The sequence below is a fragment of the Petromyzon marinus genome, chromosome 17, assembly GCF_048934315.1.
Source record: "Petromyzon marinus isolate PM22_M1 ecotype Great Lakes invasive population chromosome 17, UKy_Petmar_22M1.pri1.0, whole genome shotgun sequence".
In the NCBI taxonomy this organism is placed as follows: domain Eukaryota; kingdom Metazoa; phylum Chordata; class Hyperoartia; order Petromyzontiformes; family Petromyzontidae; genus Petromyzon; species Petromyzon marinus.
Genome location: NC_133683.1, coordinates 17,656,937 through 17,711,577, shown reverse-complemented (window position 1 = coordinate 17,711,577; position 54,641 = coordinate 17,656,937). Strand labels below are relative to the sequence as shown.

The following is a 54,641-nucleotide window of genomic DNA, read 5'->3' as shown; positions in this document are numbered from 1 at the left end:
ACCCCCATATAGCCTGAACAGACTGTAGGGGCAAGTGCTGTTAGCGAGCACCTATGAAGGCCGTAACGGTACACGAGGGGGTGGGTCACCAGCACCACGTCCGGCCGCCTTTGTCTCCCTAGTAGCAATTATTTACACAACCCACCAGGTACTTATTTGGGGGGGGGGGGACCAGGACCGGTTCAGATAATCGCCACTGGTGTTGGCCGTGAGCGGGACCCGAACTCGTGTCACCGGGTCGGCAGCGCACGCACACACAAAGGTTAGAGACGTCGTATTGACCGGTTAGAAGGCTCGGCGAGGCTTGAGCAGGGGGCGCGTTGCTGGACGAGAGACGAACGACTGCAGTGGCAAACAAAAGGAGGTGACTCTGCCCCAAGAGAACGCCCATCGGCTCGTGTGCAGGGACCGCTTGCGTTGCTGCACTGCGAGAGCGCGCAGGGTGGCAACGACTCGAGAAAGGCTTCTTCCAGCAGTGGGTAAACCATGGCTGACCATGTTAGCAAGAGCATAGCATCGGTTAACAACAAAAAATCGCGGCGTATGGAACGAATTCGTGTGGTTTTTTTTATGCGCTGCGTTCCCTGAAACTGTTGCAAATGCATCTCATCATTTACCATCACCACGGTCTTCAGTCATTAACGTAATCATCACACGTTTCAGCATGCCATTAATTTATCAAATATGACCATTAAATAATTGGCATAACATTAATCACAATTATAATTATCACTTGGATAGTGCTAGGCGTATGAAATATAACCTGGATCATTTGTCAACCTCCCCCCACCCCCCAACAGACTCTTCTGCCCTAACTGCACAATTGAATAAACACATTTTCATTTGTTCCATTGGCGATTGTCTTTTTTACTCTGAGCCCACGTTGCCCTTCGCCCGCACCTCCCGATTTAGTGCGGTTGGCTTCGTACGGTGCGAAAGAAGTTCAACAACCTTAACTAACAAATGCAACTTTTGCCTGGCTCCTCCCTTCGTACGCATTGCTCACGCCACGCACCCCTCCGTCTCCCCGGCACCAGGGACGCTGCGAAGAACACCTGTGCTGGAGGAACATGAAACCATCCTGGAACGGGGTTTGTTGTTTTCGGACAGAGAGGAGAAGCTTGCGCTCACCCCATTTGGCCGACCCGCGACGTGAATTCCGGGACCACCGTGACCCAGTCTTCTCCTTCCGCGCGTGACTGATGTTTCGATTCGTAGCATGAAGAACGGCTGTAATTTTTATTTGCGGTTGTTGAGCCCCAAATAATATGCGTCAGGAGTAGCGGAGTTGAGTTGCGCATCGCCGTGATGCCTCCTTTCGTGTTTGTAAATTGTGCATGGAGTCGTTATTTTCCCATGGCTCCGTCTCGAGTGCCAAATAGACTAAGTGGGTGGAGAGGGCAGTACACGCAAAGGAAGGAGCCAGGCAGTTATGGTCATAACGTGAGTGTAAAGTAAAAGAAAATCCAAAGGAACTAATGAAAAATCTTGTAGTCAATTGCGCAGTTAAGGCGGAATAGTGTGGGGGTTACAAATGACCCGGGCTGTATAAAACTAAAACTAAACTTTGACTTAAAGCTTTCGTGACTGCAGTAATTCATATTCTTTGGGTCTTTCGGTAAAGCCACGTAGATAGAAAAAAAAATAATACAAAATAATAACAATATCACGACGTTTAGATCGCAACATAAGCAATCGTCATCAGGTGAAAAATATAGCGGGAGAGCTGCTGAGAATATATGGTGGGAGGGCTGCTAAGCAGGGAGTTATAAAGGTTTGAGATGGGCGTAGCCTAAGGGTCAGTGGGCGGGGCTAGAGATGCAATTTGCGTGTAAATATAAGATCAGAGAAATCTTGACAAACGAAGCTGTGGGGGTGGCCAGGGTATTGTGAGCTTACATTTACAAGCAAATTTCTTACATTGACATGCTAATCTCGTCGATTAATTTCCACGAAATAACGGGAACGGGCCTCTGCTGTCTCGAGAACAACAGAGTTCCTGACCCAGGAACGGAACCAGGACCTAGGTCCGTGTGTCTCCGCTGCTCCATCAGCCAAGGCTCCAGTGGCCCAGTGGCCCAATGGCCCAGTGGTTCAATGGCCCAGTGGTTCAATGGCCCAGTGGTCCAATGGCCCAGTGGCCCAGTGGCCCAGTGGTCCAATGGCCCAATGGCCCAGTGGCCCAGTGGTTCTGCGTTGTCTCCCTTCTCTGTGTCAGATGTCGGTGTTGGAAATGAATATTTTTTTAAATAAAAAAAGTTTATAGTCGACGGTTTATATCGTATTGTATTACATGAATTATATTATACTCCTGTATCTGACGGCACCTCCGATTAGCACAGTTGGCTTGGTACGGTGCGAAAGAAGTTCTACATTGTATTTTTTGTTATTTAACAGCGTGTATTTCCAACAAAGGTGAGGAACTGATGGCGTAGTAATTTAGCGCAGTGTGCTTTGAAACGGACGACCTAAGTTTGATCCATGGCTTTGGCTAAAACCAGTGGCTTGACAACATGGTTGGACAGTTACACTACTCGCGTCTGCGTTAACAGAGTGATTTCACAACTGGACTCGGGGTCAAACCTGGGTTAATGCGTGCTATAGCTGCATTTGCTTGTCGTGGCCCTGAGCTCGGGTAACGAGACGCCGCAATTTGATGTCGGTTCCGTGTGGGGAGGCCCTGTGGTGGGAACGCATCCCTCACGAAACCGGCCTAGTTCGAGCACCGAGCCAGCACGCTTCCTAATGGCTGTGGAAACACAACGCAGTATTCGTGGGTCATTGGGTTGGGGAGACTAGGGGGCATGGGGGGGGGGCAGCGTTTGTGTGGCAAACAAACTTTATATATTTAAAAAAACCCGGAGAAGCCTGCAGGGCAGAGTGGAAGGTGTCTGATGCTGCTCTGACTACTGCCAGAGAGCTTCATTATTTGGGCCAGATGGGAGAGCCCTTCGAGGTAGTGAACCCGTTGCCTTCCGGCAAAGATGATTAATGGACGGTTTCATGCAACAGAGCAGGGGGAAGGCAATGCTTTGGCAACCCTCACTTTGGCGATACCTGCCCTTCTCAGTTCGGATGCTCGGCCACTCCAATGATGTTTTTGGCAGGCGGAGAAGGCACGGGGCGAGCGGGGGGGGGGGGTCTTACGCCACGAGCGGGACACGCCAGCTGCTGTGGGGATGGCAACGACTGCCGTCTCGGGCCACCACCACCTCGGACGGAGCCACGCGACGCCACCGCCAGAGCCATCGTCGCTTTCGCAGAAAGTGCGCGTGTGTGGGGAGCCGGTAGTGTAGTGGTTATCTCGCTCCGTTATGCAGCCGGCGACCCCGATTCGATTTCGCGCTCACGGCAAACACCAGTGACGACAATTTGAACGGGTCCTGCACCGCCTCGATGTCGACTCGGCCTCAAGTGAGTACCCGGCGCGGTGTGTAAACATCGTCACTGGGGAGACAAATGCGGTCGGGCGTGGTGCTAGGTCACTCGCCCTCCTCTGTGTATCGTTCCTGCCAACAACACTTGCCCCCACAAGTCTGTCAAGGCTATACCGAGGGGCTCTCTGTCTTTGTGTGCGCGCGCACGCGAAAAAAGAAATCTGCTATCGAGTCAAAAAAACCAACCACATCGCGCTTGCGCTTCATCTAGAGAAGTGCTTTTTTTACAGTGGCGATGAAGTTAGCGCGTAAATCACGACGGAGGGAAATCAATCGCGGAGTGAAGGAAGGGAAGGGGTTAAATGAAACGCCCTGCGTCGCGTGGTGAGCTCGACTACCGGCGAGGCGGAACGCCGCCCGGTACGAAGGGGCCGCTTTGAATACCACAAACAGAGCGATTAGAACCCGGCGCGGAGTTGAAGCGATCTTATTGGATCCGTGTGCCAATGTGCCCAGTTCTTTTCCCGCATTGCAGGGAGCAGCACTGCGTAGGAGGAGGAGGAGGAAATGTCGGCGCTCTGCGTTCGTGGCGACGATTCCGTCTTGGTTTTTTTTGCTGACATCGTGGCTCGCTCGAAATCCTGGAAGAGACGGAGACCCCTCGTCGTCAAGTCGTCTCAAGTTGAGTCGGAGCGGTTTCCTGCTCCAAATAAGGAATCGAGGCGGCGGGCGCGTCTACTGTTTAAGAGCCCCTGGGCTACTGGCGGAAATTTCACGTTCCTATGGTGGGAGCGAGTCTCGCCGTTGACTAACCCGCTGACCTCGACACACATTGGGTACTCATTTTATGGTGGGATAAGTCCGGGGGTAGGCAACCTTGCGCCTCTTTAAAGACTGCTTCTTGACGTTAGTTATTAGGGACCCCCGTCTCATCTGGAAATAGAGGGGGGGGGGGGGTGGTTGACCGAATTATGAAATAAAAAGTATCTTGTTATTTTGGTTTTCGACCCTTGGTTAAGTGAACACCATCCAAGATTTGAACCTCGTAATTCGTTGATTTTTCAGCTGGTCGCTCCACCGCTGAGCCACGTGACCGGATTTCGGTACGATAATGGATAACACAATCAAATGTATCCAGCATATTACGAACACACACAATGTTCACATTATTTTGTGTACGTGTGAACATTATCACAAAGGGTCATCATTTAACAGCCACATGCACACATGACTGCCTATAATTTGCCCTTTTCCCCCAAAACTAGAGTGCTTTGTTTTTATTTATTTTCCATAAATCATGAGAGCTTATTCTCTTATCATTGGTGTCCGCACCATGAATCTCCATGCCATATGGCGCTCGGTTTGATTTAAATTGAGTGCCGACCAGTGGTGGTGGTGGTGGGTGGGAGGTGGGGTAGCTGAGACGAGAGGGAAGAAAACAGAGGACCATTCAGGAGGAATCACGTGGGATCTGATGCAGAGAGTCTGTATGTAGACGGCCTGTAAAGCAGAGAGAGAGAGAGAGCCTCATTATTATTGTCCTTGTAGAACATGTCTGCGAAACAAAGACAAAGATGTATTGTGGGGTGGGGGCAGTGAGGGTCTGGTCACAAAGGAGTCGCTTGCAACGACTCTGTGGAACGCTCATCCGGTTACGAAGCTCTCCCCCTGCACGCCCTGGAACGCCGACATGCGATCCCATGACTGCGAATATGAAAATGCGGTGCGTTGCCCTGTGTTGTTGTTGTTGGCGCACGAAGTCTCCACCCGTGTTCCTAATGGTCTCGCTGAATCCGTGTTTTTGTTTGATGCCATCTCTTAAAAAAAGAAACTTAGTTTTGTTTTTGATCGTTTGACCTTCTCGTGCGAGAACGGTGTGGCTACCACATGGTGGCAGGTTTAACGGCACATCCACACGATCTCACCCAAAAACATTTATTGTGAATAATATTGGTCGCGAAAGCCTACGTCTTCAACTGGTGTGGCGTGCGTTCGACCATCAGCGCGTGGAACAGTTCATCGATTCGCTACTCAAAAAATATCAACACCCCCAAAGCCTCCACAGTGCACGCACCGGATCGCACCGGCGATGTAAATCGCGTACAACCCGCACCTCCGATTAGCACGGTTGGCTAGGTACGGTGCGAAAGAAGTTCAAAACATACATACAAATTGGAGTGCTAATGTTTACACTCGGATAATGGAGCTGACGAACGTGTGCAAATGAGAGGGGGGGGGGGACAGAATAATATTTGCACACGATATTTCAGACACAAGTGACAGTGACTCTGAGATGCGGAGCCAACCTCAGTAATGCTCAAAAGCCATGCGAAAGAGGGTGGGCAGGGCCTTTAAAAAAGATGTGGGGCCTTTAATCTAATATGATTTCTATTTATAGAGGGCCTTCAAAACTTGACTTAAAGCTTTCGTGACTGCAGGAATTCATATTCTTGGGTCTTTCGGTAAAGTCACGAAAATAGGTTCAAAGAAAATAACAAAAAATAACAAAAAACTACGACGTTTCGATCTGTCCACGTCACTTTACCGAAAGACCCAAGAATAAGAGGGCCTTCACTTAAGGCGCTCCGACATAGCTTCCACAACGGTGACGGAATGGAATGATGTGCAGTAGATGACATGGGCGTGCTACAACGATTGAGGAATGAGTGACAGCGATAGAGGAGTGCTTGGGGGTCACGGGAGGGGGAGGGGATGACAGGGAAGGATTGGAGGGGCGAGGCGATTGAACAGGAAGAGAACGGACAATGGAGGAGACATGAGGTTGAGGAGGAGGCGGGGGGGGGACTGCTTAAGGGTCTCTCTTCGAAGTCGGTGTGGGTAGAACGTCCCCGCTGCTGCTGTGAACGCGCAGCAGCAGCAGTAGCGGCGGCGTTGTCGACGGCGCTGCTGCGGAAGAATGACGGCCGGCAGCGGCCACGGTCCTGGTCTAGATCGGTTACAAACGAAACTAACAACGATTTTTCATTGAATTCAATCTTGAACCCTGAACGAGGAACAACAAAACACACGTGAAATCGTTGGGATGGCTGGGAGGGGCGATTGTGTGACTAACACAGATTCCCGCCCTCCCCCCGTATAGCTTTAATAGATTGTTGGTGCAAGTTCTGTTAGCAAGCACCTAAGAAGGCCGGCACGGCGCACGAGGGGGTGGGTGGTCGGCACCACGCCCGGCCGCCTTTATCTCACCAGTGGCGGTGTTAACACACCGCACTAGGTACTCATTTGAGGCTGAGCCGACCTAAGGAAGGCCCAGGACTGGTTCAGATAATCGTCACTGTTGGCCGTGAGCGGGAATCGAACTCGGGTCGCCGGGTTCTTTTCCGCACCGTCCTCGCCAGCTATACTATCGCTGTCACATGCCGCATACATACACGCGCATGTGCTCCTCGAACAGAGACAGCCCTCTGCTGATGGTTCACTCGTAATCTCGCACCCGTGGTTGCGTGCGTGGGGAGGGGGGATATTTGGACACGCGGCTTCACCTTGAAGCGCTAAGCTCGGCACAATTTGGCGAGGTGCACCGATGATGCCCTCGTGTGGAATTCACTCGTCGGCTACAGCCGCTCGACCGTTGCTCGACAACCACCGCGCATGTGCAGGGCGATAACGTTCATAGATAACCCCGCTGAAATAATTTGCAAAAAAATATCATCTAGTTTCACGTGTTTTTATCTCCGTTGTGAGAGATCGGTGCCAGAGAGATGTGGCGCACGACTTGAGCACGTTGGCACGAGACGGGGAAGGGTGGACAAATGGCGACATGTGCAGTGGACACTTACGAGCTGTCTGCCCATGGATCGTGCTGATGATGCATGTATGCTGAACTTCTTTCGCACCGTACGTAGCCAATTATGCTAATCGGAGAGCCTTATCTCAAGGCGTTTTACATGGTTTGTAAGCGGTAACAAAAAGAGTGATTTTTAGATGGCAAGAGCCGATTAATTAGTGATCATAACAGGGGGCACATGGGGGGGGGGGGGTCATGGAAAAGCTACAGGGGAGGGATGGGACGGAGTGGAGGGGCGATGGGAGGGAACAGGAATTGCATGGGCAATTGAGGTGAGGCTTTAAGCGAGTAAACAATCATTTTAAGCGAGTAAGCTTTTTTTAATATATATAATTGGAACTTTTATTTCTTAAGTAAAGCCCATTGAGCGAATGAGCATTTTTTTTCAAGGATCACTCGGCCAGCGGACGACACCAAAGCCTCGCCCGCATTTCCCACCAATCTCAATACACTTTAACACTTTCCTCTGTGAGATACGGAGACACATCGCGCTTACGATATTCGTTAGACATCGGTGGGGTATCTATCTATTGGATCAATCTATGACGTCAAGGCCGTCGAGGCGCCTTCAGTGGAAGTAGATTTTGGTGGCATGAAAGCCCTTATCCATCATCAGCCATGGCTAATCCACTGCTGGATGAAGGCCTCCCCAAGCCGTGGCAATCTCCCGCGATGTAGAAATCCATCTCGCACCTGCACAGAGCAGTAACAGTTAATCGATCCATCCCCTTGGCGCGTGTCATGTTGAACACGTTCCATTCCATTGAATATAACAGTAACCAAAAATACATTTCGAACCAATGTAACTGCCACCACCACCACCAACGACGCAAACAAAACACAGCACGGCACACAAGGGACTGGGTGGCCACCGGGCGTGGCATTGGCCCACTGCTGCCGGGCACAAAGTGGTGAAACCTCTGTGCCACCAACCTCTCTTAACCTAAGACGGGGGCACGGCAACGTGCCGCTGTTGAGGCGCATGCGGCTCTGCGTAAGAGACTGCCTCGTGATGCTATTTATTAAGGACCCCCCCCACCGTTTCGCATTCACGCGCATTGCGGCTCTCCGAATATTTGAGTTGCCGACCCAAGTAATGAGATTCCAATTGTGACTTTCTGACGCAGCTTGCCACTGGAGTCGGCTTTTAGATGGCTGGGAATCGGGGACTCGGGTCGCCAATGTGGGCATAGGATGTCACCCTGTGGCAAATTAGGAGCACTGCAGCCTCGCATTCACCACTATGGACTGGAGGAATCCGATGCGCTTTGGAATCTCTTTTTTACAGATGTCCAGGAGGGGCTGGTTGGAAAGACCAGGTGTGGTGAGTCCCCACACTTTACCCCCACCACACGCGAACTCCCGATGGACTAACTGTGGTGGGCCCATTTATACTGTAGGATGGACAGATAAGAACCACTGTTTTAACTATCGCTCCGGGAGATGGAATCGAACCGGCGACTTTTGGATTGCAAGGTCCGGTGCGAGATCTTTTATCACCAGGCTGTGCAGGAGAGGCATACACATCGCTCCCACTGGGTGGGTGGGTGGGGGGCTTGTGGTCGATATCACACGTCTCACTGCAGTGTCCTCTGCTGCTGTAGCAGCGGTAGTGAATCCAACAAACGCTGATTAACAGTCAGTCAGTGGCGTGGTAACGATATTATCGGCTCAGGTGGTGCGGCAATCAGTTAGGTGGGGCCCCTCCCAATTTTTTATTTGCGCAATTTGCGGAAGCAAAACGTTACGGCTATACGTTAAACTTAAACGTGGCACGTAAATGAAATCATTTTAGTATAAAAAAATATTCAAGCCGCATTTTAAATAACACTGAAAACCTCTGACGGTTGGTTGTTAAGGGGGGCCCAACTCGTAGCTTTGACCACCGTGGGGGGCAAGGCATCCCCTGTCCCCCACGCTAGATATGCGACTGGGTCAAGGCAGCGTTTCTCAAACGCCAGTCCTGGCGACCCACCAACACGCCACCCTATTTCGTTTTTCCCTGTCTACCGATTTACTCCATTCATGTAAAAATTAAGTCGCTGCACGCGCCCGATGATTGTTTAAACACGTCCCACGTGACGCGCTAAACAATGAACGCTGTGCGCGTCACGTGGACCACGTGCGCCCGCACACACAGACGCGGATCACGTGGACACGCACAAGTGTGACTACGTGCATTGCCCGCGCGCGTGCGCGCACTGAGATCTCAGTCCTAATTGGATATGTTCGCTCTCTACAGAGCATGAATGAAGGGGCTGCATCGGCGGTGATTCAGCAGGGTAACTCGAACGATGACTCTCCTCGTCCGTCACTCACGCTGTCTTCTAACGCGATGTGTGTGCTGTATTCGGTTGATCGCGGTTAGCTGCGCACGGTGCGAAAGGAGTTCAGCGTACGTACGATTCGTGACGGCTGATTTCGCTGGGGCATTGTGACGGAACCACGCCAAAAAAAACACACACACATTCTTGATTTTTTTTAGCTTATTAATCAACTATTCCAAACTAAATTTTGATTTAAAGCTTTCGTGACTGCAGTAATTCATATTCTTAGTTTTTTCGGTAAAGTCACGTTGAAGAGAAACAACAAAATAACAAAATATATATAAAACAATAAAAAATTCTCACGACGTTTCGACCATAACTCAAACGGTCATCATCAGGTGATGACCGTTTGAGTGATGACCGTTTGAGTTATGGTCGAAACGTCGTGAGAATTTTTTATTGTTTTATATATATTTTGTTATTTTGTTGTTTCTCTTCAACGTGACTTTACCGAAAAAACTAAGAATATTCCAAACTAGTTTAACACGTAGGCTTTCGCGACCAATAGTATTCATAATAAAGGTTCTTGGGTTAAATCGCGTAAGTAGAATTGTGTCGAAACCCTCCACCACCCGACAGCCAATTAGTAAGGGATTTAATTCTAGATTTGAAGTTTTCGTGACTGCAGGGATCCATACTCTTTGTTTTTTTTCGGTAAAATCACGTAGTAGGTATAAAATAAAATAAATTAAATCACGACGTTTCGGGCGCAACACAAACGTCCGTCATCAGGTGGAACAACCACAGCAAGAAACAATCGTGCCCACTTCAGCAGTTGCTTCTTGCCGTGGTTGTTCCACCTGATGATCGACGCTTGTGTTGCGCCCGAAACGTCGTGATTTAATTTATTTTATTTTATACCTACGTGACTTTACCGAAAGAACCAAAGGGATTTGTCACGGTGTGTTGGAGAGAACGATGCCTTGTTGATAGGTGTCTATTCCGTGTTTGAACATCTTTGACCATTTTCCCGCACCAATGTATAGGCGGGAGTTGTCGAGCCTCTTTTATTATTTGTATTCTTTTGTTTTCATCACCTTCTCCAAGTTACCTCGCCCGCACAGGAGAGGGCAGCGTTCCCCCAACCCACTCCTCGCCGCGGAGCCCCACGTGTTCCCATGCGTGACGTTCTAACTGTGGGCGCGTTTCGTCTCTCCAACGGCTGAAATTTTATTCGAATGAAATGAACGCCCCCACATAGAGCACGATAGTTTTGTTGTTTCGGCTTTTTTTTTTTAGTTAATAACGGAGCAATTGAACCCGGTTCAATCGCAGGTAAGACGGCGGCCTTGAGTCGAACCCAGGGAATCGGCGGTGCCAGCCTCGGTACCCTGTTCTCAACCACACGGGCCACGTCGCATCCCCAATTCTAACGAAAACAACTCGACGCACTCGTCAACAACCTTCAAATAAACATTAAGGGGCCGTCCATAAATGACGTCACGCACCTGGGGGGGGGGGGGGGAGTTCAGACATTTGTGACGATGTGTGACGAGGGGGGAGGGGGGTGAGAAATGTGACGTCACATCAAAATGTGCAACTTTAAATAAATATAGACAACACGTTCTGCTTAATTAAAGAGACGTTTTAATAAATGTTTTCTCCTACAACATCAGAGTGCAGCGCCACATTAAATACGCACTACAATGACAATAGTTTAAAGCGATTTGAACCATGTTTTATTTTCAAAATGGAAATATTTTTTTGGGGGAGGGGGCAGAGCTTTGTGACGTCATATTTGAGGGGGGTCTGACTTTTTGTGACGCCGTGTGACGAAGGGGGGGGGGGGGCGGTCAAAAATCGTCCTAAATGGCGTAACGTCATTTATGGACGGCCCCTAAAATTAAAAAGGCGGCGTTTCGGGCAACACCCCTTTCACATCACACAGGCCAGAGAGGGTGGGGGGCAAGTGATGTTTGAGAACACCTACTAAATCTGGCCTGGCGCGGGAGGAGTTGGCGTGGAAATCATCATGTCGGGCTGTCTTTGTCTCCCCCAGTGCTGGCATCATCATCATCGCCAAAAATATCTCACGCACAGATGGCTTTCATGTGTTATTTAATTGTATATCTTAAGTTACTGTCCACCGTGACCATGAAATTTGATTACATTTAAAATATAGATATATTCGTTTCATATAATTTCTAATTAAATGTAGAATTAATTAATTAAATGAATATGATTTTTTAAAATACAATTATTATTTTAATATTTCTGGCCCTTTGATAATCCACTGCTTGCTACACCGTATCAGTCCACGGGGGTTACTTGTCCATACTTCACCATGCTGGTCAATGAGCGTTAGAGCAAAGCCAGTGCCAGTTCGAACACCCCGCCCCCCCCCCCCCCCCCGATATATCATGCGCCTTCAAACAAATTGTACAGTTTATGCAAAAGTGAACACAGTCTAACCTGACCTCATACGTAACTGAGTAATGCTCGGTGGGCACACGGCAAAGCGCAAAAGGCTGGGACTGCGGTTATGGAAATGGAATTGGAATGACATGTGAAGCAAAAAAAAAATCCATATATATAGCTAATTGGAGAGCGGAGGGTGTCAGCTGCCTGCGGTGATTTAAACAAGGTACGTCAGGGAGCAAGTGTCACGCAGTTGGCAATCGTCTCGGTGGAGTGAGTATTTACTTATTCTGCAGTGCTTGCGAATGTGTCCAGAATGTATGTGTGCAGGCTGCCTTGGCGTGACGGCGGCTATCGCTCTGATCTTGCGATCTAAAGGGCGCGACGGTTAAATCAAATGGGCAGGGTTAGTAAATCGCCCAACCACCACCACCACCACCAAACCTCCGTCCACGCAGCAGGAGAGCCGCAACACTGCGGTTAGTCGAATGGCAGGTCACATGCGGTGGGATAAAGTGTGGGTACTTCCACCACTCGCGATATGCACGCATGCTGAACTTCTTTCGCACCGTACGTAGCCAACCGTGCTCATCGGTGGTGCTGAGGAAGGACAACAAACTAAACACAAAAAGCAGTTCTAAAGAAATGGGTTTTCAAGTCTGGACGTAAAAGTGCACAGCTCCAGTGGCTTCCGAATACGTCTGGTCAAACGTGAAAGTAGACCAAGTACCCTTTTATATAGAGAGAGGGGCTCTCTTGGCCTCTTTATAGTGAGAAGCCTTCCACCGGCAGTGGCGTGAGATAGTAATTTCAGGGCCGCCCCTTTACCTTAGCTGAAACGCTGCCTTGGCCACAAGAATGAACGCGCACAGAATCACTCATTCATGCAGGCCACTCCGTTGCTGGCAGTCAATGAATAAAATAAATTGTGTCCACAGAGTAATGGCTCCTAACAAACAAAAAAAACCACTTATTAATTAATGACTAGGATCACTAATCCTGAATTTCAGAAATGTTTTACCGATTTCACGTCCGTTTAATTTACCAATGCGGTCTCGCACATTCTGCTGCTACAACCCGATGTTCCCACCACGACGAAGGGCTTTGCCACGAATGCGTTCTGCTTGCTTTGATGTCGTTCTTCCCAGTGCCACTGTACAGTGCTGAACAATCCACCCACTCTCGCTACAACATCGGGGCATGCTGCCCAATAGCAGTAATTGAAAAGCGTACGTAATGTCACACCAGTTTCATACAAATTCTGCACCTTGGTTTAGACATTCAGTGGTCTCATCAGCAGTGTCAGGCTTGCTTAAACCAATACCGGTGTTTTTTGGGGGTTTTGTTTTCGCCAACGACCCTTTCCGTAAGAAATTGGCTCCATAGTTCCAGTTTTATGTTAAATTTGCCAGCTCCGATTTCTAGTTGCGCCTGAAAGCTGGGTGTGCTGCTGTCATCCGTATTATGCCTGCCCTTAATGTGAATGGTAATCCCCAATACATTTCGATAAAGGCTTCCTACAGAATCAATCACGCACATTGCTGAAGCATGAAATTGATTGGTGCTGCCTGGGAGGGGAGAGAGTGCGGAGTCTGGAATCTGTGTGGCTGCGTGGTGCATACAGATGTTTTTTTTTTCACGAGCCAAAGTGTACAGTACCTGCATGGTTACTGCCCTTACATAGCCACGTTCTGTGCGTCTCTCTCTCTCTCTCGGGAGCATGCCTGATCCCCTCCCCGATGATAATTGATAGGCTAGGGATCGCCCCCCCCCCCCGCCGTCATTGGAACCAATTGCATATTGACAAGGATGGGAGAGAGGCGATTAAATCAAATGCCTTGCCCTGAGAACACGAGACAAAATCCTTAAATCATAAATACACACACACACACAAACGCGTATTAACATAATGGATAATTTAGCATAATCGTGCAGCCACGTTCACCAGCGTGGTGACACCGCACCGGGGTGTGAGGACGTCATCCTGCATGAGACTGACGAAGTAGCTCAATCGACGAATGTTCCACGGTGCAATGCGTCCACCCTTGTCTCTTGCACAGCGCTTTTAAGTCTTTCCACGAAAGGCGTCGTGTTAAAAATAAATTATTATGATCACCACCCTTAAATTATTGTTCTACATTTTATTAGCGTATATGTAGAGCTATGCACCCAATGGCTTATTACATTATTCGAATCCAATAAAACACAACATTAATTTTTTGCACTCATTAGATTTTAATGTCCATGCCAGCGTTCAGTAGCTATTTTATTAATCATCCCTTCTTTGGAAGTGCCGCTTCCCCTCGCCCACTCGCACAGCCTTTGCTCAATTTTGTTAATCTTAAAGTGGGGACACCCGAAATGTGTGCCGTCAACAAATAAGTCGAACGCAAGCGCGCGTGTTTGTTACATTTTGATTTGCCAATTACCCGTGTTTTTCGAATCTATACGTCAGAGCAACTATTATATACAGATTAAAATAAAACAGTGTGTGTATTTTTCTTTAGCCACATTTGTACTGCGCGCGTGTGTGTTATTCGGTATTAATAAGCTCGGTTTTGCGAATTATTAGCTGTCATCTGCAAAAGAAAAGGTGGAGTAGTCGCGTGCCTGGAAGTACGACGAGAGGGACTGCGGCCAGAGGAACGCGGTGGCTCAGTGTGCGCTCCTTCAACGGAGGAGGAACGACAGCAAAACAAAAGAACGAGACACGGACCACTCCTCGTGAAGGCCCTCTCGTCCTGGCTATTTCTAGACCTCGACATTGCCATGTTTAGCTTGCGAGCGTGGCGTCATCATACGCAAGACATCGAAGAGAGAGAGAGAGACGGAGCGAACAAGACGCAAGTTAAGCACACGTCGTTACTGACCGTTGAGAAAAGTGGCCTGGAGCCAGGGGCAATATCCGCTGGTGTGTCAAGCCCCGCGGCAGAGTGCGAGAGACGAGTGGCATCCTAAAAGGACGGAGAACAACTCGGAAGAGGAACAATCTCCCAACGCAGGAGGCGTGGAGCGAGATGCCAGATCCTTGATCTCGTGAGAGATGGCGACGGCATCGCAGGGTGGGAGAGCTCTTCATCCAGCAGTGGATGGATCATGGATGATGATTGATAGTTGGTGGTAATGATGGGGAGGTGTTGTAGGATAACGGTAAGCGCGCTGCGCTCCGAAATCCGGCGATCCGAGTTAGATTCCCGCTCACGGCTAACACCTCGTGATGATTCTCTGAACTGGTGCTGAGTCTCTCCGAGGTCGACTCAGCCTAAAATTGAGTACCTCGTGCGGTGTGTAAACATCGCCACTGGGGAGACAAAGGCGGCCGGACGTGATGCTGGCCACCCACCGCCTCGTGTGCTGTTCCGGCCTTCGTAGGTGCTCGCTCACGGCACTTTCCCCAACAGTCTATTAAGGCTATGCGGGGGGATCTTTGTCTTTGGTTATGAAGAAGTGCGCATTTCCATTCCGCAGCTGCTGGACAACTTCTCTGGCGCACCAGAATATGCAGCGATTCACTCGTGCTACTGGGCTCGACGAGGATTTGTGGTAATGGACAGGGCGTGAGTGTGCATGCGCCCTTGGAACTTGTCTGCAAAAAGAGTCGCTTGAACAGGCCAGGCTGCAGATCTGCCTCCTCTGCACACGACCCTGGCCAATTGTTCTAAAAGCTGTCATCGCTGCACGGGAACCATTTTTGAAAGTCAATTGTACAGGCGCACTTGTAACAAAATAAATTAGCGGATAATGTCTCCTCCACGTTGACATAAAAGTATTCATTACACAACCCCCATCAGCCGCACAGCTTTCTGGAAGTGTAATGATTTCAGCAGCATTGTTTCAAGACGAGCAACACTCTGGACAGGTTTCAGCACGCAGTGTCTCATCGGCAGTCGGGCTAGCTTGAATCTGATCTCTGAACCGGTCCTTAACGAACATCCGCAACCCGCACTAACCAGCACGGCGATGTATCGTCAACTCCATTAAAGCATAAAACTGTTTTTTGGGGTTAGATCGCGCAAATATATAAATGTGTCGTTAAACCCGCCACCACCCGACACAGCCAACTAGCAAGGGTTTGTCACTTAAACAGAACGTGGCCAATTCGTCACTAGTACAGCACTAACCGGTGTGTTGGAGGGCCAAGCCACAAAATTTACAATCTGAGTACGACGTTGTCGCCAGTAATTACAACTCGCTTCATCAGGCGACAGCCAGATTTGCGGAGAAGTCCTCCATTAAAGGAGGGGCATATGTCCAGCAATTTATTTACAAGTAAAATATTTGTATGAATTATTCTTATCGTCGTCGTCAGCCATGGTCAATCAATTGCTGGACGATTTGCTTTACAAAACTACCAGCGGCTCTCGCGAGTGCCGCGCTGTGGCGATGCAACCGGGCAGCCTGCGCACGAACTGATCCCCTCGCTCCATCTCCTCGGTCGGCCGCCCCCTCTCTTCGACGCGTTACAACTCCCTTGGCTGTCGGTTGCGACGACGAGATCACGCGTTGGGTTCGGCGCACGCTCCGCCATCGACGTGGAAGCGTCTCGACAACGCGCGCCGCCCAGCGGAGATGGAGCAGTCCTCCTCCCCCCCCCCCCCCCCCCCCATTCTGGTCTCGCGTAGGATGGCAGTCCACGTGGTTCAGCAGCTCAATGTTGGGGGAAGTGTTGCTGCTTGCCACGACCGGAGGGCTCCAGGAGCGAGAGAGACGATTCGTGGCGTCTTGCTGCTGCTCCCTTCTATGATTACTGTTGTTACATTGTTTTTGTGGCTTTATTTTTGTCTGGTTGTGGTGTAATAGTTTTCTGCAATGTAGATTAATATTTTGTTTGTTGCGGTTGCACCCGACTTAAGAGCCGCATGGCTCACAGGGCTATACCTAATAAATTAAACTTGAAACTTCTCGTCCGTGAGCGGAGCACCGACTCGTCATGTACTCGATCAGCGCTTGTAACGTCTCTTCAGAGGGCGGCCACTTTCGCCGATAAGACGGCATCAGTGCGTGAGGGCCGCCACACATTTTAATCTTTTTGGGCTTTGATAGCACGATGATGATGAGGGGCGGGGGGCGGGGGAGGGAGATGTTGTCACGTGTTGTGAATTGTCAGGGGCCACACTAAAAGCCACCAGGGGGCGCTAGTAGGGGGCCGTCCATAAATGACGTCACGCGATTTTGAACGATTTTTGACCCCTCCCCCCCCTCGTCACACGACGTCACAAAAAGTCAGACCCCCGCCTCAAATATGACGTCACAAAGCTCTGCCCCCCCCCCCCCCAAAAAAACACATGCTTCAAACCGCTTTAAACTATTACTGATGTTGTAGGAGAAAACATTTATGAAAAAGTCGATTTACTTAAGTAAAACGTGTTGTCTATATTTATTTATAAAGTTGCGAATTTTGATGTGACGTCACATTTCTCAACCCCCCACCCCCCACCTCGTCACACATCGTCACAAATGTCTGACCCCCCCCCCTCCCTCTTAGGTGCGTGACGTCATTTATGGACGGCCCCTAGCACTGCAGGCCATGCAGAACGAGGCACTACACGTCCCGTAGTTTGGAATGGTCGTCAAATAAGGTGGACCTCGCCGACAGTAGAATACGCGACGACCTGAAATGTAAGCAATTCAGATAATTTACAAACAGCGGGTAAAAAAAAAAAGTAAATAAAGGGCACTCGTGATGACTCCCAGCGACAACAGCAGCAAACAACAGGGTAAAAGTAGATGGCACATCCAGGGAACACGACCGACGCTGCAGACACCACGTCCCTCGCCCTACACCCCCCGCCACGTCTCTGCTGGCATGAGAAGTGTGCGCTGAATGCCCAAATACAACTCGCTGCGTCACCGCCGCCTTACGCCGTCCACGGCTCAATTAGCGGTCGTAAATCGCTGAATATTTGAGCGCGGGGCGCGTGGGGGACCACGTGATCCGCGCGTGGCACCGTGGGAGCGACAGGGCGCCTCGGGTCGATTCATTGCTCGGCATTCCTGGTGAACGCGTTGCGTCCAACCCCGCACTGTGGTATCACCGCCACCACTGCTGTCGACCCCACAGCTGTCCCATGTCCATAGTCGTCTACGGCTCCCGTGCGTCAATTTCACTGCGAGATGATGGCGCGCGGGGCGGTAATGTTGGCGGTAATTCACCGTGCTTGCCCGGTTCCGGTGGCCGAGCTACGTGACGTTGCAGCATAGTGTAGTGCAGTACAACAATGGATTTGGCCTGCGATGCCCTCTGTTGGCAACGTGGTCCGTGTAACAACGTAGTCCGTCCTCGCAGCAGCAGCGTATTTTAGCTGGCCATCGAACATAGACGGGTCACCGCATCATCGCGCGCTGTCGGATTTGCGCTTCTGCGGCCGTCTGGAACGCTCTTCCTTTCGGTATTAGGAATCCACTGGAGCTATACGCACTTTTAAGTCTAAATTGAAAACGAATTTCTTTAGAACTGATTTTTTGCGTCATAGTTTGTTCCTCCACCGCACACTCGATGAGCACGGTTAGCTACGTACGGTGCGAAAGAAGTTCCACATCCATAGCAGTCGATGGCGACCACCCAAGCGCTACCCCGGAATCGACCCAAATGACGAGGAACTCTGCCCGATCTCTTTGAGCACAATTTGCGTCTCCTTTTTTTTCGGGGCGGGTGGGAGCTGGGGGGGGGGGGTGCGCGTGACCATACTTCACCATTCTGGTTCCTGTGGGTTGGCGGAGGTGGTGCGCAACTGCTGCGCCTATTTCATGGCCCAGACACAACGTTTCGTGGCATGCGCCTAATTCATGGCGCAGTCACAACGTTTCGTGGCATGCGCCTCCCAGGCCGAATAATTTAGCAATCCCCGTATTGCAATTTCATAAGTGGTACAGACAAGCAATTTTACCCTCATAGATAACAAAAAAAACACTGATTGACAATAGCTTTTATGCATTCTACTTTTAAATCGTGTTTAATGCGCTGAAGCGAAATTAACAAGACTCGTTTGCAGTTTTATGACAAAGTCCCTAATGTGGATTGGTCGGCTCGCATTGTCACTCGAATGAGAATAAGAAATAAATAAAAAATACATTTTGTCCATCACAACCAAGGACAAGTGATGGTTTGGCAAGGACGTTTATGCTCGCGCTCGAAAAAAAAGTGGCACAGCTCCGTTTTCAGCGTATTCACGAATTGCTGATAAGCCAAATGAAATATTTACAGCGCACCAAGGTGCAATTACGGAACACATTAACATATGGTGCACGATATTAGGCCAATGAACACCTTGCAGTGGGGGAATGTTTGCATGAACCCCCCCCCCCACCCTCTTCCTCTTCATGCCACTTCGCGTCTTTTGGTTTGAATGTACCAACTCTTCTCCCCACAAAATCCACCAGTACGCTCCAAAACCGAAACGACGGTTACGGCATCAAAAGCCTCGAAACAAATTACGTTAGGAGACGTTCTTTTATATATTTAAACAGATTTAACATTATTGAAAGTGACAGCGTTTGCCCTTTGTTAACAAATTCTTGTTTTTTGCTCGTGTGTTATTTTTAAAAACATGCCTGAGAGGGCATTGCCCTTGACACGATCAATCATTCACTTTTTTTGCCGCTCTCTTTTTTTTCTGCCACGGCGATGGGAGCGGTGGCACAGTGGTTAAAGCGCGCCACGTGACCAACCCCTTGCGACCCGCGACACAAGTGACGACCATCTGAACCCTGTGCTGGTGCCCTCCCCTAGGTGTGCTCGGCCTCAAAAGACTACCTAGAGCGGTTTCGGAGAGACAAAGGCAGTCGGGCGTGGTGCTGGCCACCCACCTCCTTGTGTACCGTGCAGCCCTTTATAGGTGTTCGCTAACAGCACTTGTCCCAACAGTCTGTTAAGGGTGTATAGGGGGGATCTTTGTATTTGTCATTGACAGGGATCGCCTAATCACCAATACCAGAAACCTCAACATTCTTCAATAACACTTCCTTAAAAGGTAAAATAAATACAGATATGTAACGGGTGATGTTTCAAGCAATGGGCGTTCTTCATAGCAGAGAGCAAAATAATTCAAAAGCCAAAGGGGTTTTTTTTCTGCTCAAATAAGCGTTAAAAAGCATTGATGCTCATCTCCTGCAAGGGGCATTGGTGCCCTGAGCCAGTGGTGAAAATGGAATACTCCTATGACGGGAGCGAGTCTCCACCATAGGGCAGCCACTGTGGACCTCCCCACAACAAAGTACCGTACTCGTTTTATCGACCCGGATTTTATACTCGCAACATTCCGAATGTGAGCCTACGAGGCCACCTCTTCTTCCTCGCTGATGACAAACATCAGGACATTGCTGATGGCAAACATCAGGACATTGCTGATGGCAAACATCAGGACATTGCTGATGGCAAACATCAGCACGTTGCTGCATTGGCTTCGGGTTGTCGGACGAATGCATTATAAGGTCGCACTCATTACACGCACAAAGTGCTTGCCACAAATTGACCACAATATCTTGCTGATCCTGTCAAGGAGCATACACCGTCGAACTGACGGTCACTGCATCGTGCGCTTTCAGATGCGCTTCCAGGGCCGTCTGGAACGATCTTCCTTCGGATATTTGGAAGCCAATAGAACTATATATTTACAGAGTCTAGATTGAAAACGTATTTCTTAAGGACTGTTTTTTTTTTACGTTGAGTTGTCCTTCCCCCGCACCTCTGATTATCACGGTTCGCGACGTACGGTGCGAAAGAAGTTCAACATACGTACATCACCGCGGCCCTGTCGTGCACAGCTACTGAACGAGTGCTGGCAAATGCATAAACAAACCTCAACGGAGGTGGCCCCCAGACCTTAATTATAAACCGGATAAACGCTGGCTGAGCAAAAAAAAAAATAACAGAAGGACGTTAAACATCAACGCGCTAATAATAAGCAACGTTCGTTCCGCTAGTGTTGTTCTTAATCGCAACGTAGCCAAGGAGCCACAAACGTGTTCGCATTTCATTCGAGGGACGGACGGATGTGTTCCAGATATTTGACGTGAGTAATTCAATGAGGATAATGCACGAAGCGTGCTCGTGAGTAAATGCGTGTGCTTATTTATTTTAAAGCCGTCCGTGATTTATGCGGCGTTCTTTTGGAGATGCATAAGGGGTTGATTTATCGTCATGATTATGGCCGTGATGTTTATTTCTCGGTCTCTCAAGTGTGTACACTTGTGCACTATTCAGTACAGATAATTAATTGAGTGCATTTAAAATGCCCAACCAAATTCATTTGAAACACACACACACACCTAAATATCACGTACGTGTATTTATAGTGTACCTAAGTTAGAAACTGTATTTGCACATCGCATGCTAATGTACCTTTGTTAGGATAATAGCACGGACGACGGCAGAACGGGAGCGAACGGACGAAACGAAAAATAATCGATTCTTAATCCAAATCGTGACTTCATAATCGGCACAATTAATCAGTTTTAATTTCAATCGAATGGCTGCGCGATCGAATTGCTACACGCGTACCAATCGGTAATTATCACTACCCCGCTCCCCCTATAGCCTGGAACTCCCTTCCCCCAGCCACCTGTACTGTCGGCTCCCTGTCCCCTGTTCGAACCCAGGCTCTCAATAGCTTGGCTCTCCTCCTCTGACCTGTGCAATGGACGAGTCTCTCGTTCTCTCTACAACGCGACCATGCCCTCTGCTCTGCCCACCGCTGCTTTACGGAGATGCTGTCGCAGCTTTCCGTGACATTATATTTTTATAATACAGGCGCACAATGATTTACATGTTATATACACCCTGGAATTCCATAGGACTTTGCAGCGTTTCCCTTACCAGCACCGTACACCACCATAGATGATAATATACAAATGTTCATCCTTTGTCAATCCACTGCTCGATGATGCCGTCACCCCCACCCCACCCTCCCCCCTGTGTCAGTCACGGGTGTTGTGTGACCATACTTCACCGTGCTGGTCAACGCGAGTTGGTGACAGGAATGCCCAGGACCGGTTGAGGTATCGCTCGCCACTGAAGCTGCCCATGGATGAGACTTCAATTCGAGGTGGCAGGTTCGTAGCGCTGCGGGCTACCCGTCTGTGCCCCCGTTCAAGCCAGTCGGATTATCCTCGTAGCAAAAGTAGCTACATATGTAGCAGTAGCTACGGGCCCCGCACTTTCAAGGGCCCCGCGCTAAATGCTTTCAAGCTATCAATTCCGGTTCAGTCATTCTGCACGTGCTCTATTACTATAGTATTATATAGCCTTCAACTTTTATGAACGGCTGGATGTTGAAGGTTAGCGATTTGTCGTATTTTCTGGCTGTATAGTAAATGAACAAATACAATTACTTGCCACGCAAGTAAAACATTTGTGTTTTAATATTTACGTGTTTTATTTATTTATTTATGGCCCCTTCATAACATATGCCACACGTCCCGCACGAGTTTAATCCTGCACGGGTTCAAAGCATGAAATATGTAGAAGGGCTCCTAAAAAAAACCACCACCATGTTCTCACTGGCAAAGTAATGAATGAATATTGATGATATTGAGCCAGGCACCGGACGTTTATGGGAGAACGGATTTCGTTGGCCAGCCTTTCGCTTGCAGAGGGGAGTGAAGCGTTTGCAAGAGAATGCTCGGGGAATCAATTTCAGCTTCGGAGACCACAACAAAGCCTCTTTGCGCCCCCTCGTGCCACAAGTTTAATTTAAATAAATGGATACATTGTCATCCTCTCTCGAAAAGTACACGGTTCCCGGGTCATTTGGCAACCGCCCACCCTGGTACCACAAGGGGAGCAAATGTGTCTTGTAGCTAATATGCAAGCGCAGATTAATGTGTAATATACAAAGACGATTATTTTAGCTACGCGATTGAGTGACTGATGTATTATAGTGATGTTCTATAAGGTAAAAAGATGAGTACAATAATAATAATAATAGGGTTTTCCCCTTTTTTCTGGCAACAAAACTGAAACCTTTTTACAAGGATTCATGTCTGCATTAACCACAATACCTGTAGTCAAAATGCAAAAAAAAAACATACTATGATAATATATGCATTGTCCTTGAAACTGATTGGTCCACACCAAGGGACAGCTTTCTTTTGAGCCTCGACCCAATTGGTGCTCGACCAGATGACGCCAAAAGGCGTACAACTCAAAGACAATGCCACTATCAAAGTAATGAGGGCTCGGGGTGAGCATCTACATCATTAGACCTCCTTTGCCAGTACCAAAATATAATAATAGGGTTTTTGCCCTTTTTTCTGGCAACAAAACTGAAACCTTTTTACAAGGATTCAGGTGTTGTGGTTAATGCAGACATGAATCTTCGTAAAAAAATTCAGTTTTGTTGCCAGAAAAAAGGGGAAAACCCCTATTATTATATTTTGGTACTGGCAAAGGAGGTCTAATGATGTAGATGCTCACCCCGAGCCCTCATTACTTTGATAGTGCATTGTCTTTGAGCTGTACGCCTTTTGGCGTCATCTGGCCAATTGGGTCGAGGCTCAAAAGAAAGCCGTCCCTTGGTGTGGACCAATCAGTTTCAAGGACAATGCATATATTATCATAGTGTGTTTTTTGTTTGCATTTTGACTGCATTTATTGTGGTTAATGCAGACATGAATCCTTGTAAAAAGGTTTCAGTTTTGTTGCCAGAAAAAAGGGGAAAACCTCTATTATTATATTTTGGTACTGGCAAAGGTCTAATGATGAAGATAAGTACAGTTTTTTTGTTTACATTTGGGCTCCCACATATTAGGTTGTCTTGGCTCGGTTCGACCGAAGTTCAAGATACATATTCAGAAGTTAATATGTTTCACTTGAGGTTATGGACAACGTAAACCAGGGCTTAACCTTAGTTGTCTGTGCCTAATGTCTGAAAAATATTCCAGGAACAAAGACAAAGATTCCCGTATAGCCTTAACTTACTGTTGGGGTAAGTGCTGTTAGTGAACACCTATGAAGGCCGGCATGGCACACGAGGGGGTGAGTGGTTGGCACCACGCCCGGCTGCCTTTGTCTACCTAGTGGCGATGTTTACACACCACACTAGGTACTTATTTGAGGCTGAGTCGACCTCGAGGCGGCGCAGGACCCGTTCAAATAGTCGTCACTGGTGTTTGCCGTGAGCGGAAATAGAACTCGGGTGGCCGGGTTCGTAGCACAGCGTGCTAACCGTTGCGCTAGCGCTCCTCCTATTAATCTTCCCACTCCACACATACCCACTGACACAAACTCACACGTTGTATTCGCTCGCACATGCAGGACCCACGATTTTGTTTGTTCTAAATTGTTAACTCGTACGAAAATGTGTTTTCTGTAACAATGTGACCTTTCTGAATCTGTAACGATTGAAATAAAGGTCAAGAGGTCATCGTGGCGAACGCCTGTGCTGTTGCCGCATTATTGCATGGCTTCCTCTACAGCGTAGTGACGAATAACATTTGTGACGATTTGTGTTTGATGCAGCGCCCTCCTGTACGGCCGCGGCGTCTCGGAGTGCTTCACATCATCACGTGTGAACTCATTTCAAACGCCACCCGCTCCCAGTGGCAGCTGTCCCTGTGGGCAGGTGACTCGGCACCTGGCCTGCAAATGGACATTGCTCTGCCATCTCACAACTGTCACACACGAAACGCATCTTTCGGGGGACCGCTCTTAGAGTCTCATCACCACCACCGCCACCACCACCACCACCAGGCTTTGAGGTCTTCTCTTCCTTCTTGGTCGCCGAATTTCGGGTTCCACTCCGATGCTCGTCTCGGTAAGCTGTTGCCCTCCACCCTGCACACGTGTACCACCCGTCATCGCAACCTCGTCGTTACAGATTCAATCCAGGCAGAGCTGGGAGGCGTGGGGTGATGGTTGTGGGGCGCCGTGACAACCAAGATTCCTCGAAAAAATATAATCCCCATGTGCCCAACACGTGCGATTGCTCTACAACGCTCATAATCGGTGGCCCAAGCAACGTTCGTCGCTCCTGCAGATCGCGAGGGCAAAGCTGAGAGAGAGCGGCGGGGGCATAGCCCTGCTGCCCCTTACTAGTGTTGTACAATGTTGTTTTTTGGGCACGAATAATTTTGAAAGCCGGGCACCAATGAGATCATTGCTCCGTTAATCCACTCCGACTCGTGTCCAGAATGCACCCTCACCACCCTCCCACACACTCCCTTTATTATGTCCTAAATGACACGCTCCTGTTGTACTAGCAGCATATGCATGTTTCGCTAAGAAACTAAACTGTTTGATTTACCAGGTAGTGCCCACTGGGCTATTAGCTCTGTTTCAGAGGTGACCTAGCCACGCATGATAGCTCATCGCAGTGGCTAATATCATCATCACAGTGGGAATGTATAAGTAATGTAGCAGCTAAATAATCTAAGTGCACGGTTCTAAATGTGGAGGGGAAAACCGGAGGCCCAAGTGAAAAATCTGCGCCACCACCACGAGGAGAGAGAAAACACGCGATCTCCAAACCTACAACAGGCATCGTCAGGGTCCGGGATCGAACCCACCGACTTCTGCATAGCAGGCGAGGGAGATGACATCTCATCGCCACCATAGCGCCCGCGATGGGACAAATCCGACTTGCGGGTTTCTGTTGCAAGGTCGAGCGAGATGGAGGTGTTTTGTGGCGATAGACGCTCGATTAATGAAAAACATCGGTCCCTCTTTCCCCCGCCGACGCCTCGCCTCTCCGGCAGCCCCCACGACCTCTCTCCTGCTTCCAGAGCAGCCTCGTCCGCCGGGGCCCTCGGTTGCATTTGCGTCACGACGTCTGGTGTGATTAATGGTGCGGAGGGGAGCGACGTAATTACAGGCATGCCCCCCCCCCACACACACCCTCCTCTCCTCTCACACGAGGTCATTCTGACACGCGTAGTGGGAGCCGCCTCTCGTCCTCACCCCGAAGCACAGGAAATGAAAGCCGCGTCCTCTGACCGGCGGGGGTTATTTTCTCCGCTTTGCTGCCGTTGACGTACGGCGCAAACGTATTTACTCGGTTGGCAGTGCGCGAGGTTGGTTTGTAGCAGTGGGTTGTGAGCTCGGCGGCCCCAAGGTTTTGACTCTTACAGAATAATCGGGAGCTGGCGTGTGTGCGTGTGTGTGTTTTTTTTTATTGCAATAATACGAAACAAAACCCACTCGGTGTTCAAAAGGGGATGCCGGTCTCCGTGGCGAGTGCGCTGAAAACACGAAGCCGGTCGCGTGAGTTTGATTCCGTGCCGTGGCTCAGGAACAGCGTGCGAGTGATACCAGGACCGATGCTGTCCTTCTCCAGGCCCAATCCGAACCCTTCACCAATCCGCGCTCATCTACCAGCGGGGTGAGGTATGGTCAGAGAACCCCACTGACCGGCGAGGGATGGCCTTCAACCGGCAGTGTTTTTTTTCTAATGAAGGGCTTCAAATTACAAGCATTAGCATCATTATAAATATAACACAATCTGGTTTACAAACGAACTCGCAAAGAAAAAAAAAACATCCATAGCAGGACTATATTGGAATAGGGCCATAAGACTCAGCTAAGCATTACTGGATTCGTGAATGAGGTTTAATGATTTTTTTAAACGTGGTATCATGTTACAAGTGAGCTGACAAACGCTATATATCCTAATTTGACGACTCTTAAACAGTCGAATTTCCTCCCTCCTACCAAAACAATTAATACCCCAGGACTGAGCCAAACGTGACTGCTACCGGCGGCAACAATATGCCCGACATTGGAAAAAAAAAACTGCAAATAAAACCCCAGCATAATACAAGTTTTTTTGGGGTTAGATCCCGTAAATATATAAATGTGTCGTTAAAACCCGCCACCACCCGGCACAGCCAACTAGTAAGGGTTGTCACGTGAACAGAACGTGACCAAATTAGTCACTAGTACAGCACACCGGTGTGTTGGAGAGCCAAGCCACAATAACTCCGCACCACTCCACGGTCTTCACTGGACCCCATCCGGCCCCGGTTGTCTGTGAGGGCAACGGCGCCGTGCTCGGCTTCATCGAAGGCGACTCGCGTACCTCTTGCCCCGGAGTCCGTGACTTCACATCAACTCATAGAGAGCCCCGGGGTCACATTAACCAGAATGGACGCAGGCCTACTGGCACCTGCGCGCGGGGCTGCTGCCAGCCACAATAAATCAGCGCGAATTGGTTGCAGCGATTATACAAACCACCCTCCCCGACCCCCCTCCACCCCCCAAGCCAAAGACCTTTGCTGGCCTGCGGTCAAAGGGTAGGGATATTAATAACGTCAAAATGTGACGCTGGTTTACGTTGCCCACCGTCTCCTCTCACCCCCCTCCCCCGTCTCCCCTTCTTGTGTGTGTAGAATGATATAACGACCGTTGGAGATGATTACAAAAAAAACATCCGCAATGTTAGGGACTCGCGGAGCTTGGGGCAATCGTTGTGGTGGCAACGGACCGGTCTGTCGTTTGACCGTGCCTCGTGAAGCGTCCTCGCTCCTCTCGTGCAGGGAGTTAAAACAAAGACCGCGCCCAGCCGCGACATTCGCGACATTTGTGGATTTATCGCGCAGAGACCTCGTGCAACCTGCGCCGGATTAGCCTCGGAGCAATGTTCGCACATGCTACGGGCCCCGCACTTTCAAGGGCCCTGCGCTAAATGCTATCAAGCTATCAATTCCGGTTCAGTGATTCTGCACTTGCTCTATTACTATAGTGCTATACCGCCTTCAACTTGTATGAACGACTGGGTGTTTAAGGTTAGCGATTTGTCGTATTATCTGGCTATATAGCAAATTAAAAAATACAATTACTTTACTACGCAAGTGAAGAATTCGTGTGTTTTAATATTCATGGGTTTTTTTTATTTTATTTAGGGCCTGTGTCAGTCTGAGTGATAGCTTTGGGGGCAGGGTGTTTCTTTGATTGGGGAGAAGCGAGGGGCTCGCGGGGGTGACTTTGTGTGAAAGTGGTTGCAGGTGTGTGAGATTGGCTCGTGGGCACGGGGGTTTGGACTCGTGGGCACGCCGTGCCCAAGGGTGTGACTCGTCAAAAAGCCCCGCCGCGGGGAACCAAGTAGGAGGGGTGGAAGATTTCATTCCGCTACTGATCCTGCTCAAGGTGACCTGCTGTTCTGACTCGAGGTGGCTGGGACTGATCCGCTGAGGTGGCCTGTTGACCCTGCTCGAGGTGGCTGCTGTACTGGGGACTGATCCGTCTCTGGGTGGCGTTTGGAGCGTTTTGTTTTGGTCTGTTCCAGAGCCGGGCGATGCTTCGTGCGTGCCTTCGGAGTTTTTGCTCAGCAGTTTTCTCCCACCAGCCTTCGTGGTGGAGGAAGTCGGCGAGGCCGTGGTTGTCGGGTTGTTGTGTGACTGTGTTGGTTGTTGTGGTGTTGCGAGGGTCATTTGGGTTGGTATAGTGGCTTGTGATGCGTGCACTCCTCCGGAGAAGTAGGCCTGTTGCCCTATAACAATGTGAGAGGTTAAGTTCTAAGTAGACACTATACATCTGGAATATACCGGCAGTGCTCTCGGTTATATTCCGCACACGGTCATTTGGGGCGTCGCGTGAAATAGCGGCCCCACCATAGTTTAAACAGTGATGCTAGCTAGGGTTTCGGGTACAGACCGAAATCCGCTAAAGCACGTCCCAAAAGGACCAAGCCATTGCAGGCCCCCTTAATGACATATGCCACAGGCCCCGCACTAGCTCAATCCGGCACTGCGTGCAACGGAATTCGTTTGCGCTGCCCAACCGGTTGAAGACGCTGTCGACGCGTCCTGCTGATCCGTGAGAGAAACCAACCCCGCCGGTCGCGTCACACGGCGAGGCAGCCACCACCACCACTCGCTGCCCCACGCCTGCCAGCACGCATCGCCTCCGCGTACGACTCTCGCTGTTCATCCGTTTATTCAACAACATATGAAAGGCAGACAATGTCCCCTTCATATATCCGTCTCTCAACGGAGAACAAAGTACATAATAATTCTCACACAACCGGCCAATCGTGCCGCACAGGCCTCATTTGTGGGTGTGCGTCAGTTCGGCAGCGACGATTCAAGACAACTCTTTGATATCGGTGTCGACGCACACACACACACACGCGGCGCCTCAACAGCGGAGGCCGTGCTTGCCGGTCGAACTGACTACGATCTCGCAGAGGCAAAATGAGTAGGAGCCTATTTCATTATTTAGTCCGAATATTATTTGTCATTGCTGGCAGCGCCCAGACGCACGCACGGTCACTCCTGGGCGATGCATACCCGGCTGCTCCTCCGCATTGCGTTGTAATCGGGAGGCTTCAAACGGCGCTGCCCATATTCTTCACACTGCCCGGCTGCATGCAGAGCGGAGGTGTTACCAGGTACGGCCCCGCTGATCTGTAAAGTTATTTTTCACAAGCGACCTGACCATCACAAATGATAGCTCGGCGAAGTGGCTCAAGCAAGTGGGCATTTGTAAGCGGTCAAATACTCTAACCGCGTGATGTTGATCGTAAATGTGGAGGGGGGCGGGCGGGGGGAGGGGGGAACGGAGGACCAGGAGAAAAATCCACGCGACCACGGAGAGAACGCGCAAACTACAAATATACAGGCGTCAGGATCGAACCTGTAACTTCTTGTATACCAAACGCGGTAGATCACACCACCGTGGCGCTCCTATTCGCGGGTGTGTAGTTGTAATGTTTTATTCATAGGCCGAGCAGTCCTTGCTTGGCTCGATCCAGGTCGCAATAAAAGTGGAAAAAATGGTTGGCCGAACGTGCCAATGCGGGGTCCTCGTGAAAGGAGGAGGGTCTTGAGACGCCGGGGTGAATACTTTACTCGCATTCACATTTTTATTCCTGGATGCAATCTGACCTCCCCCCCCCCCGCTCCGCCTTGCTCCTCCCTGCTACAAAAATAAAATAAAAATCTTGCATAATATTTGTCGCGTGAAGAACGAGTTAAAATAAATTCAAATAAGGTTTGTAGCAATTCACTTGCTAGACCCCGCCCCCACTCCCCCCCCCCCCGGCTGGGACCTTCAAAGATTCCTAACCTTAACCCCCCCCCCCCCCCCCTTCAGCCGTCTGTGCTGCCGATTCCCAGCTGCTGTTCAAAGTCCAATCCTGCAGTCTCTGACTGACTGACGCCCACTGTTCCTGTACGCCAAATACATCTAATGTAAGTTACCCGCCGTATAAAAGCCAAATGGTCACACTACGCACTTAGCAACTTTAATTACGTTCAACTGCAGCATTAATAAGCAATGTAACTGTTTGGAAGAGACACGTGCAGCGTGCTTTAAATACCTCGGGAAGACGACCAAAGACGTGTATGTAATTTAAACATCACATTTGCGCTCTGAATTAACGGAGTCTTTTATGATTAACTACATTCATTACTTTAACATTGCGTTGTTTTATCTTGTTGAGCTTGAAATTCGTATTCATCTCATCTGCGTTATGCACATTCCATCTCCGTTGATAGTTGTGTATTTGCTTTGATTGATTTGTGATTTCTTGCCGTGTCATTTGCTGCTTTTTACGTTTGTGCTTTTCTTCTGTCACTCGTCTCGATTGAAAAAGAGGCCTGCACTCTCAATCGGTTCTCATCTGGTAGAAAACACCTGGGTTCTCATCTGGTAGAAACACCTGGGTACTCACCTGGTAGAAAACACCTGACCTGGGATCTCACCTGGAAGAAAACACCTGGGTACTCACCTGGTAGAAAACACCTGGGTTGTTACCTGGTAGAAAACACCTGGCCTGAGTTCTCGCCTGCTTTAAACACCTGAATCAATAAGTTTTACAATCTCCCATCAGCCCGAAGCTCGGATTCCCACATCTGTTGTGCACAAAATCTCGGGCGTGTGAGAAGGGAAATACAGTATCTCACAACGCCTGAAGAGGGAAAGAATGACAAGTGAATGCATTTCCTCGAGTTCTGTAGTCATTGGGGGTCGTGTCATTACGCAACTCGTATCAACTGGGACTTGTAATACCCTCGGAAGACTTCACAGATTTCCAAGGGCAGCAGCTACCTCTATAAAAGGACAAATCCCTGAGTAAACCAGGACAAGTGACAACCCCCTAGAGAAAGCTTGCAAGAGTACATCTGGCATTAACACTTCAACGTAGCGAGTTGTCTCATTAATTCAGCGAAGCAATTGACGGTTTTTTTTATCTAACAGATTTAAACATTAATAACGAGCTACTTAAAACACGGTTTAACTTGCTTCTTCTACGGCAGTTTTTGTTCGACGCGAAAGCGGGACATTGCAGACACAAGGGGAGAGGCTGGGGACGGAGAGCCTCGGTTTTCAAAATGCCATCACCAATCATCTTTCCCCCGCACGTGTGCGCGAATCGGTACAGTGCACCGTGCGTTTGCACAATGCCAATTGCCCCCCCCCCCCCACCCCCAGCGAAGAGCATGTTCTTTCATGAAGGTTTATTTCAAGACGATTGGCTGAATAAACGGAGTTGTTGATATGTTGAGTAACATGTGGCTTTTTGATTCTGAAGCTAAGCTAGCTTGCCTTCGTCCTCCTCCATCCCTTTAAAAAAAAAATCCATCCCTTTCTTTTTAACAATCCACCTCCACCCTATACAAGAACCACGTCGCGTGTAAATACGTGTGCTGTACTGTAGCGTACAATATATGACTTCTCTACGGTATTTGTAGTGACGTGGGAAAACAAGAAAACTGCTTTTCATTTACGTACTTCCATCGTTGCACCCTTTTTGAGGTACGCATCCCCGACGTTAAACGGGGAATCCCTATTACATTAAATTCGTTCACTTGACCCCCACCAGCGACTAGAGGCCGTTATGTTCGCCGACATGGGAACAAAGAATGCACGTGGTTGTTTCTCGAAAGGAATTGCAACCTCCGAATGGCGATCGCTCAGGTGTGGTGGGAAGGGGGAGATCGCTACGTCGGATCGAATCCGTGGGTGGCTGGCGGAGAAATGTTCGGCACAGCATGGACATGGCCCAAGACGAACAAGATCCATTAAGGGACTTGATAATAAACCACAGGTACTTGGTATGGAGCAACCAATCGATTAGTATCGATCCGCACACTCCGTGATGCAATAAAGCGTCTGAGGATCAATTTTTTTTACGATGAGTGCCAATTACGTGCTGATCACATGGCAATGTTACCTCGAGGGCAATTTGGGATGAACAAAAACAGCACAAACGAGACGGAACAAATGAGAAACGGGACAAAATAATCCAGTAGAACCCCTCTTAACGACGGTGATTGGTTCCACGAAACCGGCCGTTAAGTGATTTGATCGTTAAGCGAGGACAGGACATAAACGTTAAAGGCTTAATACGTTCCGATATAATCTAAAGTTACCCATTTTCACCCAAAAAACTTACTTTATGATATTCAAACTATGGGATATTAATACACAAAGATACTAACAACATTATAAAACATCATATTAAAAGAAACATGGTTAATCAATGCATTCATTTATATTTGCTGTACCGACAACAGCCCGTCAACAGGGGAATGGTCGTAAGCGAACACGCTGGGCTCTATGGAAGCGCATCGTGAAGCGATTGGTCGTTAAGAGGGGTGGTCGTCCATAGGGCGTCTAATTAAATTGATTTATTATAATCATTATAGATTAGAGACCAGCCATGAATTGTGAGAAGTCATCGAATCGAGGATTGTGTGAGTTGCGTGCCTGCTGTATTCTCCAGATCTTCTGTTCTGTCCTCCTCACTGAGACACCGTACGCTCTGTATTAGACATTCCCCCACCTTTATTTCAAGTCAATATTTCAGGATGCGTCTTATAGTAATCGAGTCGGTGTGTGTATGCGTGGGACCAGATTTGCATACCTTTAGCATCGGGCACGAGCTTCGGGTGCGTCTTACTCTTCCAGAGATTCTTATCATCGAGAGAATACGGTGTTCGTTCACAGCAGCACCCACTCTCCGCACCGCACCCCAACTTGGCTATTTCCAACAACCGCCCCACATCCATCTCAACCTCTGGGCGTGTGACACCGAACTCGGCAGGCGGCACTTTCTCAATCAGCTGGCCGAAAGGACTTCATCGCTGATTATCTGTCGGGTGACTTGTGTTCATATATTTAGCAGCGGGGAAATTGGGAACCAGAGCGAAGCTGTTATTAAAATGTTTGGTGCCTGGCTACGGGAGGTTGATGTGGGTGGGTGGATGGGGGGGGATGTCTCGTTGGTGGTAGAGACGTAAGGGCAGGATGGGGAGGGGGGGGGGGGTGGAAGTGGACTAGAGGGAGACCGGTGTGATAATCATCATATAACAACCAAAAATGGAACGCATCATTGTAATAATCAGAAGCAGCGCAGCACGTGCAGCAGCACGTGCAGCAGCACGTGCAGCAGCACGTGCAGCAGCACGTACAGTATGTGACGAAAGGTCGTCGTGGAGAGTGTCGCCTGATGCCGGCACGCCCTGCCATCGCTTCCTTCCCTTCTGCTTCAGTCCCTTTTGTACTTGCCAAAACAGTTGACAAGCCACTCTCACACTAGCCCACCCAGATCCCCCCCCCCCCACCACCATCTGGCTTCGCGTCGTCACCTCGATTGCCAATTTCGAAATGAGAAGTGCTGGCGACAGGAACATTCCTAGCAGGGTTGCCAAGCTGCCAGCGTTCGATTACGCACGCGCGCGGCGGTCGGGGGGGGGGGGGGGGGTGTAGGGGGGGGGGGTGATTGCTGGGCAGCCAACCGCATGGTCCAGCAGTGGAGAGTTTGTGCCGGCGATGAATTTCTCCAATCATTGTCGCCTCTGTCCAAATTGCAGCATAGCGTGCGGTCCTACGCTGCAGGATTGGTCAGTCGGTGGATCACTATCATTCGGGTAAAGTGTGGGAGCAGCAGGACCGGCAGCAGTAGCAACAAGATCAGGAGGAGCAGCAGGAGCAGGAGCAGCAGCAGCAGCAGGAGGAGCAGCAGCAGGAGTTTTCATCAATCCACTCACTGCTGGATGAAGGCATCCATCCCTAAACCGTCACCATCTCTCACAGTGCTGCGATGTAACAATCCCCCCGGCACCCAACACACGACAACGATTTCATCGCTCCGTGGACGTCCCCTCGGACGCGGAATCCCGCCCGCCCCCTCCCCCCTCCCGCGTTGCCTAAAAGTATGGGTACCACCCGACCCAATTCGAGTGGTACATCTGGCCACAGTGGCGAGATGTTAGCTACCTCGCCTAGGTTACAGGAGGTCGTGGGTTCGATCCCGACCGTGATACCTGCCGTATATTTGGAGTTTGCATGTTCTCTCTCTCCCCGTGATGGCATGGATTTTTCTCCCGCGTTTAGAATCACCATCACGCGTTTAGAGTCATTTGCCCGCTATGAATTTCCACACGATAAGCCACTTTTGTTGAGCTATCGTTTGTGGCCAGGTCGCTTGTGAAAACAAAAAAGAGCTACCTAGCTCAGTGGGGCCTTACCTGGTACAATAAGATTTGAGTCGTAATTCGCCTGGCCTGTTTTTGTCGCTGTCCGCGGTGCTGACCGATACAACTCGCCGTTTCAGTGCTGCCCGTTGGTGCAAACACACCGGGCTGCTCCGTTAAGATACGAGCACTGTACACACACTCAACAGCCTTTGGTCTTGACAGTACTCACCCCCCCCTTGTGTAATGCAGTTTTTATTTTTGATAACAAAATGCAATACGCATACACGGATACATACATATACGCACACACAGCCAGTTATATATTTTGTATTTCATATCGTATATGCTTGAATAATTTATATTAAATGACGTATATAAACTCTGACAAACCACGGTTTTTGTCTCTCATTTAAATATCCTTCCTCTAGTTTAGTGCACGCATCGGGTAACGTAGAATATTGCTATAAAATCCCGCAAAATCATCGCTACCATCGTCAACGTTCCGGTTACCCAGAGGCCCCTATGTTGAACAATTCCCCGCAACAGCAACAACAACAACAAAAATGGTTGCTTGCATGGGAGGCAAAACAAATGGTGGTCGGGGTGAGCCACCCTCCCATGGGTTCCGGGGGTTATTGTCATCCGCGGACCTAGCAGCGAGAAACTAAACTCTCTCTCTCTCTCTCTGCTACGTTTGACCTGGCAACTGTAGCCAGGCTCTGATTAGGTAATTTCACAGCACATCAACCACCGTCTTGCCTTTTCCTCGCACCATATTGGGGGACGAGGAAGGGAGGGGGGGGGGGTGCGAGAGAGCGACAAACACGCAAACAAACAAACAAACGAACAATCGAACAAAGAGAGAAACGCCCGCATTGAAAAGCTGCGCTAGTGGTCAGACGGGCGTTAACTTGCATCCCATGCAGAATGTCCTTTGGCATGAATGGGAAGAGGTGGAAGAGAGGGGGGGGTCGTTACCGTCTCGTTGTGTGGTTGTTCTCGGGTTCACGAGGACGGACCCACGCTGGAGAAGATGCCGCGTCTGTAGACGGCGGCGTTGTTATCATTTGTTTTGTAATTATTATTATCATCATCATTATTATTAGATTTTTTTGCGCTTAAAAAAACTCGGTCCGGCTGCACGTCGCCGTCGTCGCGTGGGCCATTACCGCTCGCCTTGGCCGCGACCGCTCGCCCTCGACCTGACCCCTCCGCTGCCCCTCCGACGAGGCGGCAGCGGAGGGTGGCCGTAGGGCGAGCGCGGGGTCAAGGCGAGCCGCGGGCGGGCGGTCGGGCAGACGGACAGGCGGGCGGGCGGAGGAGGAGGAGGCAGGCGGAGGGCCCCAGGGCTGCGTCAGAAGTGACCGTTTTTGGAGAGGTACGCAATGAGCGCGACGGCGAGGCCCACGTAGATGCCCGTGCCGATGGTGATGGAGAGGACGGCGAGGAAGAGCGCCCGGCGAGACGACGCGCTGGCCTGGTGGAGGTCTCCCTTGACAATCGCCCTGCTCGTCTGTGTGGAGCGTGCGAGACGGAGAACAACACCACCACGCAAACAGTGTCGGCAAAGCCTGGCCTGCTGCCGATGAGTGCCACGAGGTCAAAACTGTTGGTTTTGTGTTTCCCCACGAACACGTTTAATTTAACACGTAGGCTTTCGCGACCAATATTATTCATAATAAAGGTTTTTGGGTTAGATCGCGTTTATTTATAAATGTGTCGTAACCCTCCACCACCCGACACGGCCAATCAGCAAAAAAAAAAGTGTCACGTTGACAAAAGACAATTAGTTCACTACTTTAGCCCACCGGTGTGTTGAAGAGTGAATCCACAACATTTACAGTTTGAGTACGACGTTTCGCTGGTAAATACATCTGGCATCATCGGGCAATTCGCCAGAATGGTAAAGCCCTCGCTTGCTCCCGGTTTTATATAGAGCAGCAGGGTGATGTCATCATTTAACTCATATCAGGTGCAGTGATTAGAGGCGGAGGGGGGGTATTGTAATTATATAATCGATTAGTAATCAGTCAATGGTTATGATTAGTAATGAGTTGTAGATTAGTAATTAGTTGTAATGTGTGTTAGTGATTATATGCTATGTTAGTAATCCGTTAATTAGCATGTGTTTCCCCTATAAGGAATTGTAATGTGCATTCAACACGTTTAATTCCCGATGGTGGGCGTAGTCCTCGTGTGTGCAGGTGGTGGTGCACATTCACCAGGGCCCGCCGTTGCCAGAGGGGCTCGGGCACGGGGGTTACGAAGATGGGGGGGGGGGGGGGGGGGAAGGAGAAACTGGACAGGGGCCGGTTCAGATAATCGCCGCACGTTTTGACCGCGAGCGGGGATCGAACTCGCTCGTGTTTGTGTTGTCGTGCTGTCAGATTTTACCCGGCGGGACAGGCAGAAGGCGGCGATTCCTAGCGGCCAGAAGCAGCAGAGCATGGTGAAGACGGAGAGGCTGAGGTGGTCGCGCGGTGGGAGGGCCATGAAGTGGTCCTCGCTCTCAGTGTCGCTCGAGTAGTCGCTCTGCGGGGCACGGCACGCGCCCGGGGGGTGGGGGGGGGGGACATCGGCACGCGTCACGTGCTTTGGAATCGCTGACGTCGTCGTCATCGCCGTCGTCATCGCAGTCGTCATTGTCGTCGTCACAATTGTCACCATCGTCATTTTAAACACGGCATTGTCATCACCGTGAACAGGTCGTTATTATTATTATCAGCATCTGAATAATGTGTCGTTAGTAATGATTATGAACAGGGCACCACCATCACAACCATCATCATTTTGAGCAGCTGGCATTGCTGGGATCTATCGATCAGCTGACACGGAGCGATGGGCCACATGCTGCCCACGAGGCCTAGGCTTTGTGGTTACTGCTTAAACCAAACCTTGGGAATGTCGCAATAGATACGTGGGGAATTCACCAGAAGAATGCACTGCACCTGAACACAGTTCCACCGTGTTTGTGTAATATCACTGCACCTGAACACAGTTCCACCGTGTTTGTGTAATATCACTGCACCTGAACACAGTTCCACCGTGTTTGTGTAATATCACTGCACCTGAACACAGTTCCACCGTGTTTGTGTAATATCACTGCACCTGAACACAGTTTCACCGTGTTTGTGTAATATCACTGCACCTGAACACAGTTCCACCGTGTTTGTGTAATATCACTGCACCTGAACACAGTTTCACCGTGTTTGTGTAATATCACTGCACCTGAACACAGTTCCACCGTGTTTGTGTAATATCACTGCACCTGAACACAGTTTCACCGTGTTTGTGTAATATCACTGCACCTGAACACAGTTTCACCGTGTTTGTGTAATATCACTGCACCTGAACACAGTTTCACCGTGTTTGTGTAATATCACTGCACCTGAACACAGTTTCTCCGTGTTTGTGTAATATCTATCGAGCATGTGTGCACTAAGGAAGCAAAGAGTGGCTTGAAATGGAAGAGATGAGATTACGAAGATGGATGTTGGGAATATATCTTCAGTGAAAGGAAGCGGAATGAACAAGTTGGACCCTTAGCAGGGGTTCATACTATTCTAAAGAAGGTAGGAATTAGACAGTCGACTGAGATCTTGATTTGAAGCTTTCGTGACTGCAGGAATCCATACTCTTTGGTTCTTTCGTTTACCGAAAGAACCAAAGAGTATAGTAGACTGAGATGTTCGAGTATGCATTGAGAAGAGATAAAAAATATGCAACTCGAAAGGCTATGGAGAGTAGAGACCCGTATACTCACGCAGAGGCCCATAGACACGCGCAGAGGATCCTAGACTCACACAGGGGCCGATAGACAAACTCACGCATGATCACGTCGATTAGAAGGGATATGGGGATGCCACCGGTGCAGAGAACGAGTGGAGGGAGAGAGGGGAGGATGCCGTGGATCGAGACGAGAGGACAGCGGATGAGACGAGGCACAGAGTAGAAGCTCGTGGAGAAGGAAGCTGTGAGCAGCCTGTCCCTATGCAGTCATTAGGACTTCTGGCTTCGAAGTGGCGTTTTCTTTCCTCCGGGTATAATACAGCCAATAAACACACTTCACGCTGCGTAATGTGCCGTGAGTGACTCCAATCCAAGCGATGCTTTCTATCGTCTCGGTAATCCAATCTTTACACGGCACCCGACTTTTATTTATCAACGTGGCCAACCGATGATGAACGCGCCGATAAGATTAAAACCCCGTGACATCTGCGGCTATCGTAATTGCGCTGTGAGATCATCATTACTTATTAACTTTATTTTTGTCCCACTCCCATCGTAGAAACGGTGGGGGAGGGGAGGGGGGGGACACCTTCCGACGTGAATCGCGCCCCAACATTTAAACAACGCTTAGCGGAATCTTCCCCGGCGCGTGGGGCGTGTGGGGCGGTGGGAACGTTTCCGCTTGAAGGCTGCGCGTCACAAGCGGCCCCTTCCCTTCCTCCTCTTCCTCCTCCTCGTCGTTGTCGTCGCCGCGGCTGCCGCTGCTACCACGGTCGCTCGTGGGCAACGGAGAAGCGGTGCACGCGGAGAGCCACAGAGGGCCGAGTCATGAAGTTGGCGCTCCCCCCGGGGGTTCGCGCGCGGGCTCGCCCGCGCCTGCGCGCACCCACGCACCTCGTGCGCTCTTCAAATTACAAAAAGATAGAAATATCTAATTATCTCCCGCGAAAAAAACCGTGGAAATATGTTTTCTGTCAGACACTTTCCGAGCCGTGGAACGAATCCGCCTTCTCTCCGGCGCAGGGAACAAAGTTCCGAATTCTGAATGAATTGTTGTGTTTTTTTTTAAATCCCAAGCACTGGCCTAAAAGCTCAAGTGTCTAAAAGCAACCCAGTACTGTTACAGTTGTATTATGTTGTATGTATGTGTGTTGAACTTCTTTCGCACCGTACGCAGCCAATCGTGATAATCGGAGGTGTGGGGGGAAGGACAACAAACTAAACCGACCAACAAGCAGTTCTGACGAAATGATGTTTCACTTTAGATTGATGTGAGATTATTTCGTTTGAATTGATCATGGCTTACTGTAAGAACGTGAAAAAATGTTACGGTTGAAGGGAATTTCAAAGTGGAGCAGTAAGAGGGAAGAAGCAGGGATGAGAAGCGTGGTGAGCCGCAATGTGGTGAGTGGATGAGTCGGTGAAGTGTGGTGAGTGGGTGAGTCGGTGAAGTGTGTGGGTGAGTAGGTGAAGTGTGTGGGTGAGTGGGTGAGTAGGTGAAGTGTGTGGGTGAGTAGGTGAAGTGTGTGGGTGAGTGGGTGAGTCGGTGAAGTGTGTGGGTGAGTGGGTGAGTAGGTGAAGTGTGTGGGTGAGTGGGTGAGTAGGTGAAGTGTGTGGGTGAGTGGGTGAGTAGGTGAAGTGTGTGGGTGAGTGGGTGAGTCGGTGAAGTGTGTGGGTGAGTGGGTGAGTAGGTGAAGTGTGTGGGTGAGTGGGTGAGTCGGTGAAGTGTGTGGGTGAGTGGGTGAGACTGTTTGCTGTGACCTGCAGTGTGGTGGTAGGTCGAACGCAGTGTTCTGGTACACCGCGATCTCATCGTCGTTGGAGGAATCAATGAGTGGCGTTCACGGCACCAGTGGCCATGGTAGGAGTACAAGTAGTAGCGATAGAAGGGTGATAAAGCGGGTGACTGACTACCGGCGACCGAACGACCACAGTCATCCCGGGCCGCTTTACGTCGAACGGAACTAAATGTCTCTCGACTGCATCCGCGCACCGTGCCTCCCCTGCCCAAGCCGTTGTCACCTGTGCACATTTCATTGACACCTGTGGCATTGGAGATTGCGTGGAACTTCCTTTACCGCAGGCCTCCACGCTGCACACTCCCTTTCCCCTTGTTCAAGTGCTTTGCCCCCCCCCCCCACCCACTCTGCCTATGGCAGTTTCCGTCCATACTTAAAATAAACATTCCCACTGCCGGTAAACACGCAACGTTGCGCCAACGTCGGCACGTGGTTTGAACCGTTGGACCAACATTCGCCTAACGTTGGCCCAACAACGTTCACATGTGTTGACCGGGCCTTTGTGTACAACAGCAATGGGCCTCGAGTGTTGTCGGGTTGACAGTGCAGAAGCGAGGGCGCCGCAGTGGTGAGATGTCAGCTACCTCGCTTGGTATGCAGGAGGTACGTGGGTTCGATCCCGACCCTGGCGCCTGCTGCTGTATATTCGGAGTCTGCGCGTCTCTCTCTCCGTGGTCCTGTGGATTTTTCTCCAGGGTTTTTGGCTGCTGTAAATTTCTACGCGTTAAGCGACCTCGTTGAGCTATCATTTGTGGCCAGGTCGCTTCTGAAAACGAGCTGTATAGCTCAGTCGGTCTTTTACTTTAGTTGAATCTAGTGTTGTACTGTATTATTCTCCAGCGTCTATGCTCTCCACCTTCACCAACCCGCACTGGTCAGCGTGAAGTATAGTCAAATAAACACCACTACCTGCACTTGGTGGGGAGGCCCTCACCCAGCAGTGGATTTGACTGAAGGGCACTACATGAAAGATAAATGATCAGTGTTAGTACACTACTCATGGTACAACCCGTGATGACTTCCTACAGAGAGGTGAACGGTGCTCGGTTTATCGCCCATGAAAGCATGATGGGGTGGGATCGCTATCTCCGAACGGGGGATTGAACTCTCAAGTTATCCTACCCTGCAAGTCGCGTGCTCTGCCCACTGCGCGGTGCAACTGCGTCGGACGTACCGTGGATTAATCAGCATTCTCTCCAATCCAATGTCGCTGTTATCTGACTGTGCTTCACAAACCGCGCTAATGGCATCATCGCCTACTCCCGGCATCAAACCCTCGTTTAAATCAACCACTTGCTCTGTGAGCAAACAGTCGAGCGCACAATTGACACAAATTATATTAGCACTCTGCGAGTAACATTTTTACTATTGACAGCCATACCCCGCTTAACGTCGGGGAATGCGTTCCTGAAAGACGCGACGACGAATATCGAAACGACGTCGAACAAAAGCGATGTTCAGGGGCAGTGAGGTGGAGGAAGACGAAGGCTGAGAGGATGACAGATAACAAGGACGGACGACGATGATAATGATGCCGTCAACGACGTAAGTGTGTGTGGGGGGGGGGGGGGGGGGTGAGGCGACGCAAATCAAGTAGCGGTGTGAATAATAAAGTAACGACGTTAAAGAGAGCGAGACGTAAATCGGTGTGTTGTTGCCCTAGAAATATTCGGGGCATCTGTGACCTCGGGCGTCATGTGGAGTAGTAATTGGCGACGTAGGGCACTGCCACTCAGAGCACAAGGCATGACGTGGCGAGTACTCTGCCTACGTTATTTGCGAGATGGATGTGTGGACTGGGTGCCAAAATACAGTAATTCGCCAGAGCAGCGTTCTGGATTGCTGCCGGCCGAAATTACGAATAACCAAATCACCCGGAGTGTTCCCGGCCTCATCACATGCTGTAAGCTAAGCGGGAGCTTAGCCTGGATAATGCTTTCGTTTGGGCCACCGCAACGCTTTGAAACAGGGGTTCCAGTCCTGCGATAGGTTACATTGTCAGCAGAGGGCAGTGCTGAAGCACGCAACGCATTGTTGTACCGTACTGTGCTGCCACGTCTGCGCTGCCTTCACCAACCCACGTTGACCAGCGCGGTGAAGTATGGTTAACCAGCCACTCCACCACGACCCTCAAGGCGTGGGGAGGCCCTCAATTCAGCAGTGGATTCACACAGGGGCTGTACTTGTAGATAGAGCACGGTCGGGTTTGCTAAGTGTATGGTAACGATCATTATCGTGATGGTTGAAGCTCATCTTCCAATTTAATAGAATACTATAATCATTTGCTTTTTAGTTAGGACGTTCATCTGACCCACACCATAAGCTGTGCGAGCGCAGGTGGCGTTTAACTCCCACGCCGTTGAAACGGAACGGTACATTGTTATTTAATTCTGTGTGTGTGGAGGGGTGGGGGGGGGGGACACTCCATAGCGGATTATAGGACGCACGTTTCCCAACCTGTATTGTAAAGAGAACGAAATGGGGGTTGCGAGCCTTATGTCCCGGTAAGCGTGCGCGTGCGTGGTGTTTGTGACAGCAGCGTAGCGATTAGCGCACTGCGTTACGAACCCTGGCGAACCGAGTTCGATTCCCGGTCACGGCCAACACCAGTGACGGTCCTGGGCCTCCCCTAGGTCGACTCGGCCTCAAATTAGTACCTAGTGGGGTATGTAAAATCATCGCCACTGGGGAGACAAAGGCGGCCGGGCGTGGTGCTGGCCACCCACCGCATCGTGTGCCGTACCGGCCTTCATAGGTGGTCGCTAACAGCACTTTCCCCAGCAGTCTGCTAAGGCTTCACGGGGAATCTTTGTCTTGTGTGTGACAGATCCGATTTGTAAAACTTTTTTTGACACCGGAGCACAAGTTTTTGGTGGGGGTGGAGGGGAGGGTATTTCTTTTCTTTTTCCGCAGCGTCTTATAATCCGGAGGAATACGGTAGCCACGTGCGGCCTCTGCGTTCCGAGCTCATTGAGGAATTCATCTGGGTGGCGTTATCATCAGTGTCACCGCACCCGTGCTGTTTGCTGGGGCTTTTGCGATGTAGGGTGGGGTGGGGGGAGAGCCCTCATCCAGCAGTGGATTGACAAAAAAGGGGTGGGGGCCTGCCTGTACGTGTGTGTACTACCACTACGATATTACGATTACAACAACAACAACAAACTGCAGCCACGTGGTGCAGCTGTCGTAATTCGTCTCAATTAAAAGCGGAACAACACAATGAGTGATCGTGGCAAATAAACGGAGGGCTTAATTTATCGCTGAATGTGTTCCAAGTCGCTGGGAGACTGCGTGGGGTAGCCATGCGATTCGTATCAATAGCGAGATGTATAATAATACAAATAAGTTAACAATTGATAACGCGTGCATATTCACGAAACGGCAGTGTTTAAACGTTCAGAGCGCGAACCGGGAGACGGAATTGCCTCCCCAGTTATTCGCCGGGACCAAAACCCCCGTAAATAAAAAAATAAATGTAAGCTCTGAATTCACTTCAAATGGGCTCTAGGCGCAGCAATGGAATTCCCTGCTCACGCCACCGCCGGGAGCTCGATAAGGCTCCTCTAAGATGGTACCTTGGCCTACTCTTCCACGCCGGCCAGGCGCCTTGGAAACAGCGGGGGTGCCCTCACTTTACCCCGCCACGTGCACGGGAACTGCCAGTCCCAGCGTGCTCGACGCATTAATTCTGCCAATAGTTCCAAAAATTGCCACGCCGTGTAGATAAATAACAACTCGGCGACCTCTGAATTATCGCCTCGCGTTGCAATGGCTCCAACCGCTCAATGAACGCTTTGCACCGTCACGTTCCAAACCGTGCAAGCGCGAACACCGCACGGCGAGCGACACATACCTGGACCCGGTCGTGGTGGCCTCCCGTTAAGGTCGACTCAGCATGAAACATTGAGAACACACCTGAGCGCGGAGTGCGTGCGACGAGCTACGGTACAGTCTACAACAACGCGCAGCGGTGAAACGGCTTCGTTAACGTAACGAGAGAGCGATTTGGTGGCGATTTGGGGTGGCCTTACGTCGAGCTCGTGGAAATTCTCGTCTTCCTCGTCCGTGTCGTACGAATCCGTGTGCACGTGGGCATCGCTCGTGGCCAGCCCGCAAAAGTCCGGCTCGGGCAACACATCGGCCGGCCTGATCCGTCCCTCGCTAAACGTCGTCTCGCAGCACTCGGCCACCGGCTCCTTGTGCAGCAGCAGCTGCGGCGGCGGCGGCGGCGGCGGCAGTGGCGGCGCCTGCTGGGCCCGCGTGCCCATGAACCCCCCGCCCGGGTCGGTGGCTATGGCCGCCCGATGAGCGGCAAAGGAGGCGAAGCCCGGGCCGTAGTAATACGCCTCCATTGCCTTCTGCAGGGCGCGAGGGTCGAGAGGTTGCACGGCTCTCTCGTCCGCCTCCTGCCGCCAGCGCTGAAGAGGCTGCTCCTTGTAGAGAGGGGCAGGGTACCGCGCCGCGTACGTCTGATCCGAGCCCAGAGCCTCGCACTCCGAGCAGAAGCTGCGGTGGTCTTGGTGGGGTTGCTGCTGCTGCTGCTGTTGATGATGGTGGTTGCCATTATGGCCCAGTGCTGCGCTCCGAGTAGTGGTGGTGGTGGTCATGTTGTGGTGCGCCATGGCAAGCGAAAGAACGTGCCTTGTTACCGAGTGCGCGGACAGCCCAGAGGGCTGCGACGTACGTACGCTGAACTTCTTTCGCGCTGTACGTAGCCAACAGCGCTACTCGGAGGTGCGCGGTGGAGAAGGAGCGGGTAATGGAGGAGACAGCCGGATCGTGTGATCGCGTCGTCCTCTCTTCGTTATTCTTCTCCCGCGTCTCCTCCTCCTCCACCGCCCCCCCCCCCCCCCCCCCCGTTGAGCCGCTTCCCACCTTCGGGACGCAACCGCGCGATGTTTTCCTTGCCGGGGCTTGCGGACGCACGCGGCCGAGATGGCGGGCGGAGTGAGGTCTCGAGGTGAGGTCTCGAGGCGCGTGCGACACGATGGACTCGTGCCCGTACCACCCCCCCCGGTCGCACTTCTCTAAGACGCCGGTGGCAATGTGGCTGCAGGAGATGACGGACGGGGGCTATTTGCTGCCGGGTTATCGCGATGAACACCAGCCGCCCCCATCCTTCGCCACCACCACCACAATCAGATTCATCATCAGCATCGCCAACAGCGTTACATCGTCTCTATTTTAGCCACATTGCTGGGAATGCCGCGGCGTGCAGCTGTGTGAGGAGGCACGCGAGGAGGCGCCTCACTCAGATGCGTCTGAATCCGTAGCTGGGAGCTGGAATTGGCACCGCCTCGAGCGAAAGAGCGAAGTGGAGCGTAGCGATGCGTCTCTTCTGCTGCTGCTGCGACGACGAAGATGATGATACTACTGCTGCTGCTACTGTTGCAGTGGTGGCATGCTACCTCTGAAGTGGTGTGGTGGTCGTTGCTGCGGTTGGTGAATATTGCTACTGCTGCTACTGCTGCTGTTACTGCTACTGCTGTTACTGCGGTGGTGGTGGCTGCTACTGCTGTTGTTGGTGCTGCTGCGACTGCTGGCTCCTATCGCTGCCACTGGTGCTGCTGCTGCTGACTGATGAACACTGCCTCGCGAGCGACAGCAGGAGGATGAGATGGCTTATCCGGTTTCGCGATTCTCGCTCGAGGAGCTTCGCGCTCCGAGACCATTCACACGCAGAGCGCGCTTCTCTGGATCTGTGCGCGCTTGTGTGTACGTGTATGTGTGTTGTGTGTGTACGTGTGTGTGGACGTGTGTAGACGTGTGTGTTGTGTGTAGACGTGTGTTTGTTGTGTGTGTGGACGTGTGTGTGTGTGGACGTGTGTGTGTGTGGACGTGTGTGTGGTATGTGTGTGTGGACGTGTGTGTGTGGTATGTGTGTGTGTGTGGTGTGTGTGTGGTGTGTGTGTGTGGACGTGTGTGTGTGGACGTACGTGTGTGTGTGTGGACGTGTGTGGACGTGTGTGTGTACGTGTGTGTACGCGTGTGTGTGTGGACGTGTTAGTGTGTGGACGTGTGTGTGGGTGAGTGAGAGCGTTGTTCGTGCGTGTGTACTTGCGTGCGTGAATGTATGTATGTATATTTGTGCACGTGTAACAGCACTTGCCGCAACAGTGTGTTAAAGGCTATACGGGGGATCTTTGTCTTTGTCGTACGTGTGTGTGAGTGGTTTTAGGGAGCGGTATTGCAACGCTTAGCGCGCTGCGCTACGACCAACACCGGTGACGATTATCTGAACCGGTCCTGGGTCTCCCCCTAGGTAGACTCAGCCTAAAATGAATCGACTCTGTTTCGGTGTGTAGACATCGCCAATGAAGAGACAAAGGCGGCCGGGCGTGATGCTGACCAGCATCACAGCACTTGCCCCAACAGGATATGCGGTGGATTTTGCCTTTCGTGTGTACGTGGGTGTATGTGTGTGTATGTACGTTTGTGAGAGTGGGTTAAGACGTGGGTGCAAGTGCACGAGGCTTCTTGTGTTTGCTTGCTTGTGAGAACGGCGGTTGTGTGTTGGATTAGGGTGTGGGTATGTGTGTGAGGGTGGTTGTGCGTGTATGTACGTGGGGAGCGCTAATGTAGTGGTTAGCGCGCTGCGCTACAAACCTGGCCACCCGGGTTCGATTCCCGCTCAAGGCCAACACCAGTGACGATTATCTGAACCGGTCTGGGCCTCCTCTAGATCGACTCAGCCTCAAATGAGTACCTGGTGCGGTGTGTAAACATCGTCGCCAGGGAGACAAAGGCGGCTGGGCGTGATGTTGGCCACCCACTCCTTTGCGTGCCGTGCCGGCCTTCATAGGTGCTCGCTAACAGCACTTGCCCCAATAGTCCGTTAAGGCTATACGGGGGATCTTTGTGTTTTTTTTTCATCTACGTACAAGTGTGAACATGTGGACATGTGGGTGGGAGTGTGTGTGTGTGTGCGAGATGGTGTGCATTATATATGTGTGTGTGGCTCAGTAACAAGGGTTGTTGTTTAAAACAACACCCTCGCATTTGAATTTATATAGCGTCTAAATGCGACCGCATCCCAAGATGCTGTAGACAAACAGTGGGCATGTTTATTTCATGGATGAGCGAGAGGAAGCGTCAGTCCTTCGTCGGCAGAGGAAGCAATGTGGTCTTGAACCTGGGGGAGTCGTGGATGTCTGGGGGAAGAAAGAGAACAGAAAATGCGGTGCAACGGTGGTGAGATGTTAACTACCTCTCCTGGTATACAGGAGGTCGTGGGTTCGATCCCGACCCTGACGCCTGCTGTGTATAGTTGGAGTTTGCGTGTCTCTCTCCCCGTGGTCGCGTGGATTTTTCTCCGCGTCTTCCAGTTTTTCCCTCCACGTTTAGAATCAACATCACGCGTTTAGATTGTTTGGCGACTATACATTTCCACGCGATGAGCCACTTCGTTGAGCTATCATTTGCGGTCAGATCACTTCTGAAAAAGAAAAACATAGCCCGGTGAGCCCCACCCGGTAACAAAGAAATTGTTTAGTTTAGTTTTAGAGATATCTTGAGTAAAGGGGTCGAGGATGAAGCATTTTGTGTTGAATTTCCGCTGTCCTTCCCCGCACTACTGACGAGCACGGTTGCCTACGTACGGTGTGAAAGAAGTTCGACGTAAATGCATACAAAGCACGGGAGGTTTCTGGGAGAAAGATGGAGACGGCCCTTGCACAGCCACTCCAGCACTGTCCTCGAGACAGTCTGGTCCCTTCACCTGATGAAGGCCGCTTGTGTTGTGGCCGAAACGTCGTGATTTTTGTTGTTTTATTTTTTACCCACGTGACTTTACCGAATAGAACCAAAGAGTATGGATCCTTGCAGTCACGAAAGCTTCAAATCTAGAAAAGAATAGAAGGCGTGGTTTCATGTACGCGAAAGGAGGCAGCTGTAATATTTTTTTTAAAAAATCCTACATTAATTTCAAACAATAATTCATGCAGCATACATTAATGTGCAGGGAAGTCAGTTCCAACATTTGTTCAAATAAATGAAAAAAACCCCATACAGGCGGTGCTCGACTTAAGAACACTCGACGTACGAACACCCACAAGCTTCCATGACATTCTTCTTTTTACATTGAATTAAAACGCGAACCCACTTCCAAATTGAACCGCGGGACTATTTTGTTCAGCGGAGCCATCCTCTGCGAGATATAGAGTCAGCCTCGCACTCGGAGTGTTTGTGAATCTGTGTCCTTTGTGCATGCGCGCACGTGTGCGTGTGTGTGTGTGAAAGTGAGTGTGTGGGGAGCGGTAGTGTAGCGGTTAGCGCACCGCCCAACGCAAGCGGGTACCCGAGTTCGATTCCCGCTCACGGCCGACACCGGTGAAGTTTATTTGAACCAGTCATGGGCCTCTCCTAGATCGACTCAGCCTCAGGTGAGTACTTGGTGCGGTGTGTTAAATCATCGCCACTCGGGAGACAAAAGCGACCGAGCGTGGTGCTGGCCACCCCACCCCATCGCGTGCCGTGCCGACCTTCATAGGTGCTGCTCGCTAACAACACTTGCCCCAACTGTCTGTGGATGCTATACGCGGGATATTTGTCTTGGTGCGTCTATCGATGCATCTAAGTTGGCCCGCTGACAGCACTTGCCCTGCAAGCCTGTACGCGTAAACGAGGGATCTTTATCATTCCACTGTGATCTTTAGAAATCAATTCGTACTGGGAACGAGTCGGATATCCACGCCACTTTGACATCTCGGCTTAGATATAACTTAACAAAATGCAGCAGTAAATTAATGCTTAGCGTAATTTTAATAATTTTTGCTAAATTGGGCCAAACCTATGATGCACAAGTGGATATTTTGACACCACCCAATCGGAATACTACATTTCACGAAAAACAATATCATTGCACCGTTTTATTTACCCAACAAAAACCTCGATGAGTCTCGAGACATCGGGCAGATATGTTTTTGGCGAACTCAAATTTATCCCCGCTCCAAAGACAAAGACCACCACCCCGTATCTACTAACAGACTTGTTGGGTGTAATTGCTGTTCGTGAGCACCTCAGAATCAGAATATATTTTTATACTGGAGGAATCAGATGAGCTGTAAAGCTCTTTTTCACAGATGTCCACCTAATGAAGGCCGACACGGCATACACACACACACACAAAGATAAACCTTTGATCTCAATCGCCGAGCCGCGTGTATTGGTAACGGGGCTGTAGTCACGACCATCGCCATCTCAAGCTCGTGCCGTCCCCAGAATACAAAACACCCCGGCTGGCTGTCTGGCTGGCCAGGGGTTATTTATTCACTCGCTCAGAGGTTTTTTTTCTTTCTTTTGGAGTCTGAGCTTGAAGCGCAAGGTGGAGAGAATTGCGTTAAGACAAATCTCTTAGCTGCCTCTGTTAATGTGCGTTTTTTTCCCCTCTCTTTCTCTCTCTCTCTCAGCATCGTTTTATATTTTTGTTAGTTGCTTTACAAAAAAATCACGTGTCTTATCTGAATATGAATGTCGTGTTGTGTAATGTACAGCAGTCAACCCATCGCTGGATGAAGGGCTCCCCACGCTGTGTCAGTCATGGAGGTTGCATTACCATACTTCACCACGCTGGTCAGTAAGGGTTAGGGAAGGGCAGAGGAGGGGTCGATGCTTTTTGCCTCGTACATGTCGCACCTAATGGATTCACACGACCTCCAGCCAACAGAAAGCCACGAACATCGATCACAGTCTCCATGGGCCATGGGCCATGGTGGCTGCTATGCTGCTGCACGTGGCCGCCTGTAATCCAGCACTACCGTGGAGGGCAGCAGCGAGGGTTGGTAGATCACCGCACGCAGATGTTGCGTGAAACTCCCTTCCACCCGTGGCTGGGCGTCCAGGAGGTGCCGTAACCGTGGCTCGCCAGGGGCAAAGTGTGTGGACTAATCTCCATATGTTTCCATCTGTACGGGGATAGTGCGTTGCCCCCTCACTTGCGCGTGTGATTTTGCTCAGGGTGCTCCGCTTTCCTTCCGCGTGGATAATAAAGACGCCTATTATTAAATGTCTGAAACCATCTTAAAATAAAAAGTAAAAACGCCATTGGAGCATTGGCAGCAGCAGGACCCCTCCTGAAACGAAAGAGGAATTGGACTCGGCGAGGCGTTCCTAGACGAACGATTATTTGAGAAGCGATGTCTGAATCGAATCGTGACTGAATCGCAAGTAAGGGATCCGCGTCGGCCCCTTCAGTACAGTGCTGTTAATCCTCGGAAGAAATAATAGCACCGTTTGTATTTATTTATCTGAGAAACGATTTTAAATTGATCCGGGTGGCTCGGACCCAAGTGTAAGAAATCAATGTGTTTTTAAAACTGCAAAAAAAATTCCCCTGCTGCCTAATGAAGTTTCCACGATGGATATTACCGATCAATCTGCTAGTGCCACTTCTGTGTGCGCCGCGCAGGAACGAGCTGATTTCGCGTTCGGATGAAGCCTCTTGTCAATATTAACAATCGTCTATTATCCACAAAGTTTTGCTCAATTAAATGCTCATTTTTTTCTACCCATGTGTTTTTTCTTGCTTTCTCTTATCTCAAGGTTTCATCGATCGCCGACACTCATGTACCCGTGTACCCAGGAACGCCTCCCCGAGTCCTACGGCTCTTTTATATGAGGGTCCTGTCAGATTTTACCGCAGCACGGCAGGGGGTCATTGCTGCTACGTACCACTGCATCATACGAATTGAGCAGAAAAAAATATTTTTTCCCCTTTCTCCGAGACCTTTCTTCCAATTGTCAAATCAAGAAATGAAGACACTGGACTAGAACTCTCGCGGAGCGGCGCGGTAATGCGTGTGTTGGAGAACGACCTTGCGAAGGTAGATGTCACAGAACTACTTCTGAGACCACTTCAAGTGACACCTATAGGGGGCGCTGCACTTTCCCGTGTGGCTTGCTGTGCAGAAAACGCCACGTTGCATGACGGTCACACCTAACTGTTTCATTCTCAGAGCTGGAAAATTGGCCAAATTAAGTGAAATGCCAGATGTGTCATGATGTTCGTGTGCGTGTGTGCGTGAGCGGTAGCCAGCAGCGCTGCGAAACCTCCGACGCGAGTTCGATTCCCGCTCACGGCCACCCCCAGTGACGATTATTTGAACCGGTCCTGGGTCTCCCCCTAGGTCGGCTCAGCCAGTGCCTGGCGCGGTGTGTAAAAACATCGCCACTGGGGAGGCAAAGGCGGCCAGAACGTGATGATGATGGCCACCCGCGCCCTCGTGTGCATTGCCGGCCTTCATAGGCGCTCGCTAACCGCACTTGCCCCAACAGTCTGTTGAGACTATACGGGGAATCTTTGTCTTTGAAGTTATTGATGACGGTATTGAGACCGTCAATTCGCTACACTTGAGAATCATTTTATTATTATTATGGGTGGCTGAAACCTGGATTCCAACCCAGGTTCTCAGCTGTGCTGACTCAATACACATGGCGTGGTAGTCGTAGTAGTAGTGCGCTAACCACGCTACACCTGTGAAATCTGAATATTTACGAGACGTAAGAAAATTCCGAGGATGCAGTAGAAGACGCCCAATTTAAATATTACAAGCAAGTGATATTTCGCCTTGTCTGTGGTATTAGGTGAAACGGCACCGTAAGCCAAAAAAATAGAATCTGGAAAAAATAAATAAAACAACAAAACATCTGCTTTGCAAGATTTCGCTTTGCAAGTGCTGAGCAAGCTTCTCCAAAGCCACCGATCGGTAACACTGCCCATCGCAGCGGATAACAATGCACATTAATAACAATGTTCTTCAGTAATCCGTGAAAACCCTTACTGGGGTGACTCCTTGAGGAGGTTTCCCGCTGCATCGGGACCGTTCGCCCAATTTCACGAACGAGCGTTTGTCTTTGTGTGCGGAGCAAACGGAAATCCGGAGAAGAATCCAGCACGCAAACTGGAGGCCAGAGATCCTCGGCATTTTGTTGACTGCTGCTGCCGTTATCCCTCTCCCCGCCCCTTGTTGAATTTAGTTTCACCGCCCCTCCCCTTTTTTTTGTTGTTGCCTGACCCAACACGGTTCTGAGAAATAAATGCGTGAACAATGAACGTCAAGATTTTAACCAATTGGCTAGTAACTGCAAGCGAATTAAAAAAACATAAAAACAACATTTCAACGGGCGCTCTGCATGCACAACGTTCTTTGTTCGCGCTCGCTGGTTCCTCTTAGAACCAAATTGTTCGCGATTTAGTGAGTTCAGAAAGGTGTTTATATCATTCTGGGTTATCATATGGATTAAAACGTTACGGTGGTTATTTGACGTCGGCAGATGCACACGTGATTAGTAGCCAACGACTCTCACGTACGATATAATTTCACACATTTATAGATCGCCACGCGTACCCCCTAGGACATGGCCACGTGTCACCCCCTGGGGTGCGCGTGTCCCCGCTTGAGAACCGCTGCCCGAGAGCTCTGCAACCTGTGGCCACGCGTACCTCCCTGGTAGTCACCAATGCTACTGCGGGGGGGGGGGGGGGGTCCGTAGTAGATAAACATAAATAACATCCTCACCAAGGAAATTTATACAATTTTAAAATAACTAGTATAAGATGCGGTGGTCCGAGACATGTTTGGAGGATTTGAAAAAGGGGTCCACGCACTCGACAAGATTGTGAACCGACACTCTAGGGGGTTAGCAGCCAAATCTCCGCACAGATGGATTCAAGAGACTTGTCCACATTCTTGCAGCCTCGCAAGCCCGGCAGGCTTGGAAGTCGCACGCATCCGCGCGACGGATCGACATGTACTGGTGAACGCGGACCGATGAATCTAAGGCGCCTCCGCTTAGCTTTGAGAACCCATGCGCGGCCGTCGAAAACTCAAATCCGCAATGCAGCAGCCACTTGTAGAATGTGATACGCTACAGCGCTATGTTAGGTTGCAGTATCGGGGGTTCATTGAGCATGCCCTAACCCCGCTGGGTCAATGCGGTTCGAGTAATATCACTCGCCACTGATGTTGGCCGTGGCCGGGAATCAAACTCAGATCGCCGGTTGAGAAAGAGAGTCCACGCGAGTTGTCCTGGTAAGGGAACCATTGTTCCAGTAACACGCTCAGCTACCCACACTCAGCTACCCACACTCAGATACCCACACTCAGTAACCCACACTCAGCTACCCACACTCAGCTACCCACACTCAGTAACCCACACTCAGCTACCCACGCTCAGCTACCCACACTCAGCTACCCACACTCAGTAACCCACACTCAGCTACCCACACTCAGTAACCCACACTCGGCTACCCACACTCAGCTACCCACGCTCAGTAACCCACACTCAACTACCCACACTCAGCTACCCACGCTCAGTAACCCACACTCAGCTACCCACACTCAGTAACCCACACTCAGCTACCCACACTCAGCTACCCACCCTCAGTAACCCACACTCAACTACCCACACTCAGCTACCCACGCTCAGCTGCCCACGCTCAGTAACCCACACTCAGTAACCCACACTCAGCTACCCACACTCAGCTACCCACACTTAGTAACACGCACACTCAGCTACCCACGCTCAGTAACCCACACTCAGCTACCCACACTCAGCTACCCACGCTCAGTAACCCACACTCAGCTACCCACACTCAGCTACCCACGCTCAGTAACCCACACTCAGCTACCCACACTCAGTAACCCACACTCAGCTACCCACACTCAGTAACCCACACTCAGTAACCCACACTCAGTAACCCACACTCAGCTACCTACACTCAGCTACCCACACTCAGCTACCCACACTCAGTAACCCACACTCAGCTACCCGCACTCAGCTACCCACACTCAGCTACCCACACTCAGCTGCCCACGCTCAGTAACCCACACTCAGCTACCCACACTCAGTAACCCACACTCAGCTACCCACACTCAGTAACCCACACTCAGTAACCCACACTCAGCTACCCACACTCAGCTACCCACGCTCAGCTACCCACACTCAGCTACCCACACTCAGCTACCCACACTCGGCTACCCACACTCAGCTACCCACACTCAGCTACCCACACTCAGCTACCCACACTCAGTAACCCACACTCAGCTACCCACACTCAGCTACCCACACTCAGTAACCCACACTCAGTAACCCACACTCAGTAACCCACACTCAGCTACCCACACTCAGCTACCCACACTAGGCTACCCACACTCGTAGGAAGTTTCCTTTTCAGCCACTTTTCTTATCCCGGAGCCCCGAGCTCTCGCATCTCCCCCCTCGTCTCTCCTCTCCCCCCTTCTGGAACCTTCCAGCAGTCCCTCTTATCCATCCCTTCTCCTCCTTGTTTCCTGCTAATCAAGGCCGTAGCCATGGAGTCAACATTGGGGGGAGGGGGACCAAATCCTCCAGGGGGTCTGGGGGTCCCCCCCCCCCATAAAAAAATCTGACACCCTTCCTCTTGCTCATGATGACACTTACTGTGAATGAAAGCTGAATGTATTAAAACTGCTTGCACTTTAATCAAAGCAACACTAATAATGCTATTTATCATAAGCAAGTACAGCTATACACTATACTATAGGAATATGCAATGCATGAAAGCTACTGCAAATATCACACATGCAGCGCAACATAAATGATTGACACTTTACTCTGTCTTCACGTGGGCTTTCAGACAAATATAACGTAATAAAGACATTCACGTTAGTCCAATACGCCCGTGAGCGACATTGTTGGTCGCTGGGTGAATGTGTGGCTCATTAACTTTACAAGTAACTTTCCAAATGGTTGATTGATTAGCAATCGCAAATCGGCCCGTTTTCACGAAAAACGCTTGTTCCCACTCTACAGTCAGACAGCCTACGTAACACTCATATTACATTCTAGTTTTCATTTTTTTTTTACAAATTTGAAAGTAATTAAATGAAGAGACAGAACAGTGTTTGAC

The 54,641-nt window shown here is 50.2% G+C and overlaps 1 protein-coding gene and 1 long non-coding RNA gene across 2 annotated transcripts; one reads left to right on the top strand and one right to left on the bottom strand.

Moving 5' to 3' along the window:
• The first annotated feature begins 18,569 nt into the window (after positions 1-18,569).
• Positions 18,570-28,842, top strand: LOC142924837 (uncharacterized). The gene is made up of 3 exons (XR_012941932.1): positions 18,570-20,881; positions 21,790-21,920; positions 24,328-28,842. It is a non-coding gene; the product is annotated as an uncharacterized LOC142924837 (long non-coding RNA).
• Positions 28,843-34,462: 5,620 nt separating this feature from the next.
• On the bottom strand, positions 34,463-46,905 carry LOC116943232 (synapse differentiation-inducing gene protein 1-like). The gene is made up of 3 exons (XM_032955928.2): positions 43,786-46,905; positions 36,621-36,758; positions 34,463-35,739 (listed from the first exon to the last, which is right to left on the bottom strand). Exons 1-3 carry the CDS (start codon positions 44,374-44,376, stop codon positions 35,581-35,583), a joined length of 888 nt encoding a protein of 295 aa, XP_032811819.2. The 5' UTR covers positions 44,377-46,905; the 3' UTR covers positions 34,463-35,580.
• Positions 46,906-54,641: the final 7,736 nt, after the last annotated feature.

Excerpts from the sequence above, each read along its gene's own strand:
- LOC116943232 (XM_032955928.2), bottom strand. The coding sequence starts at position 44,376 with ATGGCGCACCACAACATGACCACCACCACCACTACTCGGAGCGCAGCA. Across the intron at positions 36,759-43,785 it reads AGAATTTCCACGAGCTCGAC|AGCGACTACTCGAGCGACAC; the intron begins GTAAGGCCACCC and ends CGTGCCCCGCAG. Across the intron at positions 35,740-36,620 it reads CCTTCTGCCTGTCCCGCCGG|ACGAGCAGGGCGATTGTCAA; the intron begins GTAAAATCTGAC and ends CGCTCCACACAG.